The sequence below is a fragment of the Pyrus communis genome, chromosome 12 (assembly GCF_963583255.1).
Source record: "Pyrus communis chromosome 12, drPyrComm1.1, whole genome shotgun sequence".
In the NCBI taxonomy this organism is placed as follows: Eukaryota; Viridiplantae; Streptophyta; class Magnoliopsida; order Rosales; family Rosaceae; genus Pyrus; species Pyrus communis.
In genome coordinates, this window is record NC_084814.1 from 7,944,773 (window position 1) to 8,016,861 (window position 72,089).

A 72,089-nucleotide genomic window follows, 5' to 3' on the forward strand; every position below is an offset into this window, starting at 1 on the left:
AAGATAGAGCTTCACGTCTTGAACCCACTTCAGGTAGTTTCTTCTAGATATTCCTATAACGGTGAAATCAAGCTTGTTCAAGTTCGACATGTCTCTAAAACGGAGGGTACAACAAAACGTGTTAGTCATGTGGTAACCCATAGACATATATCGTAGAACATTCGAGTTCTATAGCCATGTATTGGTTTAATTTAAACATGAAAGCTACAAGTTTCATGTGGTAAGTTTTGAATGAAAACTTCGGGTTTCAAAGGTACTAAATATGAACCTACAGGTTCAATTTAGCTTTATGAACAATTAGTTCATAAATGAGAGGTTCCTGCAAGAACACAGAATGCAATATGCTGATTTAAGTGTAGTGGAATTAAGTTGCTTCGGGAACTCAAGTGTGTGAGCTTCAGGACTATGAAAGGATGTCAACGGTTCAAAGTAGAAAAATAAATTATTGAATCGTTAATGTCCAAAAGTGATATTCAAGTTAATAATCTTAGATTAATTATCAGAGGACTGTTGGTCACTTTTAATGACAGACGAGTCATATTAGCTTTGGTTGACGATAAGCCAAGTGATAATTAAATTAAAATTTATTAGCGTAAACCAAAGTACACCAAAAATATTTGGGTATGATTTATAATGTGGGGATACCATAAATTGGCATTGGCTCCAAAAAGTATCACGGCCAGCAAAAAATAGGCTGGATGTGGTGAGGGTCTAAGCTCTATAGCAAGGCTGCAGGCTGTTGGACTCAGGGAGGGGTAATGCAAGCCCATCAACTCTAAGGCCTAGCAAGTAACGCAGGCTTGTTGTAGGTAAGCTTGGGGCACAGGTTAGACCCATCAAGCAACTAGCTGCTGCCATAGTCCAGACATCGCAATGACGTCGTTCTGGTGGAGTGCTCAACGCAGCTGTGCTGCAGGCTAGCGCAATGCTCGATGATGGTGTTAGAAGTGGTACAGCGGTGAGCAACAGCCATGCAGCATTAATTCCCAATTTTTTTTTTTTGACTTTTCTAAGGTTTAATGTAACATCCCACATCGCCCAAGGGAGGGATCCTATAAGCCTTATATGTATATTCCCATCTATAGCTAGCACGAGGCCTTTTAGGAGCTTACTAGCTTCAGGTTTCATCGGAACTCCGAAGTTAAGCGAGTTCACGTGAGAGCAATCCTAGGATGGGTGACCCACTAGGAAGTTCTCGTGTGAGTTCCCAAAAACAAAACCTTAAGGGCGTGGTTAGGGCCCAAAGCGGACAATATCATGCTACGCTGGAGTCGAACCCAAGATATGGTGGGGGCCTAAGCTGGGATGTGACAATGAGAGCCGATCCCTAGTCGAAAGTGTGCTGATAAGAACAAGGCCTTTTGGGGAGTGGATCATGCAAGCCTTATATGTATATTCCCATCTCTACCTAGCACAAGGCCTTTTGGGATCTCACTGGCTTCGGGTTCCATGGAAACTCCAAAGTTAACCGAGTTCACGCGAGAGCAATACCATGATGGGTGACCAACTAGGAAATTCTCATGTAAGTTCGCAAAAACCATTCCACATCACCTAGGGGAGTGGATCATGTAAGCCTTATATGTATATTCCCATCTCTACCTAGCACGAGGCCTTTTAGGATCTCACTGGCTTTGGGTTCCATCGAAACTCCGAAGTTAACCAAGTTCGCGCGAGAGCAATCCCATGATGGGTGACCCACTAGGAAGTTCTCATGTGAGTTCCCAGAAACAAAACTGTAAGGGTGTGGTCGAGGCCCAAAGCGGACAATATCATGCTACGGTGGAGTCGAGCCAGGAATTGCTCTAGGTAGAAATGGGAATATACGTATAAGGCTTACAAGATCCACTCCCCTGGGCGATGTGGGATGTTACAATATATCATGCTACAGTGGAGTCGAGCCAGGGATGTGGTGGGGGCTCGGGGCGGGATGTGACATTTAAAGAACCCTAAATTGCTTCTAATTTATTTATATGCTTTGACACACAAATTCCACATAGCAAAATAATAATTGTGTAATGCATGAAACATACATATATGTTGACAAATATATGAAACATATACAATAGATACATATACAGTATATATACATATACAATTATTATAACTGCATCTGGGACTCCTTCTATATGCTCATCAAAGATGGGTGTTCCATCTTCGTCTCTTTGATGTGAAATATTCTAACACTCAAATTAAAACCCTATGATTGTAGTATATGAAAGTAGGGATCGTTTTAGGCCGGGGATTAGAAGGGATGCTAATCTACTCAATTTAAACTCTAAATCACTAAACTAGACTCTTATGACTCAAAACAAACTAGAATGACTTAAAACAGCACAAAACAATGAAACTGACTTGAACTAGACACTAGGGATTACTTTGAATGAATTCTAACTTTAACTTGACTCAAAATATTAAAAGACACAAAATTGGACAGATTCTAACTAAAAGACACAACCAAGTAAAGAGGGATTGGATTTTGGACGAAATTAAGGTAAAAACAAGCAGATTGTAAACTTAAACTAAGTTGCACGAAATTAGGGTGAATGGATAGGTGATAAGCTAGCTAGAGGGCCCTTCTCCACACATGACACATGCATATAAATCGATTTCTAGTTATTCTTTCTTTAAACCATGAATGACAATGCCCCAAATTAATCGTGAACTGCACAAATTAACTCTCAGATTTTCCTAATTTCATTGAATTGGATGGACAACGCATCGGCAACCAAATTATTCTTCAATAGTTCCCTACATAAACAACATAATAGAGATACAATCAAAGATCATTAAGCTTTGTGAAAATCATAAGCATTGACATAACATTCGTAACTATGAACTGCATGATACTCTTGCCATGGATTTACTTAACACGATTGTGACTAGCAACCTCCACTACTTGTAAATATAAGTTCATAACGATTAGGTTAAACTCCCTTATATTTTAGCATCAAATTCATGCATGCAAACTAAGTAGGCCTCCTTAATCAACATACAAGAATAAGTTATCAATCAAACAGATAAGTAAATTGCATTCATGTTTTACGAAACAATAGCTGGATGTAATCAATTCATATCACATATATATTCATGGTTTTGAATTCACCTCTAACTAAAACAAATTTTGGTTCCTCATGTTCGCAAAACAAAGATAATTGAATTTAAACATTGAAAGCAAAGATAGAATACACCTTGAAATGCTCCAACAATCCAACATCTTGAATGGCAAGCACGGCTCCAGGTGGCTCCTCCTTTCTTCCTTGATGCAGCACAATGGGGATTTTTTGAATTTAGGCTCTTGAGGAGTGGTGGATGATGTGGTGATCTGATGGTAGGGGGTGGTTGTTTTTTGTGGTAAAAAATATACATATATATAGGCTTATGTGCAGCACAAAAGTAGCTTAGGAAAAGGATTTTAGCACCTCAAATCCATAAGGAAAAGGTCAGCTATATGGCAGAAACCAAAGAGGAAAAGGAGAGAGAGGTGCGGCAGGTTTCTGGACATTCTAGAAAGGGTATTGTGGCAAATTTCTAGAAAGAAAGGGATGAAAGGTGCGGCACCAATGTAGGAGAAGGATAGGGCTTCTAGAAACCTGATATTTAGGTGAATTAATCTAAAATTAAGTCCTCTTTGCAGTTGGAATTAAGGTGGGAAAATATTAGGATAGGATAAGATAAGATAAGATAAGGTTGGATAAGGTTTGAATAAGATAAGATAGTTTGGATAATGTTCCTTCTTTGTAGCTGATTCCTTATCTTCAATGCTTCCAAATTTGTTTCTCCAGATATTAAGCGCATTCCTAGCCTCTCTTGATCTTATCCATTTCAAGCCCAAAACTGCTCTAAAATGCACCAAAATGCACTTTCTTGTCAACTTTGTCATTTGAACCTGAAAACACACAAAAATAGCTTAAATCACTATAATAGATAGAAACTAACTATGTAAATGCAAGAAAACAAGCTAACTAAGTGACATAAATATGCTCATAACACTCTTTTGACTGCATTTTTAATTTCATTTCTTAATTGTTCAGTGAAATGTTTTTCCCACCAGGAATGGAGCATTCCTGTAAATCTTGTGACCAAAAGATCGACAACTTGTGTTTGACTAAGGTTATGATTGGTAATATAACTATTAGCAACCATGGAGATGTGTTGTAATTTATTCAAAAGTTCTTGTTCTGATAATCCATCTATGTTTCATTCATAGAGTTTATCAACTGAGACTAAGAATTAGGTAACCAATTTTAGAGGCATCAGTTTCAACAATTTTGAAGGAATTAGGAGTTGGAATGCCAAGACAGGGCAAAGTCTTAACATGTGATTTGATTTGTTTGACTATGGAAGTTTGAGTATTGGGCCATGATGAGGGATTTTCTGTTAGACGATCAAACAAGGGTTTGCATTGTTGTCTAAGATGTGGATAAAATTCTGCAACAAAATTTAAAGATCCTAGAAATCTCTGTAATTGGGTTTTGTCAGTGATTTCATCTGGAAACCTATCTGCAAATTGAATTACTCTATGTATTGGTTGAATGGTTGACTGGTGGATATTATATACTAAAAACCTAATTTTGGTTTGGCATAACTTAATTTTGGTTGCTGACTGATGCGAACTAATTAAGCACACAAATTAAAACCCTCTTTTGACAATTGTAGTAAAGATGCAAGTAGGGATCGTTCTAGACCGGGGATTAGGAGGGATTACTAAATCACTTGGAGACTGACTCAAAAACGTAAAACAAACGTTAAAAACAATAAACTAGACTCAAAGAATGCAAAACTAAACAATAAAACACAAACTAAGACACGTTCTAACTAAATTGAACACTAAAGTAAAGGGGGATTGAGGTTTTGACGAAATTAAACTAAATGCAACGATTGTAATTTAAAGACAGAATGTAAATATGAATGTGATGAAAATATGGATGAATGCTAGCTAGAAGGTTCTTCTCCACACATGTTACACTTGCATACAATTTGATTTTCAGTTGGTCCTTCGATAAATTATGAAACTCAACACCCCGGGTTAATTAGGTCCGCTTAAATTAACCGTCAAGTTTTCCTTAAGTTAATGAATTGGTTGGGTTAGCGCAACGCAATTCAAAACATTCTCCAAAAGTCCTTTACGTGAAAAGCACAATAAAGATACAATCAAAGATCATTAAGCATCATGAAAACTATAAGTGTCGACGAGGCATTCGTTACTATGATGAGCATGAAACTAGTGCCAAGAATTCATTTAACGCGATTGTTTATAAGCAACCTCCACTACTTGTGAATATAAGTTCATAACTATTAGGTGAAATTCACTTATATTCTAGCGTCATATTCATGCATGAAAATTAAGCGTGCACTCTCAATCAACATACATAAATAAGTTATCGATCAAGCAGTTAAACAAATTGAATTCACCATTCATGAAATTCCAACCAAAAGTAATCAATTCATATTGCAAGCATAAACATGGTTTCGAATCACCCCCTAGCTAATTAGGAATTTAGCCTCTCATGTTCACAACAAGAAAAATAAAATTGAATTTAAACATAAAGCACAAAGGATTGATTACACCTAGAACGCCCAACGAATCCACTTGAATTTCTGCGCGTCTAAGTCCCTCTTTCTTCTTCTCCTTGCTGCGGCAGTGAGGTTTAGGGAATTTCTGGATGTTATTTTGGTTTGGGGATGGGTTTAGGGAAGTGTGGTGGTGTGGCAAGGTGGTGAAGTGATGGAGGAAGGTTTGTATGGTGGCTGGAAGGGTGGAGAAGGGTGCGGACAGGTTGGAAAGTTGCTGGAATGGCAGGGAGAAGTGCGGCTGGAATGGCAGGGAGAAATGCGGCTGTTGGGAGAATTTTTAATGGGAAAAGGCACGGCTAGAAGAATAATAAAATAGGAAAAATGGTGGCTGCCAGGATGTGGATGATTTAATTAGGGTTGGATTGGTTGCGGCTGTGACGGAGAAAAGGTGAATGGGTGATGCGGCTGCATGAATTATGGAGAATGGCTGCACATGCCGCGGCAAGGATGAATTTATGGGATAATGGAATGGTGGCTGCACGGTTTGGAATCCTTTTTTAGTTTATTAGGGTCAATGGTAAATGGGGGGGGGGGGGGGCACGGATTAAAGGGAGAAAGTGGGTGAAGTTTGCTTATGGTGGCTGCGGCACAAGGGAAAACGTGCGGCTAAATGGATTTGATCAATTAAATGGATGGGAATGTGACGGCTCGAGAAGGAATTAGGGTGGTGGCTGAAAATATGAATTAAAGTCAATCAATTAGGTCGGCTAGGGTGAAATAAAAGGGTGAAAATCTGAGATGGTTGTGGGGTGACGGCTAGGGTTAGGTTAGGGTGAAGGAAATAGGGTTTAAGTGAATGATTTTGGACACAAATGCCCCCCCCTTGCACGGCAAGGGAAGGGGAGAAAATAAAAGGGCACGCCAAAGGGTTACAAAGTGACTAGGGCCTTCGTTTTGTGTCCTAAAGCGCCTACAAGGACTTCAAAGTGGCTAGAAAATACGGACGTTTAAGATTAGGAAAGGTTACCAAAACGGGAAACTTAGGATTAACTTTCCTAAAATAGGAAACCTTGTTTGAGTAGGATTCCTCGTTTTGGTAAGAATTCATCGTTGGAGTAGGAATTCGTCGTTTCTTCAAGTCTTCAACTCATTCATTCCTCTTTCGCTCCAAAATACTCCAATTTGCATCTTCTTGCACACTTTGGCCTTATAATCTGAAAATACACAAAAGTGGCCTTAAACACTAAAATAGCTAAGTAAACACAACATAAATGCACGAGAACAAGCTAATTAAGTCGCATGAATATGCTCCTATCAAATTCCCCCACACTTATCTTTTGCTAGTCCTCGAGCAAAACAAAACTAACTAAACAAAACGAAACAAAACAAACAAAACATAACCTAAACCTTCCAACGTTTGCCTCAGGGATTTCCAATAAAACATGACATGTCAAAGATCATTACTCACATAGCTTTTAGTCTTCCCTCCCCTCAAGCATATACTTAATCATAGTCACCATTCACTAGTTCGCATTTAATCAATTAAAACACATTTTGAATGTAGTAACATGCCTTAGAGAACTCCCTCAATTCCTCACTAGTTATGCACTCAATTTTCACTCAGATTTTCTGACTACACACCCTACACTAGTTATATGTGAGAAGATTGATGTAAACATGAAAAACTAGTACTCACATATGTTATAACAAAGAACGCAATTTCTGGAGTAATTAAACGTGTTTAGATATGATCTCATGAATGGAATGCTACTACTTAGATGCGAGAACCAGTGACACCATATGCTCATACCAAATTCAAACTCCACCATTGAAATGCACAACACTCAAGATAGAAGTCAAGGGTTGTAACGGGGCTTGGGGTGTTGGCTAACAAGGAAAGATAGGGATAAACAAAAGTTCTTTAAGCAATAGCAAGCAAAGTAATGAAATTAAGACCTAGAGTTCCCTTAGAATGCAGAAATCAACTTTTAGACAGACAAGGGAGATTCAAACAACTCTTAGGGCCTAATTCATTGTTTTGGGCCCTTACTTCAACAACCAATACTTTTCAACTCTTTTTCACTTCTTTTTCTTTCTTTTTCTCTTTTTTTTTTTTTTTTTTTTTTTTTCTTTTTCTAGCCGTGCCTATGGCACATCAACTCACATAAATACTCTTTCCCCCACACTTATTTTCTGCAACACCATAATCAAAAGGAATTCATTCATGCTTACTATGCTTCAAAAACAAGGGTACGGATGGTCCTAATCTAGGCTAGGTGAGGATGATATGGGTTAACAAAGAACATAGGCTAACACGGCTCAATGGGGTTAAACTTAAACACAAAATGAGTTAAGGACACATGGCTATTTGGCTTTTGGTGGTGGTCACTACACAACTTCATCTTGAATACATGTTATGCAAATCAATGACATGCTTTGAATGAAATGGGCATGAGTTCTAGCATTTGGAACTAAGTGATGAAAACGCCTTCTAAGTAGTAACCAAGCAATGAATAATGAGATCATGCAACGACTTTAGAAAACAATAATGCACAGATTTTAACTCTCCAAATAACATTTAGGCTCAAGTCTCACCGGGATATAGCATTAGTTTGAGTTCCTTCCTTCAAGCATGTTACAAAAACTGATTTTTATCATTTGTGATTACATGTGAATTCGTAAACTATAACTACAAACAAGCATAAACCAAGAGTATATCAAACGTCCATCCATGTTTGTAACTTTCTTTAACCATCATGCAATTAAAAACCAAATCCTCATCATTGCGTTGGAAGGTGACCTACGACACAAACAAACACACAAAAACAACTTTTTTTGGGTTTTTCAAAACAATTTTTCAAATTTTTATGGTATTTTCGGATTTTTAAGTCAACACACACTAAAACACTCTAAAATAGCTTAAAAACACTTAAAAACAGTGGGAAACAAGTTTAGACATGTTAGGTGGTAAAACCCTACGAATTTCATGCAAAAATATCTCAAAACAGAATGTTACCCCCCCCACACTTAAACTAAACATTGTCCTCAATGTTTTAGACACAATTAAACACATTACACATAACATAAAGTAAACAACAAAGGAAAGGGTTTAGGGACGCAAATCTGAGTGTGGAGCGATTCCCAAGTTCTTCCTTTGTTGATTGCATGGGTTGCCTCCCACGAAGCGCTTGCTTTAACGTCTTCCAGCCAGACAACGTTATGCTCATTCCCCATTGGAGCCCACAGCTTGCAATGGGATCTCCTCCACAACATGCTCAACAAAGTTCTCGTAGTAGGGTTTCAACCTATGTCCATTCACCTTGAATTCTTGTCCAGTTTTCAAACTTTGTATTTGGACTGCACCATGCACAAAAACATTAGTGATAACAAATGGACCAACCCACTTAGAACGTAACTTACCGGGGAATAATCGAAGACGGGAATTGAATAGCAACACTTTCTGCCCGATTGAGAAGGTTTTGCCTCTAATCATCTTGTCATGGACGGCCTTGGTCTTCTCCTTGTAAATCCGGGCATTCTCATACGCCTCATGCCTAATCTCTTCAAGCTCGCTCAATTGTAGCTTCCTATGATTTCCAGCCGTGTCCACATCCATATTGAAGGTCTTGACCGCCCAATGTGCCTTATGCTCAAGCTCTACGGGTAGATGGCACGGCTTGCCATAGACTAGCCGAAACGGGGACATACCAATGGGCGTTTTGTAAGCCGTTCGATAGGCCCACAGTGCATCCTCCAAACGCAAGCTCCAATCCTTTCTATTCGGCCCAACAGTCTTTTCCAGGATTTGCTTGATTTCTCGATTTGAAACTTCGGCTTGGCCACTGGTTTGGGGGTGATAAGGTGTGGAAACCTTATGCAACACGTTGTACTTCTTGAGCAACGCCGCAATGGTGCGGTTACAAAAATGAGACCCTCCATCGCTTATGAGTACTCGAGGCATCCCAAATCTAGAGAAAATGTTAGATTTTACAAAATCTGCAACAACTCTAGAATCGTTAGTTCGGGTGGCTTTAGCTTCCACCCACTTTGACACATAATCAACGGCAAGTAAAATGTACGTAAAACCAAAAGACATAGGGAACGGACCCATAAAATCAATACCCCAAACATCAAAGATTTCAACAACAAGGATTGGGGTTTGTGGCATTTGGTCTCTTTGGCCTAAACTTCCGGTCTTTTGACATCTATCACATGTTAAGCAAAAAGCCCTAGCATCTCTAAACAATGTAGGCCAATAGAAACCACTTTCAAGAACCTTAAATGCTGTGCGTTGTGTGCCAAAGTGTCCACCACATGCATATGTATGGCAAAAACTCAAAATGGAGTTAAATTCAGATTCATGAACACAACGACGCACAATCTGATCCGGGCCTATTTTCCACAAATAAGGGTCGTCCCAAACATAAAAACGTGCATCCTTTTTTAATTTATCACGTTGAGCCTTGCTTAAAGTGTTAGGAACTTGCTTAGACGCCAAAAAATTAACCAAATCGGCATACCAAGGGGTACTTACCTCAACTGACAGAAGTTGTTCATCCGGAAATGTTTCCGAAATTGGCAATGCTTCCTCATGCACCATTCGACTTAGGTGGTTAGCCACCACGTTCTCCACGCCCTTCTTATCCCGAATCTCAATGTCAAACTCTTGTAGAAGCAACATCCATCGAATGAGTCTAGGCTTGGCCTCCTTTTTCGTGAGCAAATACTTGAGAGCTGCATGATCAGTAAAGATAATAACTTTAGTACCAAGTAAGTATGATCGAAACTTATCTAATGCAAATACTACAGCAAGTAATTCTTTTTCAGTAGTGGAATAATTTAATTGAGCATCATTTAATGTCCTAGATGCATAATAAATAACATGGGGTTGTTTGTTCTTTCGCTGCCCCAAAACAGCACCAATCGCATAGTCCGAAGCATCGCACATCAACTCGAATGGAAGGCTCCAATCTGGAGGTGTGATAATAGGAGCCGACGTGAGAGCCTCCTTAAGGTGCTTGAATGCCGTGGAGCATTCATCATCAAACTCAAACGCCACCTCTTTTTGCAGCAATCGGCATAGTGGCTGTGCAATCTTTGAGAAGTCCTTTATAAACCGCCTATAAAAACCTGCGTGACCAAGAAACGAACGAACCTCTCTAACCGAAGTTGGAGAGGGTAAGTGACGAACAAGGTCTACCTTAGATTTATCTACTTCAATGCCTTTTTCAGAAATAATATGGCCTAGGACAATACCTTGTTTAACCATGAAGTGACATTTTTCCCAATTAAGCACAAGATTTGTTTCAACACAACGGTTCAAAATCAAACTAAGATTACTCAAACAACCATCAAATGAATTACCAAACACACTGAAATCATCCATAAAAACCTCAATAATTTTCTCAACATAATCTGAAAATATGCTCATCATGCATCTTTGAAATGTAGCAGGTGCATTACATAAACCAAATGGCATGCGACGATAAGCAAATGTACCAAAGGGGCATGTAAAAGTAGTCTTTTCTTGATCATCTGGTGCAATAACAATTTGATTATAACCAGAGTATCCATCAAGAAAACAATAAAATGAATGACCCGCTAACCTTTCCAACATTTGATCTAGGAACGGCAATGGGAAGTGGTCCTTCCTCGTGGTGGCGTTTATCTTCCTATAATCAGTGCATACGCGCCAACCGGTTTGGACTCGAGTGGGCACTAGCTCATTCTCTGCGTTCTCCACAACCGTCACTCCAGATTTCTTCGGCACGCATTGGATAGGCGAAACCCACTTACTATCCGAGATAGGATAGATAACTCCACAATCTAACAGCTTGATTATCTCCTTCTTCACAACTTCCATCATCGGAGGGTTAAGACGGCGTTGAGCCTCTCTAGTTGGTTTGGCCCCCTCCTCAAGAAATATATGATGCATGCATGTGGCGGGACTAATACCTTTGATATCGGCCAACGTCCAACCTAGGGCAGATTTGAACTCCTTCAAAACACGCACTAGTTTCTCCTCTTCTTGTGCCGTGAGTGATGAAGAAATGATGGCCGGTAAAGTCTCCTCTTCTCCCAAGAAAATGTACTTCAAATGGCCCGGTAGTGGTTTGAGATCAAGGGTGGGCGCCTGAACTATGGATGGTAACAACTTGTTAGTCGAAATGGGAATCGACTCAAATTTAGAAAACTTACCCTCGTGCCTAGGAAGTGACTCTAGGGCAGCAACCAACTCCATACATTCCTCACTAGGGTGCACGGCATGGAGTAGAGAGTGTGTGCCATGGGTTTTCAACAATCCCCCTCCATTGGTTTTGAGTTCCATGCTTCTTGTAATGACGTTTTCAAGCGCATCGGCATTCAAATCTTCCATATATCCCTGCGCCAAAGAGTCAATTACATCAATGGAGAAACATGAGTGATCCTCACTAGGATACTTAATAGAATCCGAAAGACTAAAATTAACAACTTCCCCATCAAATTCCATGGACAACGTTCCATTAAACACGTCAATCTTCGAATGTTTAGGTGTTTCTTTGATTTCAATGTTTAAATTCAATTCTCTTTGTTTTGTACGTATGAGGAATGGAAGAGAAGAGTGCCTAAACGTTCATACAATTCAAGTTTGAGTTGTTGGAATGTTTAGGTGTTTCTTTGATTTCAAAGTTATGAGGAATTAAAACCCCCCTTGGCCAGGGGGGTGATTCGAAATATATGTTTATGCTTACATTTTGATTTGATTACTTCTAATTGCGTTTCATAAGTTGTGGATTCAATTTGTTTAACCGTTTGATTGATAACTTATTTATGTATGTTTATTGAGAGTGCACGCTTAATTTTCATGCATGAATATGACGCTAGAATATAAGTGAGTTTCACCTAATAGTTACGAACTTATATTCACAAGTAGTGGAGGTTGCTTATAAACAATCGCGTTAAACAAATTCTTGGCATAAGTTTCATGCAATCATAGTAACGAATGCCTCGTCAACACTTATAATTTTCATAGAGCGTAATGATTCTTGCTTGTACCTCTTCTATGCATTCATGTTGAGGACTTGTGGGGAATGTTTTGAATTGTCGCATGCATCATCCAATTCAATAACGTTAGGAAGATTTGAAGGTTAATTAGTGCATCACGGTTAACTTGAGGTGTTGAGTATCATAGTTTATTGAAATGCAATTGGAAATCATTTTATTATGCAAGTATAACATGTATGGAGATGAACCCCTTAGCTAGGTTCCCATCCATTCAATTCCATCAAATTCATCTTTACATTCTGTCTAGTTTATTAACTTGTTTCGTTATTTCAATTCTCGTCAATTTAAAACCCCCCTTTACTTTCTTGTTCTTTAGTGTTTAGACTTTGTTTAGTTTATGTTTTAAAGTGTTTTGATTCAATTTATTTCCCAAAATTCGTCCAAATTCACCAAAGTGCTCAAAACTGCCCAGAAAGTGATTTTAAGGCTGTTTTGAGTGTTTTGGGTGATGTTTGAGTCTTTTGGTTTGTTTTAGTGTTTTAAAGTTTAGTTTTGCATTCTTTGAGTCTAGTATAGTGTTTTATATTGTGTTTTTACGTTTGAATCAAACCATAATCTTAAATTCGTCCAACATTGGGTTTAAGGTCAGAAACTGCCTAGTTAGTGTTTTTAGGCAGTTTTGAGTCTTTTGAACTTGTTTTGAGTCCTTTGAGTCTTTGTGAATGTTTTTATCTTTATTTTACGTTTTTGAGTCAGTTTCCAAGTGATTTGCAATCCCTCCTAATCCCCAGTCCAGAACGATCCCTACTTATACATATACTACAATTGACAAAAAGAGGGTTTAATTTGTGTGCGTATAAATCTCGCATCACCAATTCAACTACAAAATTACACATCTGCCAATATTCATGGCCAAGTACAAAGTCCCATGGATCATGAAGTGGAATTATGAAGTCGAAACAGGTGAAGTCTACACAGCCAAATTAGTCAAGTGGTGGGATAAATTCAACTATCAGAAGACCATCAGTCAGGTCTTCACCGAATTTCCCATTACTCCACCTCTAGTCATTCTGGCACAACCAACACGGCCATCAATGCCAGTCATCCCGAAACAATCATTATCGAACATTAGTCCATCTTCATCCCTTAAAGGAACAATCAAGTCTTCCAAATTGTCAAGCTCAAAGAAAAAGAAAGCAACTCAGCTCGAAGATTTAGCACAACAATTACTTGCAGAAGAAGTGATGCTCCATACTGAAGAAGAAGAAGCCGCAGACTTCGAATCTTCAGACGCATCCTCACATCAACCATCCAACTCAGCAAGCCAAAAAACATAGTCAGCCAAGTAGGCCGATTACCAGGATTCCCAAGACCCATTTGCATAAGAATCATGTGAAAATTTTAGTCATCTTTCCAAAATCAACCATGTGAAGTGTTCAGGTGTTCAAGCATTATTCGCACCAATAATTCCATGGAATTATTCAGTCAGGCAGCACTTTCTCACCAATGATTATGACAAATTTTGGAGTCATTCAATCATCCATCTCGTGCTTCCACAATAAAAGCAGCAATTATTCCAACAACTTTGACTGTTTATTAATAGTGAAAAGCAAGTCATCATTGATCAAATAGTAAAAGCAAGTCTTTAAAGCCCTTTTCCAGGTCTATAAGAAGTGGACTACGGAGGAGAAAATAGGAAGTTTGGAATTTCCACAATTTCTCAATCAAAAGTTTCTTTGAGTTCACACTATACCCAAAGAAATAAAAAATTGTAAACACTCTTAATTTTAGAATGTCAAGGATGCCTGCGTGCACCAATATCCTTTTCATCAGTCATTTTCTCATTTGCTGACTTAATCGTCAGTAAATTAATTGTAAGTTTTAGTGTAAATTTTGCAATAAAACTTATTTTCAAATTATATTTGCATCATTATTTTGAATTCATTATTTTCATTATAAATAATATTTTCATAACAACTGATTTTGAATGGCATAAAATCTTTACTCACAGTAAATTCATCAAGTACCTCAAGTTCAAGGTAAACACCGATTAATCATTTGTTCAATTCTTTCTATTTGTTTATAACAGTTGGTTTTATGGCATCTTCAATCCTGGTTATCCTCCACATCAAGTTCCACATAACTCAATTAACAATTCATTTAACAGTTCATCCAATCCTAATCATCATTGCCCTTGGTATAATTGTCCTCATCGTTATTATTATTACTAGTTTCGCCCCATATGCTAACTTTATTATTATCACTAGTTCTGCCTCATTTGGTATACAATAGATATTGGATATGTATATATTGTATATGTTTCATATATTTGTCAACATATATATCGGAAGGAAAATATAAATATAGGGAGTTCATGTATCATGAAAAATGTTTTCATGTTTCGTAGACGTTTCAAATATCTTTCTTTATTTTAAACATACTTGATTGACAGAAAACAAATAAAAGTCTTTGAATTTTGTAGAAGAAAGTCTCATCCAACAATCCTTAAGTTCTTTAGCTTCTGACAAAAGTGTGATGATAATGTGTTTATAGGCCTAATTTACTGAACTATTCTAGGGGGATAGAGAGGAGAGGCCAGCAGCAATAAGAGAGGGAAAAGAGATTTAATTGTGAGATATGTTGTATCACCCCATTATTAAGATAGGTTAAATTCTTAGCATAATAAGAATGCAATTCTAATAGAATAATATCTAACTTAGGGAATATTCAAACAAATACACATTCATATTCTAAATATAATTACAACAAAAATATATACAGCCCAAACAAAAATATATATAGACCGAAGGTTCCAGAACCCCAAACAAAACCCACTTTCACTAGAAGCCTCTGGTTCCTTAAACAAACTACTGATCTATCTGATATAAAGCTCGCCCTTTCGTCTTCTCCTCAATCCCCTCAACCCGCAATCCCTCTACTTTCTGTAGAATAGGTTTCTTCAATCGCCAAACAGCCATGGCCGACGAAGCCAAAGCCAAAGGCAACGCCGCTTTCTCCTCCGGTGACTTTACCGCCGCCGTCAACCACTTCTCTGAAGCCATCGACCTCGCTCCCACCAACCACGTCCTCTACTCCAACCGATCCGCCGCCTACGCCTCCCTCAACAAATACTCCGAAGCCCTAGCCGACGCCAATAAGACTGTCGAGATTAAGCCCGATTGGTCCAAGGGCTACAGCCGGCTCGGCGCCGCTCACTGCGGATTGGGCCAGTACAACGACGCCGTTTCAGCTTATAAGAAGGGTCTCGAGATCGACCCCAATAACGAGGCTCTGAAGTCTGGTTTGGCCGACGCTCAAGCCGGTGCGGCCCGCTCCCGGGCTGAACCTCCCCCCATGAACCCGTTTGGGGATGCGTTCTCAGGTCCTGAGATGTGGGCCAAGCTCACTGCGGACCCGTCGACCCGAGCTTTCTTGCAGCAACCTGATTTTGTGAAGATGATGCAGGAGATTCAGAAAAACCCTAGCAATCTCAATTTGTATCTGAAGGACCAGAGGGTTATGCAAGCCCTTGGGGTTTTGCTCAACGTGAAGTTACACGGTGGAGCGGGGGCGGAAGATGAGGAGATGCCAGAGTCTCCGCCGGAGCGGAAGCAACCTGAGCCCCGGAAGGAGGAGAAGAAGCTGGAGCCTCAGCCAGAGCCAGAGCCAGAGCCGATGGAGGTGAACGAGGAGGAGAGGGAGGCGAAGAAGAGGAGGGCCGAGGCAATAAAGGAGAAGGAGGCTGGCAATGCGGCTTATAAGAAGAAGGACTTTGACACAGCAATTCAGCGCTACACCAAGGCCATTGAGTTGGATGATGAGGACATTTCGTTTATCTTGAATCGCGCTGCGACGTATTTGGAAATGGGTCAGGTATGGATTGCATATCTAGTGTTTGCCATTTATTTTTAAGCTGCTTAATAATGTTTACACTTTGATTGGTAGTATGGTGGACTATAAGCTGCTACTGTTTGTATAATTTAGTGTTCTTTGTGGATACGCTGTGATGTTTATTGATTTAGATGAAGCTGCTCGATGCTGTAACTTTAATGATGATTTTACACAAAACGAGCTAGCTCAATTTAGATTGATGTATAGACCTAGCCCCATAAGTTTAGTTGGTCTAATAATTATTTGTGGTTTATAAATTGCCCACGAAAATGAAAAAACAATTGAAGTTTTTCCCAAGGACTAATAATTTAGCTGCGACGCTGCACAGATTTTATTCAGTTGCTCTGACCAGACCATTTGTCCTTTGTTAATTATGCTATTGTTTGTCCTTATGGTCTGACAAATTTGGACTTGGGATGTCCTCTTCAATAATGCTTGCTCACCTGAGGCTGAGCTGGTTGGACCCAAATTTCAGTAATCCTCCTTTTCGTATCATTTGTAGAAGTTCATGTGACAATTTGGATGTGGTAGAATATCTACACAAAAAAGTGAAACCTCTTTAGGCTTCATACTTACATATTCGGTGTTCTTTTTTATGGGTCATATTGTTGTTTGCTTTCGCTCCTTGCTTGGTCATGCAATACCTGTTATAGAATTTGGTTTTCTGATGTGAAGGATGAAGGTAGTCTTGACCCCTAGTCTTGTTGACAACTTTATGCTTCGTCGTAATATTGGTATTGTTAGCTTGTTATGGATTATGGATTATTGATTATTGATTTGAGTGCATTGTTAAATTATATCAGTTTGAGGACTGCATTAAGGACTGTGAGAAGGCTGTGGAAAGAGGAAGAGAGCTAAGGTCTGACTTTAAAATGATAGCAAAAGCTTTGACTAGGAAGGGAACTGCCTATGTGAAGATGGCGAAATGCTCCAAGGACTTTGAACCTGCGATTGAGTCATTCCAGAAAGCTCTCACAGAGCATCGCAACCCAGATACCTTAAAGAAATTGAATGATGCTGAGAAAGCAAAGAAGGATCTAGAGCAACAAGAGTACTATGATCCAAAGTTAGCTGATGAGGAGCGTGAGAAAGGTTTGTCATTAACTTTCATGTGATTATAACTTCCACCTCCTTGAAACTTTATTATTGCCTGTTTTTATCTGTCTGCATCAAGTGGTTCTGTGACATGTATTTTTACTTATGCCTTCCATGTCTCTCTAGCTTGACTGCTTGTCGATGATGGGCAGGTAATGAATATTTCAAGCAGCAAAAGTACCCAGAGGCTATTAAGCAGTACACCGAAGCTCTGAGAAGGAACCCCAAGGATCCAAAGGTGGGAGAACCTCCAGTGTTCTTATATAGTTGATCATCCAAATGTGTTTTAAATATTGTCTGACATTTCATGGTTTGATTTAGGCATATAGCAACAGAGCTGCATGTTATACAAAACTTGGGGCAATGCCTGAGGGGCTAAAAGATGCAGAGAAGTGCATTGAGCTTGATCCAACCTTTGCAAAGGGTTACACCAGAAAAGGTGCTGTCCAGTTTTTCATGAAAGAATATGAGAAAGCTTTGGAAACATACCAGGAGGGGTTGAAACACGATCCTAGCAACCAGGAATTGCTTGATGGTGTGCGAAGGTTTGTTTACGTGAATTGTTCTACTCTCTGTTGCTTAATTTTTACTTCATGTTTTGTGTAATGCTGGAGAGCACCACTTGAAATTGATTGCAGATGTGTAGAGCAAATTAACAAAGCAAGCCGGGGGGATCTGAGTCCCGAGGAGTTAAAGGAAAGACAGGTGTGTGACTTGCCAAACTTCTTCGTCGGTGATTTAGTTTCTCGAGATTGTCATACGTTATTGAGCTTGTTGTTTCTTGCAGGCTAAGGGAATGCAGGACCCAGAAATTCAAAATATTCTCCAAGATCCTGTTATGAGACAGGTCAGCATAATTTATAGTGTCGCTGTTGTTTCATGGTTTCCTTGTTAATTCAGTTTTATTTTGTATACGCGGTGTATGAATGTCTAAAGTTCCGTTGGTCGGGATGTGTTCAGGTGTTAACCGACTTCCAGGAAAACCCCAAGGCTGCTCAGGAACACACAAAGAACCCTATGGTGATGAGCAAGATCCAGAAGCTCGTCAGTGCAGGAATTGTCCAGCTTCGGTAAGCAATGGGAAAGTCTTGACCATGTAATCAGAAAAGAATCCTTTGCCATCCAATTGTACTTTACAATTATTTCATGTCCATTTGAGTAATTAGCTTGGAATTTCACTTCGGAAAATTTTGTGATGTATCTACTGTTTTGGTTTTAATGTTTTTTCATATGTTGGAATCACTCTCTCGAAATCGGCATGTCTTATTAATTGGTGGCGAAAATGTTTGCTCACCACCCTATGGATTGCGTCGTATGAGTTTTTAAGTTTAGTTTTCAGATATCTGTAGTAAAGTTGAGATTTCTATAGGAAATAGATTAAATTAACGTTAGTGAGGTCGAAAGCAAGTTTAGATGATCGTATGCGAAACCTAAAACAAACTCAAAAGAACATGAGATTTACATGGTTAGGCGTAAAGCTTACGTTCAGGGGTGAAACGCGGCGAAGAATTCCACTTTATAAGTGGAGATTACTCTTTTCTTCACCATCCAAATTATAAGTGGAGATTACTCTTTTCTTCACCATCCAAATTTCATAAATTACAAACTCTAAACCTAACAATTAGAGGATTAATAGAGAAGATTCTTTCAAATTGCTCTCTAACTCACGAACTCATAAATGGATTCTCATCAAATTGTCAAACAGATGAGCCAAGAATTGCCACACTCATTGCTCATGCATTTAGCAATTATGTGAGAATCAAGATGTCAGAGAATGTGGGAGATTCTTCTCCGTTTGTTCAAGTTCTTTACTCGTTTGGTTTAGGATTTATAATTCGCGAGATTTGGCTTGTGAGAATTACATTGTTTTGTATTCTTTATTTGCTTAGTAAAATTTTTCATCGTGCTTCGCCTCTGAACATAAGCCTTCATGCTGAACCACGTTAAATCTCATGTTCTTATTTTGAGATTATTTATTTCTTTTCTTTCATCTACAACGTTAGCTTTGGTATTTTATTAAAATTCGTTTTTATTTGCGCATAAAATTACAACACAAATTTATGAGCGGTATCCTTTTTAGAGGAAAAATCACTATAAACTCTCAATGTCTTTTGGTAAAGAGAGAGGACGGGGAAAAGGAGAGGAGATAAAGACCCTCATTTTTCTTAAATAATGAGTTGGGACATAATTTTTATGGTCCCTCTGATCATACAGTGTAACAAAATCAAGCAGCAACTTCTTCCTCCTTGGCAGCAAGCTGGTTCTGAATGTGCTGAGGAACAACATCAAACTTAGCTAACTGCATGGTATACGATGCACGACCTTTTGTCATGCCCCGTAGCGTACTAACGTACTGAAACATCTCCGCAAGAGGAACCAGTGCATCCACGACCTGCATTAATACCGGCACGAACGATTAGTAAGTGCAACATGATTACCAGTCCATAATACTTCGTCAAGATTCGAAGGTAACAGTCGTGTTATAAATCCTTAACATACCTTGAGACCGCCAGGGTTGTCATTAAAGCTGTTGATCTGTCCTCTCCTTGAGTTGAGATCACCAATAACGTCTCCAAGATGTTCTTCAGGCGTAACAACTTCAACTTTCATTATTGGTTCAAGCACTTTCGGGGCAGCTTTCTTTATTCCATCACGGAAGGCCCCTCTTGCTGCCAATTGAAATGCCAACACGCTTGAGTCGACATCATGGTAAGAACCATCGAGTAGTACAGCGCGTACGTCGACAACAGGAAAGCCTGCAAGTACACCGTTACTCATACACTCCTCTAATCCTTTCATCACCCCAGGAGTGTATTCTCTTGGCACTGCACCTCCCTTGATTTCACTCTTAAACTCGTATCCACCACCAGGCTCCATGGGGTTAAAATTGTACAGTGATATCTGCAAACTGACCTTGTCCACCTGATTGTTTCTTGTGCACGTACCTCACTTCTGAGGTCCTGGAAATGCTTTCCCGGTAGTTAACCTGGGGTGCTCCAACGTTCGCTTCAACCTGCACAGATCAAGCAATCCCAGTTATGAACATCCAAATCAACAGCGTATCCAAAGCACTCAATTGTTTGAAAATTCGAAAGGAATAACAATTAACACATTTCAAGGAACTATTTAAGACAACGGCCTATCTCAGATAGTCGAGAAAGAATACGTCCCTATGCAAACTGGTTTCAGAAACTCCAAGAGATCACAAAACTGTCCGTATACACACCTTTTATATGCTCATACGTGTATATTCATGCATAAGATACAAGCATAAACATGGTTGAGATATAATAGTCCAGACGACACTATGCCAAAACAAGAAAAGGAACAAACAAAGAAAAAAACATCTCGCAATATCTTAAGGACCATAAATAAAATGGACAACAAGAAACATGGAGTAGTAGACACAGACCTTAAATTCTCTCTTGAGCCGATCAACAATAATTTCAAGACGCAATTCTCCCATTCCTTCAATCACTGTCTGGTTTATCTCTTCATCCCGTGGGAAGTGGAAAGAGGGGTCTTCTTGAGGAAGCTTAACCACACCAGCTCCCATCTTGTCAACATCAGCTTTAGTCTTGGGTTCAATGGCCACCTTAATCACAGGATCAGGGAAGTCCATTCGTTCAAGTACAATAGGATGTTCGGGGTCACTCAATGTTTCACCAGTAATGGTATCTTTCAGGCCTGCAAGTGCAACAATATAACCAGCTAAAGCTACCCTTACATCTTCCCTACTGTTTGCATGCATTTCTAGAAGCCTACCAATCCTCTCCTTTTTCCCCTTGCTTGCATTCAGCACATAGGATCCAGCTGTTAGCTTTCCTGCATAGATTCTCACAAACGTAAGGGACCCAACAAATGGATCACTAATGATCTTGAATGTGTTGAATTATAAGTCTCTAGCTGATTGAGTATTAGAAATAAGATGAGTTTAAATGTGTGTATTCACTTGAGCATATCTGCCAAGTGTAAAGTTAAAAGATGTAAGGCCATGAGAGCCATGTGGTGTTTGATCCATGTAATTAGGTAGATGAATGACTAAGATTAAAAGTAGTGTTTTGTGTGGTCCTAAAGCTAAGGCCATCAGTTAAATGTAAAGCAGGGTGAGTGCGCATTTTCTGTGCTGTACAAAAATTATTCCTCTGCAATACTTTTGCATGAGAGAACAAGAAAGAAAACTTTTCGGTTCAGCTTCTTCTGTCTTTTGTTTTTGCTTCTGTTAAGCCTTCTGGAAATTAAACCCAGCTAAATCAAGTAACACTAACATGGCCTCATAGCCTTGTTTCGATTAGATCTGGGCGTATTTCTGTGAGCTCAAACATCACCGTTTCTGGACTTGGTGAAGTTTGCCGGAGTTTGTTTGTGAGCTAAGAACTACGTGTTTCTGGATTCACACAAGCTCACGATGGCTGGATCTGGGAGTGCTGAAGTGAGGACCCCGATCTTCTCCGGTGAGAACTACGAGTTTTGGAGAATCAAAATGGTTACCATTTTCAAGTCACATGGACTATGGAATCTGGTGGAAAAAGGGATTTCGGGTTCTGATTCGAAGAAGAAGAAAGCTAAGACTGATGAAGATACAGATGTAGATGCTGAAGATGATGAGAAAATGGCTGCAATCTTCATGAAAGATGCAAAAGCTCTCGGAATCATTCAAAGTGCAGTCTCCGATCAGATTTTCCCTCGAATCGCAAACGCAGACTCAGCAAAAATGGCATGGGATCTGTTATATGTCGAATATCACGGTGAGGATCAGGTAAGATCTGTGAAACTTCAAAATCTTAGACGAGAATTTGAATACACTAGAATGCGTGATGATGAATCCTTGACTAGGTATCTTACTCGTTTAAATGAACTGATTAATCAAATGAAGACGTTTGGTGAAACTCTGTCAAATGAGAGATTAGTTCAGAAGGTATTAATCAGTCTCACTAAGATATATGATCCTATATGCTTAGTGATAGAAAACACCAAATGTTTAGAATCTGTTGAACTGCAAGAGGTACTAGCTATATTGAAGAGTCAAGAGCAGAGGTTTGATTTGCATTCCTCAGATACAACTGAGAGAGCATTTTCTTCTCTTACTGTTAGTTCAAAAGGGCAGAATCGAAGTTATGCTCAGTCTAGTACTTTTAAACCACAGAGAAATTGGAATCAAAAGGGTAAAAAATGGGATTCAAAACCAAAGTTTCAGCAAAAATCATTCACAAATGTTGCACAGAATAGTACTTCCTCACAGGTTATGGGTCAAGAGAGTGTAAAACCTCAATGTAAAATGTGTTCAAAGTTTCATTATGGTGAATGTAGATATAAGGGGAAATCCAAGTGCCATAACTGTGATAGATTTGGTAATTGGGCCAGAGAGTGTACTGTTGGAAAGTCTGTTCAAAAGGCAAACTGTGCAAGTCAAATGAAAGTGACAGGAAACTTATTTTATGCAAACTGTGCAGTTGCTGAGACTAAGGTTAATGGAGATTGGTACATAGATAGTGGCTGCAGTAACCATATGACAGGAAATGTTGATCTTCTTGTTGATATGAATACAAATGTTGCAGGGAAAGTTCAAATGCCAACAGGAGTGTTAGTTAATGTGGCAGGAATGGGGTCACTGGAAATTGAGACTAACAGAAGAAGAAAATACATTCGAGAAGTTATGTACTTACCTGGTTTGAAAGAGAATCTATTAAGTGTAGGACAAATGGATGAGCATGGATACTATCTTGTGTTTGGTGGACATATGTGTACTGTTTTTGATGGTCCTTCTCTGAAATGTCAAATTATCCGTGTAAAAATGAAAGAAAACAGGTGCTATCCTCTATCTCTACGGCCTGAGAAACAACTTGTGTTGAAGACCAGTTTTGCTCATTGTTCTCTGACTTGGCACAGAAGATTAGGTCACCTAAACTTTGGTGGAATCAAGAAATTGAAGGATAAAGACATGGTTCATGGTTTACCATATCTAGATGAGTATGACAAAGTGTGTGAGGGCTGTCAATATGGTAAGCAACACAAAGAAAGGTTTCCTAGTGGTCAAGCACAAAGAGCAGGTGCTCCACTTGAATTGGTACATGTTGATTTGTGTGGACCGATGAGAAATGAGTCTACTGGAGGAAACAAGTATTTCATGTTACTTGTAGATGATGCAACCAGGATGATATGGGTGTATTTTCTTAGATTCAAATCTGAAGCTCTCTTTTTTTTTTCAGAAATTCAAGGCCATGACTGAGTTGCAAAGTGGAATGAAGGTAAAATGTGTAAGGAGTGATGGAGGAGGGGAGTTCTTATCAAATGATTTCAATCAATACTGCGACACAGAGGGAATCCAAAGGCAACTATCTCTCTCTTACACTCCACAGCAAAATGGAGTGGTTGAAAGAAAAAACAGAACTGTGATTGAAATGGCCAAGTCTATACTTCATGACAAAGGAATGCCTTACTATATGTGGGCAAAAGCTGTGCATACTGCTGTCTATCTATTAAACAGATGTCCTACCAAATCACTGGATAGCATAACACCTTCTGAAGCTTACAGCAAAAGGAAACCAAGTATTGCTCATTTGAAGGTTTTTGGCTCAGTTTGTTATGTTCATACTCCATCCGAGCTAAGACACAAGCTAAAACCCAAGAGTATAAAAGGAGTCTTTGTTGGATATGCAAAATGTGAGAAAGGGTATAGAGTATTTGATCCAATCTCTAAGAGACTGATTCTGTCAAGAGATGTTGTGTTCGATGAAAACTCAGCTTGGGATTGGGAAAGAAGCACAGAAAGATATATGTCACTGCCTACTTGTGAGTTTGATTCTGTTGATACACCAAGAAGTGAGAATACAGAAAATGACCCTCAAGTCTCAAGTGGTCTATCATCTGGCATATTGGAAGAAGCTGCAAGTGATATTGATGATACACAGATCAACTCTCAGTCAAGTGCAGGTGTGAGTGACACTCTGTCATTTGATCATACTCCATTAAAATGGAGAAAGCTGGATGATGCGAAATAATTAAGCACACAAATTAAAACCCTCTTGTGACAATTGTAGTAAAGATGCAAGTAGGGATCGTTCTAGACCGGGGATTAGGAGGGATTACTAAATCACTTGGAAACTGACTCAAAAATGTAAAACAAACGTTAAAACACTAAACTAGACTCAAAGAATACAAAACACTTGTAAACACAAATTAAGACACTTTCTAACTAAATTGGACACTAAAGTAAAGGGGGATTGAGGTTTTGACGAAATTAAACTAAATGCAATGATTGTAATTTAAAGGCAGAATGTAAATATGAATGTTGGATAAAAAGGATGGATAAAAGGCTAGCTAGAAGGTTCTTCTCCACACATGTCACACTTGCATACAATTTGATTTTCAGTTGGTCTTTCGATGAATTATGAAACTCAACACCCCGGGTTAATTAGGTCCGCTTAAATTAACCGTCAAGTTTTCCTTAAGTTAATGAATTGGATGATTGCATGCGACAACCCAAAGCATTCCCCACAAGTTCCCTACATGAATTGCATAATAGAGATACAAGCAAGAATCATTAAGCATCATGAAAACTATAAGTGTTGACGAGGCATTCGTTACTATGATTGCATGAAACTTATGCCAAGAATTTATTTAACGCGATTGTTTATAAGCAACCTCCACTACTTGTGAATATAAGTTCATAACTATTAGGTGAAATTCACTTATATTCTAGCGTCATATTCATGCATGAAAATTAAGCGTGCACTCTCAATAAACATACACAAATAAGTTATCAATCAAGCAGTTAAACAAATTGAATCCACAATACATGAAATTCCAACCAAAAGTAATCAAATCATATTGCAAGCATAAACATGGTTTCGAATCACCCCCTAGCTAAATAGGGGTTTAGCCTCTCATGTTCACAACAAGAAAAATAAAATTGAATTTAAACATAAAGAACAAAGGATTGATTACACCTAGAACGCACAATGAATCCACTTGAATTTCTGCGCGTCGAAGCTCCTCTTTCCTCTTCTCCTTGCTGCGGCAGTGAGGTTAAATGGTGTTTTTGGATGTTATTTTGGGTTGGGGATGGAGTTAGGGAGAATTAGTGGTGCGGCAAGGTGGTGGAGTGATGGAGGAAGGTTGGTATGGTGGCTGGAAGGTGGAGGAAGGCTGCTGGAATGGAATGGTGGGCTGCACGGCTGGAAAGTGCAGGGAGAAAGTGCGGCTAGAAAGAATATGGGATGGAATGGGTTATATTGGCAGCGGCAAGGATGAATGAATCCAATAATGGGATGGTGGCTGCACAGTTTTTAGGAGAGAATTAGGGTAAATCATAAAATGGGGGGGGCCACGGCTTATGGGATTTTTGGGTGAATATTAGGTTGAGTGATGAATGTGGCAGCTTGAGAAGTGAATGAAGAATCCCCCCAAAGTTAGGAAAAAGGTGCGGCTTTATGGTTTTGTGAATGAAATATATGTTTAAACCTAGGGTGCGGCTGCAAGATGGATTTGGTGGCTGAAAAATATGAAAAGTAATAATGAGAAATCCCTAAGGTGCGGCTAGGTGGTGGAAAACCTAGGGTTTAAGAAAAACAAACCCTAATTTATTTTGGTGAATTAGAATTAAGTTAAAAGCTTCTAGAATTAGGAAATAAAATCAGAAATTAAAAGGGATGGCTGCAAGGTGCGGCTAGGATTAGGTTAGGAGAGGAAAATAGGGTTTAAGTGAGTGACAATGGACTTAAATACCCCCCCTTGCACGGCAAGGGAAGGAAAGAAAGGGCTTGGGCACGGCAAGGGTGTTAGAGTGGACTAGGGCCTTTGTTTTGTGTCCTAAAGTGCCTACAAGGCCTTCAAAGTAGCTAGAAAATACGGACGTTCAAGATTAGGAAAGGTTACCAAAACGGGAAACCTAGGGTTAACTTTCCTACTTCAAGTAGGAAACCTTGTTTGAGTAGGATTCCTCGTTTTGGTAAGAATTCATCGTTGGAGTAGGAATTCGTCGTTTCTTCAAATCTTCAACTCATTCATTCCTCTTTCGCTCCAAAAGACTCCAATTTGCATCTTCTTGCACACTTTGGCCTTATAATCTGAAAATGCACAAAAGTAGCCTTAAACACTAAAATAGCTACGTAAACACAAAATAAATGCACGAGAACAAGCTAATTAAGTCGCATGAATATGCTCCTACCACTGGATGATGTACTTGCTCAATGTAATCTGTGCATTATAGAACCAGAGAAATATGAAGATGCAGCTAAGGATGAATCTTGGATGAATGCTATGAAGGATGAGCTCTCCATGATTGAAAAGAATGAAACCTGGGAGTTAGTAGACAGGCCAAGTAACAAGCCTATAATTGGAGTAAAATAGGTGTTTAAAACCAAGCTCAACCTGGATGGAACTGTGCAAAAGAACAAGGCAAGGCTTGTTGCAAAGGGATATGCCCAGAAACCAGGAATAGACTACAATGAGACCTTTGCTCCTGTTGCCCGGTTAGATACAATCAGAACCCTTATAGCATTGGCTGCACAAAAGAGTTGGAAACTCTATCAACTTGATGTCAAATCGGCTTTTTTAAATGGTGTTCTAGAGGAGGAGGTTTATGTAGAGCAGCCTGATGGTTTTGTAGCTAAAGGGGAGGAAGACAGGGTATATAAACTTCACAAAGCCTTGTATGGTCTAAAACAGGCACCACGGGCTTGGTATGGAGAGATCGATACATATTTCTTACAATGTGGTTTCACAAGAAGCTTAAGTGAACCAACACTATACATCAAGGCAGAAGAGAAAGACATTTTGATTGTGTCAATCTATGTGGATGACATAATTTATACTGGGAGCAACAAACAAATGCTTGAAGAATTCAAGGAAGACATGAAACGAAAGTATGAGATGACTGATTTGGGTCTTCTCCATCATTTCCTTGGAATGGGAATAATTCAATCAACTTCAAGCATTTTCATCCACCAAAAGAAATATGCAAGCTCTTTGTTAGACAAATTTGGTCTAAAAGAGTGCAAACCTGTGCTTACTCCTTTGGTTGCAACTGAGAAGTTAACCACGGATGATGGAAGTGGTGCAGCAAGTGAAGAGTTATACAGAAGTATGGTGGGAAGTCTCTTATATCTCACTGCAACCAGGCCTGATATTATGTATACATCCAGTCTGTTAGCCATATTTATGCACTGCCCTACCAGTAAGCATGTTGGAACTGCTAAAAGAGTGCTAAGATACATTAAGGGCACACTAGATTATGGTCTGGAATATGTGAAGGGTAAGAATTCAATGTTAATTGGGTTCTGTGACAGTGACTGGAGTGGATCAATTGAGGACAGTAAAAGTACTTCTGGTTATGCTTTCTCCTTTGGCAGTGGAGTATTCTCAAGGGCATCTGTGAAGCAAAACTATGTAGCTCTTTCCACTGCAGAAGCAGAGTACATCAGTGCTTCAGAAGCAACTACTCAAGCCATTTGGTTGAGATTTGTTCTTGAAGACTTTGGTGAATTTCAAACCGAAGCCACTCCAGTGCACTGTGACAACACCTCAGCAATTGCAATCACCAAGAACTCTGTGTTCCATCAAAAGACCAAACACATTAACAGAAGATACCATTTCATCAAGGATGCACTGAAGGATGGTATCATTGATCTGGTGTACTGTCCAACTAATGAGCAACTAGCTGATATTTTCACAAAATCTCTGCCTAAAGATCGGTTTAATTATCTCAGGAGCATGCTTGGAGTGAAATCAGCTCAAGACTTAAAGGGGAGTGTTGAATTATAAGTCTCTAGCTGATTGAGTATTAGAAATAAGATGAGTTTAAATGTGTGTATTCACTTGAGCATATCTGCCAAGTGTAAAGTTAAAAGATGTAAGGCCATGAGAGCCATGTGGTGTTTGATCCATGTAATTAGGTAGATGAATGACTAAGATTAAAAGTAGTGTTTTGTGTGGTCCTAAAGCTAAGGCCATCAGTTAAATGTAAAGCAGGGTGAGTGCGCATTTTCTGTGCTGTACAAAAATTATTCCTCTGCAATACTTTTGCATGAGAGAACAAGAAAGAACACTTTTCGGTTCAGCTTCTTCTGTCTTTTGTTTTTGCTTCTGTTAAGCCTTCTGGAAATTAAACCCAGCTAAATCAAGTAACACTAACAGAATGCTAGACCGGCAAATGGTTTGTCATCACTTGAGGCCCTTTCAATTGTGATTTCTGGGTTGTCTGCATCAGTGCCCTTCATTGGTGGCATATCAAGTGGTGAAGGCAAATAATCCACGACTGCATCAAGCAATGGTTGAACCCCCTTATTTTTAAAAGTTGAACCACACAGTACTGGCACGAAATTAATAGCAATGGTTCCCTTCCTAATTAATATCTTAATGGTTTCCTCATTAGGTTCAACTCCTTCTAGATAGCCCTCCATAGCTTCATCATCCAACTCAACTATGGTTTCTATCATCTCCACCCTGTATTCTTGAGCGAGCTCCAGCAGATCAGATGGAATCTCCTCGTAAACAAACTTAGCACCCAACTCTTTTCCAGACCAAAGTACAGCTCTCATCTTCACAAGATCAATAACTCCCTTAAAATTACCTTCTGCACCAACTGGAATTTGAAGTACAAGTGGTTTGGCACCCAAATTTGTCACTATCATGACCCTTGTTCGGAAAAAGTTTGCTCCAAGACGATCCATTTTATTGACAAAGCAAATCCTGGGCACCCCATATCTATCAGCTTGCCTCCACACAGTTTCAGATTGAGGTTCCACACCAGCAACACTGTCAAACAAGCATATAGCGCCATCCAGCACCATGAGTGCCCGCTCCACTTCAAGGGTAAAGTCAACGTGGCCAGGAGTGTCAATGATGTTAATCCTATGGTTGTCCCAAAATGTCGTAGTTGCAGCAGATGTTATGGTAATGCCTCTTTCTTGTTCTTGCTCCATCCAGTCCATAGTTTCTATTCCTCTGTGTACCCCCGCGCCCCTATTTTATAGTTTCTTCCAGTATAAAACAAAATTCGTTCACTTGTAGTAGTATTCCCTGCATCTATGTGAGCCATAATCCCTATATTGCGATTAGGTCTAGCAATTTCTGACACGACCCGATAACCCGACACGACACGACACGAAATTAACAGGTGTTTGGGTCGACAAGATTACAAATCGGGTCGTTATCGGGTAACCGGATAAGCACCTGTTAAGATAACGGGTTGGTTCGGGTATACACGTGGGTAACACGATACACGATAAGCAGAATATTATTTTTATAATTTTATAACCCTAAAAAAATACTGTAATAATTATATACATTAATTTTACAATTTTATACCCCTAAAAATTATAATATATATATATATATATTAAATTAACTATAAAATTTATAATAATTATAATAATTATATATACTATAATAATTATACCCCCAAAATATTAAGTCTATCTATAATAATTATATATATATATATATATATATATATATTAAATTTTATAAAAACTATAATAATTATTAATTAATAATTTAATATGCATGATGCATTGCATGATTTTGCATCCATTGAAATTTGATGTGATTTCTTTCCATTCAAATTTCAATAATCAATTTCTTGCCGTTGCCAACTTGCCGCCATTTTTGAAAAAAAAATTGGAGGGAAAAGGAAAATGTTAAGAAAAGTTGAAAATAAAACAAAAAAGTGAGGGAATTAGGGAAAGATGTTGGAGGGAAAAGTGAAAATGATAAGAAAAAGTTGAAAAGGAAACAAAAAAGAGAGGGAAAAATGAAAATTAATAGAAGTGGTGAGAATTTTTTTTTTTTTTTTTTTTTTTAAGTTATTAACTTTTTATCACACACATGACTGTCATGACATATCTCACTATTTTTATAATGACACACGTGACACGTGATGTATGTACTATTCCGTGAACCAGTCAATTTTAATTTATACATACAAAATAAATAGATTTAAATCTACTTAATAAATATATATATACACACACACACACGGAACTTGATTGATGGCATACGAATTCTCCAAAACTAATTTCAACGATCCCAACCGTCAAACTTGTTTGTATATGCTTTGAGATCACATCAACAAAAAATCATAAAAAATAAACATTCAGAGATCAAGTAACGGGACAAAGCTTTTCAACGGTTATAAACGAAAAATCACGATTTTAACGGTTATTTTAACTCCGATTTTGATGATTTTTTATAACTACACTCCTTGACCCTATATGAATACAATGAATGAATTCGATCTTCAATTAAAAATATTTACACAAGTGGATACCACAAAATCTTATGTTATACTTAATGAAAGTATAAATAAACTCCAAGTGTTAGTCAATCTATCGTTTTACGAATTCTCCAAAACTAATTTCAACGATCCAAACCGTTAAAATTGTTTGTATATGCTTGAAGATCACATCAGAAAAAAATCACAAAAAAAAAAACATTCAGAGATCAAGTAACGGGACAAAGCTTTTCAACGGTTATAAACGAAAAATCACGATTTAACGGTTATTTTAACTCTGATTTTGATGATTTTTTATAACTACACTCCTTGACCCTATATGAATACAATGAATGAATTCGATCTTCAATTTAAAATATTTACACAAGTGGATACCACAAAATCTTATGTTATACTTAAGAAAAGTATAAATAAACTCTAAGTGTTAGTCAATCTATCGTTTTACGAATTCTCCAAAACTAATTTCAACGATCCAAACCGTCAAAATTGTTTGTATATGCTTGGAGATCACATCAGCAAAAAATCACAAAAAAAAAACATTCAGAGATCAAGTAACGGGACAAAGCTTTTCAACGGTTATAAACGAAAAATCACGATTTAACGGTTATTTTAACTCCGATTTTGATGATTTTTTATAACTACACTCCTTGACCCTATATGAATACAATGAATGAATTCGATCTTCAATTTAAAATATTTACACAAGTGGATACCAAAAAATCTTATGTTATACTTAATGAAAGTATAAATAAATTCTAAGTGTTAGTCAATCTATCGTTTTACGAATTCTCCAAAACTAATTTCAACGATCCAAACTGTCAAAATTGTTTGTATATGCTTGGATTTTCGAGTGTAGATATTGTACTTGAACGAGAAATGTTTTAATGTTTTGAAGTAGTATTTATGTGGCAATGTGTGGAATGTGCAAATTTAAAATTTTTTTTTTTTTTTTCTTAACGGGTCATAACGAGTCGGGTCACTTTACCCGTTGGGTAAAGTGACACGACCTGTTAAGGACCCGTTAAGATAACGGGTGTGACACGACACGACCCGTTAAGATAACAGGTGTTAGACGAAAACGACACGAACACGATAAACACGACCCGTTTGCTAGGCCTAATTGCGATAATCTTCTAATGGTACTGCATGCTTTCCATAATAACATTACCGCAAATATCAAAAGCAAACTGAAACAAGTACAAAGGCAATTGAAGAAGCCCCGAAAATATCTTTTAAAATAGAGAGCCATTCAGCTATAATATTTCATTGGAAAGACCGAAAAGTGTCATTATTGTATTTACAACCAGCATCCAAGTAGCTACATACCATGGTGAGGCTAACTCCTAGAACTGTCGAGAATGACATCACTTATCAACATTTCCAAAGATTGAATTCCTATCACTATATAAGTTCTATAAACAAACAAAATGGATCCATACAACATTCGATTTCCTTCCTTCGACAAACCAAAACAAAATTTGAGTATATTAAGAACACAGCAAGCTAAGCAGGCTACTTCCACCAAGGTTGCAGATTGACAGTGAATTTTAGTGAAGTTCAGATGCTCTAATCAATCTCAAGTACCCTTATATGCTTACAAAAATGATATTTGATTGAGAAGAAATTAGAATATTAAATGGGAGTTTTAACAAAAAGCCCACGGTATTGTTCACTTTAACGAAAAACCACATTTTTACATTAAAAAGTCAATCCTGGTACTATTAACTTTATCCTTTATTTTGTCCTTATCGTTAAAACTCAAAGTTTTCAAGCTCTTTTCATTAATTTTCCTATATTAAATTCCTAAACAAAATATGAGGCAAAATTATCACAATTAGAAAAATCAATTCTTTTGGATATAAATATTCAATTTGATTCATTTCAAATAAGAACCAAACCAGAAATGCACACAAAAGGTCACTGAATTACCAAATTTGAACAATTTGTGCAGCTGCGTATTCCTCAAAACAATTCAAAAAGCAATAATTCAGCAAGAAAGCAGTAGATAAACAAAAGCAAGACAAAGAATTACTGGAGAAAAATACCCTCAGCAGCCATGGCAAAAACAGAAAGATTTCTTCGGCTCTATTGGCGCAAATTAGAGAACTTTGAGGAGTTGGAGCAGATACGACCCATTATGACCCGTTTTCATAAATTTGCACATACCACACATTGTTACATAAATATTACTTCAAAACATTAAAACATATTTGTCGTTTAAGTACTACATCTACACTAAAAAATAAGAGCCTAATAAACAAACATCCATACACTCCTAGTCTATTACAAATATTAAATGTGCAAGGATATGCAAAATGAAAGAGTTTTTGTTTTCAAGGTTGTGAAGCCTTTCTCAAAAATTTAAACCTTGCCAATAGAACTCAAAGCTTGCATGTTATTCCTTTTACAAAATCTTCAATTTTCATCGATCGTTATGACATAAGATTTTGTGGTATCCAATGGTGTAAATATTTTAAATTGAAGATCAAATTCATTCATTGTACTCATATAGGGTCAAGGAGTGTAGTTGTAAAAAATCATCAAAAGCGGAGTTAAAATAACCGTTAAATCGTGATTTTTCATTGATAACTGTCAAAATTTTTTGTCCCGTTACTTGATCTCTGAATGTTTATTTTTTGTGATTTTTGGTGTATGTGATCTTGAAGCATATACAAACAATTTTGATTGTTGGATCGTTGAAATTAGTTTCGTAGAATGCATATCCCATCAAAACGATAGATTCATTAGCACTTAGAGTTTATTTATACTTTCATTAAGTATAACATATTCATATAGGATCAAGGAGTGTAGCTATAAAAAAATCATCAAAATCGGAGTTAAATTAACCATTAAATCGTGATTTTTCGTTGCTAACCATTGAAAAGTTTTGTCCCCTTACTTGATCTCTGAATGTTTGTTTTTTTACAATTTTTGGCATATGCGATCTTTAAGTATATCCAAACATATTTGACGGTTTGATCGTTGAAACTAGTTTCGTAGAATGCGTATCCCATCAAAACAATAGATTCACTAACAATTAAGAGTTTATTCATACTTTCAATAAATATAACATAAGATTTTGTGGTACCCACTAGTGTAAATATTTTAAATTGAAGATCGAGTTCATTCATTGCATTCATATAGGGTCAAGGAGTGTAGTTGAAAAAAATCATTAAAATCGGAGTTAAAATAACCGTTAAATCATGATTTTTCGTTGATAACCGTGATAGGAGCATATTTATGCTACTTAGCTATGTTGTTTCCTTGCATTTAGATAGTTAATTACTACTTATTAAAGTCTTTTAAGCTATTTTCGTATGTTTTTAGGTCCTAATGGCAAAAGGAGCAAGAAAGTGCATGGATTGGATAGCTTAACCATGGAGCAAAGTGGATGGACAAATTTGAAGATCAAGAGATGCTAGGAATGTGATTAAGATCTAGAAGAATTAAATTGAAGACTTTGAAGATAAGGAATCAACTACAAAGAAGGAATATTATCCAAATTTACGTATCTTATCCAACCTTATCCAAACTTATCTTATCTTATCCTATCCTAATCTTTCCCTACCTTAATTCCAACTTCAAAGAGGACTCCTTCTCACATTAAATCACCTAAATATCAAGTTCTAGAAGCCCTATTTTCGTGCATTAAGTTTATGCCACATGTAACCCTTCTAGAAGTTCTAGAATCTGCCACAAGGACCATTCCTTGTCCTCCTTCGAAGCTGATTAAAAGTGTCCTTGTTCTTTGGTGATTTGGAGTCCTAATTCCTCTCCTTTTCAGCCCAATTTCGTGCCTCCCCTTCACCCTATAAATACATGATACCACAACACTCAAAAACCACCACCCTCTACCCCAAATTCACACCACACCTCAAAAGCCTAAATTCACACAAATCCCCATTGTTGGCAGCAAGGAAGGAAGGACGAGCCACCTGGAGTGTTTCTAGGTGTATTCTATCTTTGTTTTTAATGTTTAAGTTTAATTATCTTTGTTTTGCGAACATGTGGAACTAATTTCTTTTTAGTTGGAGGTGAATTCGAAGCCATGATTATATGTTTTATATGAATTGATTATGTCCAGTTATTGTTTTTTAAGGCATGAATGTGATTTGATTATCTAAGTTATTAAAACTTGTTTATGTATGTGGGTTGGGGGTCGACACTTAATTTGCATGCATGAATTTGATGCTAGAGTATAAGGGGGTCTCACGTAATAGTTATTCACTTATATTCACAAGTAGTGGAGGTTGCTAGTCACAATCATGTTAAGTAAATCCTTGGTATGAGTCTTATGCGTTTCATAGTGATGAATGCCTTGTCAATGCTTATGATTTTTATAGAACTTAATGACTTTTGACATGTATCTCTATCATGCGTTTCATATAGGGAACTTGAGAAAGATAATTTGGTTTAGATGCATATTCCATCTAATTCAATGAAGTAAGGAAAATCTGATGGTTAGTTGTGCGATGCAACTAACTTGGGGTGTTGTCATTCATAGTCTAAAGGAAAAATAACTGGAAATTGGTTCATATGCATATATCATGTGTGGAGAAGGACTCTCTAACTAGCCATTCACCCATATTTTTCCCCAATTTTGTCCAAGTTGTTTAAGAGTCTTTAATCTACTTGTCTTTACCTTAATTTCATCCAAAATCCAATCCCCCTTTACTTGGTTGTGTCTTTCAGTTAGAATATGTCCAAATTTATGTTTTTAAGTGTTTTAAGTCAAGTTAAAAGTAATTTTCGTCCAAATCATCCTTTAGTGTCTAGTTTGAGTCTATTTGATTATTTTGTGCTGTTTTGAGTCATATAAGTATAGTTTTCTATTTTTGAGTCTAGTTTAGTGTTTTAGAGTCTAATTTGAGTAGATTAGCATCCCTTCTAATCCCTGGCCTAAAACGATCCCTACTTTCATATACTACAATCATAGGGTGTTAATTTGAGTTGTCAAGTTAATTTTCACATCAAATTTTGGCGCCGTTGCCATGTATTAGTAAAATTGCTAATCCCTCAGTTTGTTTGTTTATTTTTCTTTTGATATTTTATTTAGTTTTATTTCTTTGATTTCATGTACTAGAGAAGCAAGACATGGCAATTGCTAATCTTCAAGCTCAAATAGCGAATCTTAATTCTTTGTCACAGTATGCCGAAGGGTCCACAATGCAAAGTGTCCCTACATTTGGTGCTTCTTATAGGCAAGAATATCAAGCAAATCAATGTCCACAAAGAGGTTGGAAGAATGTCAACACTTGGGGTTATTAAGATCATAATCAATCAAGGAACAATTTGTTTTCCAACATGTACGATTCAGATTGGAGTGATCATTCAAACTCTATGTGGTGGGAATCTCAACAAGTTCAACACGAAGGATATTGGCAGCCATATGAGGAGTTCTATTCAAGACCTGCACAGCCACCACAACCTCATATACAACCTGCCTAAACAAATTCAGGTACGTCATTGTATAATGATACGCTTATTAAGTTACTCACCAATTTGTCTCAGGGGCAAGAAAATCAAAACAAAGCAATGCAAAATCAAGACAAAAGGTTGGACCACTTGGAAAAGCAAATTGGGCAGATAGCGGAGTTCGTAGGACAGTTTCGAGACTAAGGCAAACTCCCTAGTTCAACCATTGCAAATCCGAAGGGATGATTTAAAATTGCCAAGGAAATCATCTTGAGAAGTGGCAAGGAGGTTGGAACAGACCCTAAACCATCAAAATCAAATTACAAGGAAGATGAAAGATTGCAATTTGAGGAAGAGGAACACACCCAACCCACGGCAAGGGTGGAAACACCTTTGCCGCAGGCACCTATTGCTCCTACGCCATCCAATTCAGGTAAGGTTGTTCCAAATTTAATTATTTCTAACCCCATTCCACCCAATGTCCCTATTCCTTGCAGGTTCATGAATTCCAAGGAAGAAGAAAGTGAAAAAGACATCTCGGAAGCCCTTCCAAAGGTGTAAAGTAGGGAATATCATGAATTCATCAAAGAAGATGTTCTTGAGACAAACAACCCCAAAGAAGTTGGATTCTATAACACAGGACAAGGAACAATCCTCACACCAAATCTGTCTAAGTGCAAAGTTCCTGAAACGTTCAAAGAAGTGGTGTTTATCCTTGAGTTCTTGTTGGAGCACATAGGTAAACCACCTCCTCCAATTTCAATTTCGTTTTCTACTAACAGGTTGTTGATGATTTAGGCACCCAATCTTGAATTTAAACCATTACCGGATCATTTCAAGTATCACCTTCCATTCAAAGATCAATTCCATGTCGTGGGCTCCAATGAAGTTTAAAGAGAGGTATCGTCCGGCTGGAAGACATTAATGCAAGCGTTTCTTGGGAGGCAACCCATGCATTCAAATAAAGAAGACCTAGGAATCTTCGGCTCCCACAACCAGATTTGGGTTCCTAAACCCTACTCTTTATTGCTTTTACTTTGCCATTATTGTCATGTTGTTAATTGTGTTATTTGTTTGTTTGTTTGTGAGTCTATGCTTAAAACATTGAGGACAATGTTTGGTTTAAGTGTCGGGGGGAGGGGGTAAACAAGTTGTTTTTGCATGATTTTCGTGAGATTTTATCACCTATCACTTCTAAAGTTGTTATTTACTGTGTTTAAGTGTTTTTAGTGTGTTTTGAAGTATTTTTATGTGTCTTAAACAGAAAATCCGAAAATTTGAAAAAAAAATTGAAAAAGAGTGTTTTAAAAACCCAAAAAGAGTTGTTTTTAGAGTCGTTTTTGTTTTTATGTGTCTTAGGATACCTTCCAACACAATGATGAGGATTTGGTTTTTAATTGCATGACTATTAAAGAAAGTTACAAACATGGATGGAAGTTTGATACGCTATTTGGTTTATGCTTAGTTGTAGTTGACATTTACGAATTCACATGTAATCACAAAGGAAAAAAAATCAGTTTTTGTAACATGCTTGAAGGAAGAAACTCAAACTAACTCTACAACCCTGAGAGACTTGAGCCTAAACTTTATTTGGAGAGTTATTAATCTTGATGTTCTTGTTTTCTAAAGTCGTTGCATGATCTCATCATTCTTTGCTTGGTTGCTACTTAGAATGCGTTTCATCACTATAGTTCCAAATACTAGAACTCATGCCCATTTCATTCAAAGCATAAAATTGAGTGCATAACATAAAACAAAATGAAGTTGTTTAGTTAAAACCAGAGCCAAAAAGCCTTACCCTTTGCATATGTATTGTATGTTAACCCCTTTGAGCCTTTGTTAGCCCACATTATCCTTACCTAGCCTACAATAGGACTATCCATACCCTTGTTCTTAAAGTATAGTAAAGCATGACGTAGAGGGAATTCCTTTTGTTCTACAACTTGCAGAAAAACAAGTGCGGGGGAAGGTGTTTTTCATGGAAATCTAGGAGGATGCATGTTTTATGTACCAAAGAAAAAGAAAAGGGCACGGGAAAAAAAAAAAAAAACGTGAAAAAGAAGAAAAAGTTGAAGAAAGGGTCCAAAAATTTGAATTTGACCCTAAGTTTTGTGTGAATCGTCCCTTGGTGTTCAAAGTTGATTTCTGCATTCAAAAGTGAATTCTAAGTGTTTATTTCATTACTTTGCTTACTATTGCTTTAAGAACTTTCGTTTATCCTTACCTTTCTTTGTCAGCCAATACCTTAGCCCCGTTACAACCCTTTGACTTTGATCTTGATTGTTATGTGTTTCAATATGTGGAGCTTAAAATTGGTTTGAGCATATGGTATCCCTGGTTCTCGCGTCTAAGTAGTGGCATTCCATTCTTGAGATCATACATATAATGTTAATAATTCCAGAAAGTTCCTTCTTTCATTATACATATGTGAGTATTAGTCTACATGTTTACATCAATCTTCTCACATATACCTAGTGTAGGGAGTGTAGTTAGAAAATCTATGTGAAAATAGAGAGTATATCCGGTGAGGAATTGAGGAATTCTCTAAGGCATGTTACTAAATTCAAAATGTTGTTTTAATTGATTAAATGCGAGCTAGTGAGTGGTGAATATGATTAAGTATATGCTAAAGGGTAGGGATAGCTAAAATCTATGGGAGTAGTAATCCTTAATATGTCATGTTGCATTGGAAATCCCTGAGGCAATTGTTGGAAGGTTTAGATTGTGTCTTGGTTGTTTTGTTTATTTTGTTTTGCTCGAGGACTAGCAAATGCTAAGTGTGGGGGAATTTGATAGGAGCATATTTATGCTACTTAGCTATGTTGTTTCCTTCCATTTAGATAGTTAATTACTACTTATTAAAGTCTTTTAAGCTATTTTCGTATGTTTTTAGGTCCTAATGGCAAAAGGAGCAAGAAAGTGAATTTTGGAGCTATTTGGAGCAGTTTTGGGCATGGATTGGATAGCTTAACCATGGAACAAAGTGGATGGATGAATTTGAAGATTAAGAGAGGCTAGGAATGTGATTAAGATCTAGAAGAATTAAATTGAAGACTTTGAAGATAAGGAATCAGCTACAAAGAAGGAATATTATCCAAATTTCCTTATCTTATCCAACCTTATCTTATCTTATCCTATCCTAATCTTTTCCTACCTTAATTCCAACTTCAAAGAGGACTCCTTCTCACATTAAATCACCTAAATATCAAGTTCTAGAAGCCCTATTTTCGTGCATTAAGTTTATGCCACATGTAACCCTTCTAGAAGTTCTAGAATCTGCCATAAGGACCATTCCTTGTCCTCGTTGGAAGCTGATTGAAAGTGCCCTTGTTCTTTGGTGTCCTAATTCCTCTCTTTTTCAGCCCAATTTCGTGCCTCCCCTTCACCCTATAAATACATGGTACCATAACACTCAAAAACCACCACCCTCTACCCCAAATTCACACCACACCTCAAAAGCCTAAATTCACACAAATCCCCATTGTTGGCAGCAAGGAAGGAAGGACGAGCCACCTGGAGTGTTTCTAGGTGTATTCTATCTTTGTTTTTAATGTTTAAGTTTAATTATCTTTGTTTTGCGAACATGTGGAACTAATTTCTTTTTAGTTGGAGGTGAATTCGAAGCCATGATTATATGTTTTATATGAATTGATTACGTCCAGTTATTGTTTTTTAAGGCATGAATGTGATTTGATTATCTAAGTTATTAAAACTTGTTTATGTATGTGGGTTGGGGGTCGACACTTAATTTGCATGCATGAATTTGATGCTAGAGTATAAGTGGGTCTCACGTAATAGTTATTCACTTATATTCACAAGTAGTGGAGGTTGCTAGTCACAATCGTGTTAAGTAAATCCTTGGTATGAGTCTCATGCGTTTCATAGTGATGAATGCCTTGTCAATGCTTATGATTTTCATAGAACTTAATGACTTTTGACATGTATCTTTATCATGCGTTTCATATAGGGAACTTAAGAAAGATAATCTGGTTTAGATGCGTATTCCATCTAATTCAATGAAATAAGGAAAATCTAATGGTTAGTTGTGCGATGCAACTAACTTGGGGTGTTGTCACTCATAGTCTAAAGGAAAAATAACTGGAAATTGGTTCATATGCATATATCATGTGTGGAGAAGGACCCTCTAACTAGCTGTTCACCCATATTTTTCCCCAATTTTGTCCAAGTTGTTTAAGAGTCTTTAATCCACTTGTCTTTACCTTAATTTTGTCCAAATTCCAATCCCTCTTTACTTGGTTGTGTCTTTTAGTTAGAATCTGTCCAAATTTATGTTTTTAAGTGTTTTGAGTCAAGTTAAAAGTAATTTTCGTCCAAATCATCCTTTAGTGTCTAGTTTGAGTCTATTTGATTATTTTGTGCTGTTTTGAGTCTTTTTAGTTTGTTTTGAGTCATATAAGTATAGTTTTCTATTTTTGAGTCTAGTTTAGTGTTTTAGAGTCTAATTTGAGTAGATTAGCATCCCTTCTAATCCCCGGCCTAAAACGATCACTACTTTCATATACTACAATCATAGGGTTTTAATTTGAGCGTGTCAAGTTAATTTTCACATCAAGCCGTCGAAAAGTTTTGTCCCGTTACTTGATCTCTTAATGTTTTTACTTTTTTGCAATTTTCAGCATATGCGATCTCGAAGCATATACAAACAAGTTTGGTGGTTGGATCATTGAAATTAGTTTCGTAGAATGCGTATCTTATCAAAACGATAGATTCACTAACACTTAAGAGTTTATTCATACTTTCATTAAGTGTATCCACTAGTGTAAATATTTTAAATTGAAGAACGAATTCATTCATCGTATTCATATAGGGTCAAGGAGTGTGTAACTGTAAAAAAATCATCAAAATCAGAGTTAAAATAACCATTAAATCGTGATTTTTCGTTGATAACCGTTGAAAAGTTTTGTCCTGTTACTTGATCTCTAAATGTTTGTCTTTTGCAATTTTTGGCAATGCGATCTCGAAGTATATACAAATATGTTTGACGGTTGGATCGTTGAAACGAGTTTCGTAGAATATGTATCCCATCAAAAAATAGATTCACTAACACATAAGAGTTTATTCATACCTTCATGAAGTATAACATAAGAGGTTGTGGTATCCACTAGTATAAATATTTTAAAATGAAGATCAAGTTCATTCATTGTATTCATATAGTGTCAAGGAGTGTAACTGTTAAAAATCATCAAAATTGGAGTTAAAATAACCATTAAATTGTGATTTTTCGTTGTTAACCGTCGAAAAGTTGTCCTGTTACTTGATCTCTGAATGTTTGTTTTTTGCGATTTTTGGCGTATGCGATCTTGAAAAATATACAAACAAGTTTGATGGTTGGATTGTTGAAATTAGGTTCGTAGAATGCGTGTCCCATCAAAACGATAGATTCACTAATAGATCGTTGAAACGAGTTTCGTTGAAATTAGGTTCATTGAAATTAGTTTGACGGTTGGATCGTTGAAACGAGTTTCGTAGAATGCGTATCCCATCAAAAATAGATTCACTAACACTTAAGAGTTTATTCATACTTTCATTAAGTATAACATAAGATTTTGTGGTATCCACTAGTGTAAATATTTTAAATTGAAGATCGAATTCATTAATTGTATTCATATAGGGTCAAGGAGTGTAGCTGTAAAAAATCATCAAAATCGGAGTTACAATAACAGTTAAATCGTGATTTTTCGTTGATAACCGTCGAAAAGTTTTGTCCCGTTACTTGATCTCTGAATGTTTGTCTTTCGCAATTTTTGGCGTATGCGATCTCGAAGTATATACAAATATGTTTGACGGTTGGATTGTTCAAACGAGTTTCGTAGAATGCATATCTCATCAAAACAATAGATTCACTAACACTTCAGAGTTTATTCATACTTTCATTAAGTATAACATAAGATTTTGTGGTATCCACTAGTGTAAATATTTTAAATTGAAGATCGAGTTCATTCGTTGTATTTGTAAAGGGTCAAGGAGTGTAGCTGTAAAAACTCATCAAAATTGGAGTTAAAATAACAGTTAAATCGTGATTTTTCGTTGATAATCGTCGAAAAATTTTGTCCTGTTACTTGATCTCTGAATATTTATTTTTTACGATTTTTGGCGTATGCTATCTTGAAGTATATACAAACAAGTTTGATGGTTGGATCGTTGAAATTAGGTTCGTAGAATGCGTATCCCATTAAAATGATAGATTCACTAACACTTAAGTGTTTATTCATACTTTCATTAAGTATAACATAAGATTTTGTGGTATCCACTAGTGTAAATATTTTAAATTGATATCAAATTCATTCATTGTATTCATATAGGGTCAAGGAGTGTAGTTGTTAAAAATCATCAAAATTGGAGATAAAATAATCGTTAAATCGTGATTTTTAGTTGATAATCGTCGAAAATTTTTATCCCATTACTTGATCTCTGAATGTTTATTTTTTGCCATTTTTGGCATATACGATCTCGAAGTGTATACGAACATGTTTGAGGGTTGGATCGTTGAAACTACTTTCATAGAATGCGTATCCCATCAAAGTAATAGATTTATTAACACTTAAGAGTTTATTCATACTTTCATTAAGTATAACATAAGATTTTGTGCTATCCACTAGTGTAAATATTTTAAATTGAAGATCAAGTTCATTCATTGTATTCATATAAGGTCAAGGAGTGTAGCTGTAAAAAATCATCAAAATTGGAGTTAAAATAACTGTTAAATAATGATTTTTCGTTGTTAACCGTCGAAAAGTTTTTTCCTGTTACTTGATCTTTGAATGTTTGTTTTTTGCGATTTTTTGCTGCTGCGATCTCGAAGCATGTAGAAACAAGATTGACAGTTGGATTGTTGAATTAGTTTTGTAGAATTCGTATCCCATCAAGTTCAATGGTGTGTGTATTGAAGGAAAATTTATGTCCTAGCTAAGAACATGTAAAGAACATTTGAATACATAGGCAAACTATTAACAAATTAAAGTAGGCATGCATCCAAAAACAATTCATAAAACCCATGACTTTCAAAGCCTAGTATATGGTGAACCATAAGACTCTTTAACAATATTAAAGAGAATAAGAATTTAGAGATTCTTTACCCTTGAAGCTCATCCTTGATTGCACAAGGGATTCACCCAAGTGGAGGGCCTTCAAGTCACCTCCTTGCTCCTTGGATCTTCCTTGTGATTTCCTCCCTTTTAGTGCTCCTTTTCTTCTTTGAGGATTTGAGGATTTGTTCTCCAAAACACCAAAGGTTTGGTGTCTCTAAGTCTCCACACCAAAGATATAGTGTGAAGATGAAATGGATGACTTAGGGAAGAATAGATTGCTAGATGTTCCTCCCCTAAGTGGCCGGCCTCTATGTAGAAAATGAGAGAATATGTTTCACCCAAATTCAATTAGAAAACCCTAATGTGAAACAAAGCTATAATGTTGATTTTATACTTCATTTCATGTGAGTGGCAAACTTGTAATTAATACAAGTTTGCTACCCCTCACCCTTATGGCTGGCCATATGTTGTTATTGGGCTTAATTGCCCATTTTGTTTTAGTTGTCATACAACTTAAACATAATGGGCCTTGTGGACCAAAACGTTTTTGTGCCCCGAAGCCCAAAACTAACTTAAACGCCCAATACGAACGTTTCGTATAATTAATTAACTATTTAATTAATCTTGACCATTCTTCAATTAAACCATTTAATTGCTTATCCATTTCATATAATTTCTTCACTTATATCCTTACTCGGTGTACGATCCATTAGGTTCCAATTAGCGAGGTAGTGGGCGATGTTACTCTTAACAATCGATTGTGAATTGAAACCACATTTCAATTCTCCCTTAAAATTAGTGTTTGCTAAACTTTAGGGCTTCCACAAACCATGGGTGACGCCTAGCAGCATGTCATGGTTACCCAAGCTAAGTAGAAGTGGTTGGAGAACCTATCCAGTTACAACTACAATGCAATACGGTCCTTCTCTAATACAATACTCTTAATCACATTGTTTAAGTGATAGTTTGTTTCATGTCTACTATCCAATGTGATACTTCTCTATATGATTCAATTGAATAAGATTTGGAACAAGCTTCCTTAGTCATATTCATATGCTTTGGCCAAAGACTCTCGAATCATATCTTAGAGTATTCTCCTTCCACCATGGAAGGTTAGAGATCCCTTGTTGTGCATTCATATGCCTACATGACTAGATAGCTTGACCCCAACAATGCCGTGGACACTCCAATGGAATGCCGTTGACATAATCAAAGATCAAGGACCTAACCATTAGACATCAATGATGCCTCAGGTCAAAGGACTACTTTGCATATTGCAACTATCGAGTTCTCACATGACATGTATGTTCGAACTCTCGTTTGATCGTTGTTCAGTGTACTCGATTACTCTTTCGAGCACCTATGTGTTTGCCTTAGTGTCCAACACTAAATGACTTGAGACTAGTTCATACTCACGCTTGAGTCGACATAACACATACTAACCTTAGCGGATTGTCAATGCCCAATTGGCAATCCTATGGCTAAGAACGTTTTAGGAATGAACATAAGAGAAAGGTCTCGTTAATTTAACTAACTTAAATCACTTGTCTCTTAGATCAAATACATTCCTTGGATTCCCTTATTGCTTAAACACAAGATACTATAAATAGTGATTAACAATAAGCTTTGCCCTCTATTAAACATATAAAAGTTTAACACAATAAGTATTCCAAAAAGCTATTACATCAAATGAGTGGCTTTGTGGGCATACTTCCAACATGTATATATATTTATATAGTTATTTATTTATTAAGTAGATTTAAATTTTTTTATTTTGTACGTATAACACTTAAGAAATTGAATGATATGTATATGTAAGCCGATCGAATGGTCACCAATTTTGAATATTTAATTTAATATATATATATAATTATAGTTTTTAGGGGTATAAAATTGTTAAATTAATATATATATAATTATTATAGTATTTTTTAGGGTTATAAAATTATAAAATTAATATTTTGCTTATCGTGTATCGTGTTACCCACGTGTATACCCGAACCAACCCGTTATCTTAACAGGTTCTTATCGGATTACCCGATAATGACCAGATTCGTTATCGTGTCGACCCGAATACCTGTTAATTTCATGTCGTGTCATGTCTGGTTATCAAGTCATGTCAGGAATTGCCAGGCCTAGTTGTGTGTGTGTGTGTGTTTTGGCGCCCTATCTTGTTGTGGATGTTAGAATCTAGAGAGAGATTCAGTAAGAGAAATGTAGAGAGAGTGAAATAAAATTGTGAATTGTATTCATTGAATAATATTACACTTAGGTATATATACCATCATTTACATATAGAGTAACTACCTATCTTATTGACTAAGTAAGGTATAACAAACTCCCATAACATACTCTAACAATACTACTCAACATCATTTTACATTACTACCCTTAGTATCCCCCCTCAAACTAAGTTGAGGTAGCAGAAGAGAAAGTTTGTCTTAGAGAAGAAGGAAGCTCTCTGAGACAAACTTTCTCTTCGGCTACCTTAACTTAGTTTGATCCTACAGTTTGATCCTGTGCACAAACAAAGTGTAGTGTGACAAAATTTGCCAAGACTTTCTCCCCAATGTAATGATAGTCAATCTCCACATGCTTGGTTCAAGCATGAAAAAGTGGATTCTTAGCAAGAGATATAATAAATATGTTGTCACATCAGAGTTTGGAAGGATAGGGGAAGAACAAGCCTAATATCAACTAATAATTTGCAAATCCAAGCCAATTCAGCAGTAGTGTTAGCTAAGGATCTGTATTCTGCTTCAGTTAATGATCTAGCCACAGTAGGTTGTTTCTTAGCACTTCAACTGATGAGTGAATCACCTAGAAAAATACGTAAACCACCTGTGGATCGTCAATCTATAGAATAACTGACCTAATTTGCATTTGAAAAACTATTAATGCTGAGTGGTGTAGAACATTTTGGAACTAGAGACCAAGAGAGATAGAACCTTTCAAATATCTGAAAATTCTTTTGACAACATGAAAATGGGATTGTCTTGGACTTTGCATGAACTGACAAACAAGATTAACTGCAATAGATAAATCTGGTCTAGTCCAGGTTAAGTATTGAAGCCCTCCAACTAAGGATTTGTATTTTTCTGGATTTGAGAGTAATGCAGAAGAGTGATCCAATTTAGATGTGCTCAGTGGAGTGGCACAGGGTTTGGCACCATCCATATGTGTCTTTTTAAGAAGATCCAAGATGTATTTAGTTTGAGAAATGAATATACCCTTGGAATACCTCATGACCTTAATTCCCAGAAAATAATGAAGTGATCCCAAATCCTTGATAGGAAATAAAGCATAGAGTTGAGAAATCATAGTTTTGCATGCTGCAGAATTTGGTCCTGTAATTAGGATATCATCAACATACACCAAGATATACACCACTAAAGCATCTTGCTTTACAAATAGAGAGTGAGCATCTTGCTTTACACCACTTTGCATACCAGGCTCTAGGAGCCTGTTTCAGCCTATACAGAGACTAACGCAATTTACAAACATGATGTAGTTTAATAGGATCTTCAAAACTGGGAGGTTGAACTAATAGGAGCATATTTATGCGACTTTGTTATCTTATTTCTTTCCATTTACTTAGTTAATTTCCATTTATGATCGTAATTTAAGTTGTTTTCGTATTATTGTAGGTCCAATTGGTAAAGATGACAATAAATGGCTAAATGGAGCAATTTTGAGTAGTTTTGGACTTGGATTGGATAGCATGCGTGTGGAGCAGTAGGGCTGGACATTTTTGGTGTTTAACATGTGCTAAATATGTGCTACAATCCGGAGGAATCAAATTTGGAAGCTTGGAAATCAAGGAAATACATAATCTTATCCAACCTTATCCAGACTTATCTTATCCAAACTTATCTTATCTTATCCAAATATTATCCACTTTATCCAACATTATCTAATATTATCTCCAGCTGCAAAAGGAGTCCTTATCCTATTCTAAATACTTCCCATTTGATTCTAGGAGTCATAATCCATTCAAACACCCTAATTTTTTTTCTCCTTGGTTTTTGCCGAACCCTACCCTATATATATGTATTTCTGCCACATAATTGGGGGAGAAAACTTGGTGCCACATGTTCTATTCCAAATTGGTGCCGCAACCTGCAAGAGCCAAAGGAGAAGGATTGTGCTGCATCTTGTCATTCAACCATTGGAGTTTTCAGAGTTCTTTTTGTCCTTACTTAGTTTTCATGTTTATTTTAGTTTGCTTTCCAATTATGATGGACATGTGTAACTAATTTTTTTTTTTTTTTAGCTAGAGGTGAATTCGAAGCCATGATCATATGTTTTATATAAATTGATTACATCCAGCTATTGTTTCGTAAAACATGAATGCGATTTACTTATTTGCTTTATAGATAACTTATTCTTGTATGTTTATTAAGGATGCATACTTAGTTTGCATGCAGGGATTGGATGCTAGAATATAAAACAATTTCACCTAATCGTTATGAACTTATATTTATAAGTAGTAAAAGTCACTAGTCATGATTAAGTTAAGTAAATTCTTCGTCAATTCTTATGATTTTCATAGAACTTAATGACCTTTGATATGTGTCTCTATCATGCTTTTCATAGTTAGGGAACTTGAGAAGGATAATTTGGTTGTGTCGCTGAGTCCCATTCAATGAACTTAGGAAAGTCTGAGAATTAATTAGTGCATTCACAATTAATTTGGGGCATTGTCATTCATGGTTTGTAGAAAGAATAACTAGAAATCGATTTATGTGCATATGTTTCATGTGTGGAGAAGAATCCTCTAGCTAGCTTTTCACCCATATTCCCTTTACAACTCAATTTAATTGTTGCTATTTACTTTTGTTTTTTAAAATTCGTCAAAAATCCCCCTCAGTTCTTATTTTGTGTTAGTCTAGCTTAGTTTTCAGTTTTTAAGTTTAATTTGTGTTGATTAGCATCCCTCCTAATCCCCGGCCTAGAACGATCCTTACTTGCTCGTACTACAATTGTCTAAATTCTAGGGTTTAATTTGTGTGCTAGTTTATAACACATCAAATTTTGGCACCGTTGCTGGGGATTTGCAAAATTGCTAATCTTCCCTTTTGTTTCTATTTGTGTTTTTCTTGTGTTTCTAATTTAGTTTAGTATTGTTTTCTTTGTTTTAGGTACTAGTTTATGACTCGTAGTTTTCAACCTGTTCATGAGCATATATTGGAGTTTGACGACGATTTTGAACGAACTTTGAGAAGGAAGAGGAAGCAGCCAGAATCCAATCCACCTAGTTCTAGCTCTGATTCTAAATCTGAGGAAGAGGAAGAAAAACAAGACATGGCTGTTGACAATCGAACAATCAAGGAGCTCTCACCCTCAGGATTGGGCAATGCCGTTCCTCTTTGCATCCAATACCCTAGGGCAGTTTAAGGTAAAACCGATGAGTTTGAATTGAAGTCTAGTTTGCTGCATCACAATCCTAAGTACCATGGGCTGTCCATGGAAGATCTGGACAAGCATCTTAAGGAATTTGAAGTAGTATGTTCGAGCATGACACTAATGAATGTCGATGGGAATATTTTGAAGATGAAAGCCTTTCCCTTCTCTCTTTTGGAAAAGGCTAAAGATTGGCTTTTTGAATTAGCACTTAGAACTGTAACTTCTTGGGAAAGCATGAAGAAAGCATTCTTAGAGAAATTCTTCCCCACTTCAAGAGTCATTCTTTTGAGGAAGAGAATTAGTGGAATTCAACAAGGCCCAGGAGAATCCTTTCCAGCATATTATGCGCATTTCAAGACTTTAGTTGCATCTTGTCCACAACATCAAATGAAGGAAGAGCTTTTAATTCAATATTTCTATGAAGGACTACTTCCACTTGAGAGACAAATGCTTGATGCTTCAGTAAGGGGTGCTTTGGTTGACAAAACACCAGTTGCTGCGAAGATATTAATTACGAATCGAGCCTTGAATGCACAACAATACGAAGGAGTTGAAGGAAGAGATCATACACGACAAAGTCAAGTTAATGAGGTAAGTGCAATTTCAGAACTTCAATCTCAAATGGCTAATCTCTCTACTCTCATTTCATAGGTTGTTGAAGGATCTAAGTGAAGGAAGATTTGTGAAAAACAAGTTCATTTGAGCAACATCAACAACATGCAATTAACAATTAAAAGGCGGAATCATGTTTATATGCACTCAAAAACAAAACTTAACCCATGAACTTCAAAGCCTAGTAGATAGGTGAACCAAGACTCAACTCAAAACAAAGTGAGTTGAGAAATCAATACCTTTGTAGATTCCTCTTTGCATAAGCAAAGGCTAATCACCCAAAGAGAGGGCCTTCATTCCTTGCATCTTAGATCCATGGATTTGGATGGATGAAAAGGTTTCTCCAAGTTCCCAAAATTGAGAACCTCTAAGTCTCCACACCAAGGCATATTGTAGAAGAAATGAGTGACCTAGAGGAAGTAAGATTGCTAGATGTTTTCCTCTAGGGTGGCCGGCCTCTTTGAGAGCAAAGGGAGGTTTTTTTCTCATCTTTACTCCTAAAAAACCCTAAGGATGAAATGGCTATAAAGATGTCTTTATACCACCTCACAATGGAGTGGCAAACTTGCAATTAAGCCAAGTTCACTACCCTCCTCTAAATGGCCGGCCATATGGGATTTATTGGGCTATTTGGGCCTTTGTGAATCATTATTCATTAAGTTGTCATACAACATAAGTCAATGGACTTGACGTTCGAAGCCCATTGGGCCTTAAGGTCCAAAACTATCCCGTGGTCTTTTAACGAACTTATTGTTTTGATTAATAATCATATTATTTAATCCTTGCCATAAATAATTAAACCATTTAATTATTCTTACTCATCTCCGTTGAATCTTCAATCTCTACCTTACACGGTGTACGATCCATTAGGTTCCTTTTAGCTAGGCAGTGGGCGATTCAAACTCTTTCAAATCGATTGTGAATTGAAACTTACTTTCAATTATCCGGTTAGTGATAATACACTTTTAGGGCTTCCACAAACCATGGTTGACGCCTAGCAGCATGTCATGGTTACCCAAGCTAATCAGAAGAGGTGGAGAACCTATTCAGTTTTAGGATTACAAATGCAATACGGTCTTTCTCTAATACAATACTCTTGATCACATTGTTTGGTTTGATAGTTTATTCATGTCTACTATCCAATGTGAGTCTTGTGCTTATATGATTACCTTGAATGTGATTTGGAACACATTCCTAAATCTCATTCATACTCTGGCCAGAGATTCTAAATCATATCATAGAGTATTCTCCCTCAAACAGTTTGAAGGTTAGAGATCCCTTGTTGCGCATTCACTTGCCTCCATGGCTAAGTGGCTTAACCCCAACGATGATGTGGACACCCTCCTGATGGAGTGACTTTGACATAATCAAAGATTAAGGACCTAACCACAAGACAACTGTGATGCCTCAGGTCAAAAGACTAATTTGCATTATCCCAACCATGAGTTCTCATGTGACATGAATATGAGAACTCTTCGTTGATCGTGTTCAGTGAACTCATTCTCTATTAAGCACCTACGTACTTGTCTTGATGTCACACACACCAATGACTCGAGACTAGTCACTCTCCCTGAGAGAAGACATAGCACGTACTGATCTTAACTGACTGTCAATGCCCAATTGACAATCCTATGATCAGGAACGTTTAGGATGTGTCAACGAAAGAATGGTCTCATGAATCTAACTTCTTTAGATCGCATTCTTCCAATCACATATTCCTTGGACTTATCGTTTAAGCATATAACATTTATATGAGACGCCTCAAACAATAATCTTTGCCCTTTACATTAAACTAGATTAGTTTAACATGTGAAATGTCCATAAAGTATCATCATATGATTGGTTTTAGGGCACATTTCCAACAATCTCCCACTTGCACTAGAGCCAATCAGCTTAGTCATCAGTGATGATACCTCTTCTGTAGTCATTTCATAAATGGCTGAGTAGTAGGCCTAGACAATGGATATCTATATGTTATCCATAGAAGCAACCTTGAGAATAACGACGTCACCATTATACATGATTCTCAATCATGTGGTTCAGTCTCTCATTTGAGTTCGGACCTTGATGAGACCTTGATTCCCTGGCTTGAGCTATCGCCCCATTAGTGCCATACACTTTCTGGTTGGAACCGAATGGAGAGTTCATAAATGAACTTTCCCATCCAAACAACAATGTTGTAAGCTTCTATATGGCAATATATTTTGCATACATGATGGAACACATTAAAGTCATTACTTTTAACGTTTCCACCCAAATATCTCTTTTAGTCATAATAAAGAGATATCTCATTATCACTTCATTCATAATGAAGAGATATTCTATGATGGATTAGATTCATAATCTAATACATTTACGCTTCCATTACGTTACTCTAATTCTTCCTCATTCTTGAGGAATCCATCCTGAGTATTTCTTAAATACCTAATGATTCACTTGACAGTTGCCATGGTTCTGATCCTGGGCTTGCACTGATATCATCTTGTACCGTTCTAGGTACAACTTATATCAATGTTTTCATACAATATGAAATACATAAATCACCTTTCTGCGTATGCATAAAGGATTCTATTTACGCATTATTTCTTTGGGAGTCAAAGGGTACATTCCCTTTGAGAAGAACAACTTCCTAGTCTCACTAGAATTGTCATTCTAATTGAAGTTTATCATCATATGAGAAACTTCCTAGCATCTCTTGTCTATTTTAGGGATTGATATAATCCAATTATATCTTGAAATATATCATTATAGATTTCCATCCCATAGACTATATCTCCCATATACATTCTATCATTATAGAATGTTTAAAGTCATAACTTTAACGATGAAGAATTCCTTTCATTTTCAAAATTAATATATATCATGTATATATATTCAAATTTAGGAATATGATTAACTCCCACTAATCTTTTGTAAACCTAGTAAACAAAAGATTCATTTACATCTTTATGAGAAATCAAACGATTTGATCCTTTTTCTCATAAGATGCTTATAGCTCCCACTAAGTGTAGTCATAAGGATTTTCATTCTTATTTCTTTCGAATTAAGAGGTGTAACTCTATGACATAGTCATAAAGTTCAAACCATTCAACTGAGACGATTTATAAATCCTTCTCGACTACCTTGGAGCTTGTGGTGTAGGAACTAGGTTGTTATATTTGTTGATCATATCAAACAAATATTGCTTATTAGCACACAACCCCAAATCTTAACATGTTTAAGATTTGTCTTTCTTTCCAACTACATCCTATGGAGTTATGAAAATTTTGGAAGATCTTCTAATTGACAATCATATTGTTTTAGAAGTATATATATCCTATATATGGGTAATAGATAACATCCAACGAACTAAATTTTATTCAAGTTCGTTCTTCTCCTAATGAAGAAATTCATTATCTTATGATGCTATTTTCCTTGATATCTTTCAAGGAAACTCATCTAAAGTGTTATCTTTCCTTGGATCAAATCTAAGGAGGTAAATACTTTAGACGTCTTACTTATCTACTTACATTTCTTGAATTCTTTGAAACCTTTTGCAAAGTATTCGGACTTGTGTTTATTCAAAATAAACTATAGTCCAACCGAGAGTGATCTTCGGTGAATGTCATACGGCATGAGTAGTATTATGTTGTGGATAAGTGCCACTAATATCTAAGTGAATTAACCTTAACAACTTTGTGATTCTTTCTTCTTTCCAAAAGAATAAAGATTCGAACATTTCGCCTCTATACAATTTTAACAAGAAGGTATTGGATCCGGATCTAACGATCCAAAGCATCCATCTATGACCAACTCGTAACTTATGTTTTAGAGGTATCACAACTCAGTTGGGATTAGTCACTACCTTGCAACCTTTTGGGTTTTAAGCATCATCGTATTCTAAACAGTTAAACTACCACATCATCTCTACTATAGAGACAACCAATTAAATTACAATAATCTAATTATTGATTAATATAGAACAATGTTTTGTCAAACAAAACATTTATCCATCTCTACTATAGTGACGGATTTTAGTTCCTTAAAATTGGAATGTAAAGACAATCTTTAGTATTTTCCAATTTCTTTGGTAGTTCATATGAGGAAGTAAGTACAATCCGCTTTCGTAGAGATCTATATTTTATTCACTTTCCGAATGTGAAGTACTTTCTCTTCTCTCATTAATCTTCTACTTTTTATTAGCACACTTTTACAACAATTGTAAAACATAGTTGCTAATATAGAATCATGTATTCAAGTAGAAGAACCAACTATTTTGAATTATTCAAGAACATTTTACAATACCTTCGAAAGGTGTGTTCTTGACACTTGCAAGACATTTCTTGCAAATACCCCTTCCAATGTCCATCCTTTCATAAAGAAAGTTTGTTCCCTTGGAGTTATTTTGCCTTCTTCATTTGACTTCCCTTTTGACTACAATAGTCATGGTCCCTAAACTCCCACTATCTCTCTTGAAACTTATTTCAAATGTGTTATACACATCAAACGATTTGGAGAGCGTGCGGTTATTGTTCACTATATAGTTTACAATAAACTTAGTGAACCATTAGGATAGGGACACAAAGGTGAAGTCCTTGCCTAGTTTCCATCTCGTTAAGTGTTTTGACACTTCAACATTCAATGATTCAAAATCATCATAAGTCCATGTTGATGGACTATTTTTGTCAACCAACCATTATGTTCTCAACATAATTACAAACTTTCAAGAGTTGTTCAAGGCAATTCTCATTTCTTCATACAACAATTTGTAAGTGAAGAATCATGGCACATAAAGTGTCCATGCCCTTGTGCTTACTTCTCAAGTTCCTTGTTCGTGTAACAAAGAGACAAGCACTAGAGTTTGCATTGTCCTCTTCATGGTAGACTTATCTAACATGTTCTTCCATTGATACATTATCAATAGGAAGATTGTGAGGATGAGACTACTTAGGCACTTTTACAATCCATTCAAGACAATCTATGGGATTGTGGTACCAAGTTCGGAAACTAAAGCGTTCGGTTTTTCTTTGTCAAGTTTTGGATAGCGTTTTGCAAATATATTGGTAAAAAAATACATAACGAATATAAATTGATTGATTTTAAGCTATTTGATCCGGGTCTTTAAATCAAAATAGCACCACCCACTATTTTTAGCAAATTCCATATCCTTCATCGGAATTCGAGAGTTTTGTTGAACTCTTAGCGGGGTATGGGAGACTCACCATTACCAAGCCCACCTCACGATGATACGATATCGGTTAGCAAAAATAATGATGAGAGAATAACACTTTACTCATTTACAACTCTTGTAATTACCCATCTAGTTTGGCCTCTAGAGAATGTGGCCTCACGATGATACGATATCGGCACCATTGCACTTAGTTAAGTTATTCCCACCATGCTTAGTTCATGAAGGGGTTCAAGAATAGCCTCACAATGATATGATATCGGCCATCCTCGTTGCCTACACTTACCTCATCATATGTTTATGGACTCCTCCTGAGTGTAAGCATGCACTTTGTACTCCCCCATGATAGGGTGAAGCCGGTGTACAAGTCACAAACGATTGGAGCCCACCACGGTGGAAGGCCACGAAGAGATATTCAAAGCATCTCTCGCTTATCAACTTAATAATGGTTTGTTGAGGGTTTTAGGTCTCATCACATATAAACATACATTTTAATCCAATTAAAACATTTTGGTCCTATTACAACTATTGGTCCATATGATTGATTTAATAGTATATAATACTCCCACTATGCTTTTAAAACGGTTTTTAAAGCAAGACTATATGGTACTACTAACATAAGATTTGCATTCATTGATGGACTATATAGTTGCCTTAGGGCCTTAGGATGACTATGAACCTTTGATTCGATTCAACACGAGCCTAGTGTTGAATCTCGGTCTAGGGATGGTGATTGATTTTAGTTACGCGTTTAATCACATTAAGGCGTGTTGTCTTATTGGGCGTTGGACCCAACTACTCCAATTTCATGCATATCGAATAAAACAAGAAAGGAGTACTTCAACGTAAATAAGAGCTTATGCTCTTTTACAACAATTGATCAAATCAAATTACTTTAAAGTAAAGAAGAGCTTATGCTCTTTTACAACAATTGATCATTTCAAATTACAACCAAAATTTAATCTACACATTCCCATGGTTCAAACAAATTTGAAACGACCTTTCACATAGCTCAATTATAGTAGGCTTAGGTTCATAATCACCCTTTCTTTAATTAATTAACACTTTAACTAATTAAACTTGAATGCAACATTTTCATTTGGTTTTTGTATCCATAGAATTGATTTAAATGGAGCTAAATGAAATGAAAATCCAATTCTCATTTAAAGAGACAAAACAATTTTTGTTCTCATTTTGTTTTGGGCCAAAAACAATGACCACAACAATTTGGGTCACTATGTTAAAACAAAAACTTTTGGGGTCACTTTGTAAAAACACAAAAGTCCACTACTTCATGTAATTACAACTAGAACCCAAAAATTTCCACAAAAGCTAAAACTTCATTAAAGGAGCAAAACAATTTGTCCTTTTAGTGATTTTGGACCTTTACGTAAAAACGTAAACTTTTGGGTCAAACTACAAATACACAAAAGTATCAAAACTTTATGTAATTGCATAAAAGCCCCACAAGGACCCTAATTGAGTAGGGTGGCCGGCCATTGAAGCAAAGTATTAAAAAAAATTTCAAAGTTTTTGTAAGTGGGGTGGGTGAAATGGAATAAATCATTACACACCTACCCACTAAAATTTCTTTAATTTTTCAAAACAAATATCTAAGATATTTAAACATAAGAAATATTTCAAAACAAAAACTTTATGAAATAAATCAAAACTTTGAATCAAAACACCAAACCTTTTGTTCTTGGCAAGAACATATCAAGAACAATGAAGAACATCCATGAAAACCCATAAGAGCTCCATGAACATTCTTCACCCAAAAACATACCAAACCACTCAAACTTAAGGGAAATAACATACAACCATACTAGGGTACATAGGGGTTCCAAAAGTCACTTTAAAACACTTTTAACAAGTCAAACAAGAACCCAAAAATCCACCCTTTGGATTTGGCCGAATTTCCCCAAAAACATGGCACCAAAATTTAGCTCCAAAATTCATGCTCATATGAACTACATCTACAACATTTGAGATGGCAAAATTTACATTCAAAGAAGCAAGAATAAAGCTTGTAACAATTACAACATTCAAATCACAAACTATGAACTACAAAACCCAAAAGGATTCACAAACTACTAGACTTAGGCTCTTGATACCACTTGAAGGAAGATTTGTGAAAAACAAGTTCATTTGAGCAACATCAACAACATGCAATTAACAATTAAAAGGCGGAATCATGTTTATATGCACTCAAAAACAAAACTTAACCCATGAACTTCAAAGCCTAGTAGATAGGTGAACCAAGACTCAACTCAAAACAAAGTGAGTTGAGAAATCAATACCTTTGTAGATTCCTCTTTGCATAAGCAAAGGCTAATCACCCAAAGAGAGGGCCTTCATTCCTTGCATCTTAGATCCATGGATTTGGATGGATGAAAAGGTTTCTCCAAGTTCCCAAAATTGAGAACCTCTAAGTCTCCACACCAAGGCATATTGTAGAAGAAATGAGTGACCTAGAGGAAGTAAGATTGCTAGATGTTTTCCTCTAGGGTGGCCGGCCTCTTTGAGAGCAAAGGGAGGTTTTTTTCTCATCTTTACTCCTAGAAAACCCTAAGGATGAAATGGCTATAAAGATGTCTTTATACCACCTCACAATGGAGTGGCAAACTTGCAATTAAGCCAAGTTCACTACCCTCCTCTAAATGGCCGGCCATATGGGATTTATTGGGCTATTTGGGCCTTTGTGAATCATTATTCATTAAGTTGTCATACAACTTAAGTCAATGGACTTGACGTTCGAAGCCCATTGGGCCTTAAGGTCCAAAACTATCCCGTGGTCTTTTAACGAACTTATTCGTTTGATTAATAATCATATTATTTAATCCTTGCCATAAATAATTAAACCATTTAATTATTCTTACTCATCTCCGTTGAATCTTCAATCTCTACCTTACACGGTGTACGATCCATTAGGTTCCTTTTAGCGAGGCAGTGGGCGATTCAAACTCTTTCAAATCGATTGTGAATTGAAACTTACTTTCAATTATCCGGTTAGTGATAATACACTTTTAGGGCTTCCACAAACCATGGTTGACGCCTAGCAGCATGTCATGGTTACCCAAGCTAATCAGAAGAGGTGGAGAACCTATTCAGTTTTAGGATTACAAATGCAATACGGTCTTTCTCTAATACAATACTCTTGACCACATTGTTTGGTTTGATAGTTTATTCATGTCTACTATCCAATGTGAGTCTTGTGCTTATATGATTACCTTGAATGTGATTTGGAACACATTCCTAAATCTCATTCATACTCTGGCCAGAGATTCTAAATCATATCATAGAGTGTTCTCCCTCAAACAGTTTGAAGGTTAGAGATCCCTTGTTGCGCATTCACTTGCCTCCATGGCTAAGTGGCTTAACCCCAACGATGCCGTGGACACCCTCCTGATGGAGTGACTTTGACATAATCAAAGATTAAGGACCTAACCACAAGACAACTGTGATGCCTCAGGTCAAAAGACTAATTTGCATTATCCCAACCATGAGTTCTCATGTGACATGAATATGAGAACTCTTCGTTGATCGTGTTCAGTGAACTCATTCTCTATTGAGCACCTACGTACTTGTCTTGATGTCACACACACCAATGACTCGAGACTAGTCACTCTCCCTGAGAGAAGACATAGCACGTACTGATCTTAACGGACTGTCAATGCCCAATTGACAATCCTATGATCAGGAACGTTTAGGATGTGTCAACGAAAGAATGGTCTCATGAATCCAACTTCTTTAGATCGCATTCTTCCAATCACATATTCCTTGGACTTATCGTTTAAGCATATAACATTTATATGAGACGGCTCAAACAATAATCTTTGCCCTTTACATTAAACTAGATTAGTTTAACATGTGAAATGTCCATAAAGTATCATCATATGATTGGTTTTAAGGCACATTTCCAACACTAAGGTGAAAGGTGTAGCTACTTATGGCGTGTGCTCTATGCAAGGACATCTCACTGATCAATGTCCTCAATTGATAGAGAATGAAGGTTGGGAAAGTGCCAATGTCGTAGGTTATCAAGGCCAAAATCAACCAAGGTATGACCTGTTTTCCAACACCTACAATCAAGGCTGGAGAGATCATCCAAATATGAAGTGGAGGGAACCTCAACAAATTCAACAATAAGGCGGATATAGACAGCCACCTCTCGGGCTCTATCAAAGGCCATAAGCACCACCACAGCCTTCACCACAATCTTCCCAAGCAAACTTAGGTTCGTCAATGGATAATGATAAAACTCTTCAAGTACTAACTTCTTTGACTCAGGGTTTACAAAATCAAGCCAAAGAGATGGGCGGAATGAAAAAGCAATTTGGGTAGATGGCAGAATTCATGGGACAATTTAGAGACTAAGGCAAACTACCTAGTTCAACCATTGTCAATCCAAAGGGAGGTTTTGAAATTGCCAAGGCCATTACTTTGAGAAGGGGTAAAGAGATTGGAACCAATCCACAAACGTCCAAACAAAGCCAAAAAAAGGACGAACAACTGCTCCTGAAGAAGAAGAGTTGGACAAGGCCACGGCAAGGGAAGAACAATCCTTGCTGCAACCTTTTAAGGCTCATACACCACCCCAATTAGGTAAGGTTGGTTCAAATTCAAATCCTTCTAACACTATTCCACCAATTATGCCTTTTCCTTGCAGATTTATGCAATCTAAGAAAGAAGAGAATGAAAAAGACATCTTAGAAACCTTCAGGAAGGTACAAGTCAATATCGCACTTCTTGATGTAATAAAGCAAGTTCCAAAGTATGCTAAATTTTTGAAAGAGCTTTGTACAACAAGGAGATAGATTTCGAACAAGGAAGTGGTATAGGTAAGTGAGAATGTCTCTGCAGTTTTGCAAAGAAAACTGCCACCTAAATGCAAAGATCTAGGTAGTTTCACAATCCGTTGTGTTATTGGTAATACCAAGTTTGAACATGCTATGTTAGATTTATGTGCTTCCATTAATGTCATGCCATACTCTATCTATGTATCTATGAATCTAGGAGAGCTTAAAAATGATGGTGTTATTATTCAATTAGCTGATCGTTCTAATGCATATCCGAAAGGAGTTTTGGAAGATGTTTTGGTGCAGGTTAACCACTTGATATTTCCAGCAGATTTTTATGTGCTTGGCATGGAAGATTCGGCCCATTCTAAACCATTGCCAATCTTACTTGGAAGACCTTTCATGAAAATAGCCTAAACCAAGATAGATGTGTTTAAGGGGACATTAACAATGGAATTTGATGGCGATATCATTGATTTTAACATTTCTGAAGCTATAAGGTATCCTATTGATGATCATTCTTGTTTCTCTATTGACGTATTTGATTCTTTGGAGCAGGAATATCTTGACTCCTTAGAGAGGGATGCCCTTGAAACAACCATTGCCGAAGGAATTGGACTCAAAACCAATGTGACTGAGCCTTATCATGCAGAAATTGTTGAGATGGTGGCTTCCCTTGAGTCTTTGCCACAACATTGGTAAGCCTACAATCCCAATTCCAATTCCTGTTTCTACTAATAAGTTACCTTTAGTGATTCAGGCACCCATTCTTGAGCTTACACCATTGCCAAATCATTTGAAGTATGTCTATTTGGGAGATAAAGAGACATTTTCCTTCATAGTCTCTTCATCACTCACGGCAGTAGAGGAGGAGAAACTGGTTCGGGTGTTGAAAGAGCACAAACCAGCCATTGGATGGACTTTGGCCGACATTAGGGGAATTAGCCCTACAACATGCATGCATCACATACTTCTAGAGGAGGGGGCTAAACCAACTCGAGAGGCTCAACACCGACTTAACCCTCCGATGATGGAAGTTGTGAAAAAGGAGATTATCAAGCTTCTTGAATGTGGAGTGATTTATCTAATTTCGGATAGTCGTTGGGTTTCACCGGTTCAAGTAGTACCAAAGAAATCTAGAGTCACTGTGGTAAAAAATGAAGAGAATGAACTTGTGCCTACTCGAATCCAAATAGGTTGGAGAGTTTGCATTGACTATAGGAAGCTTAATGCCACCATAAGGAACGACCACTTTCCTCTACCGTTCATTGATCAAATGCTTGAAATGTTAGCTAGTCACTCTTTTTATTGCTTTCTTGATGGTTATTCGGGATATAATCAGATTGTTATAGCTCCAAATGATCAAGAAAAGACTACTTTTACTTGTCCATTTGGTACTTTTGCTTATTGTCGAATGCCATTTGGTTTATGTAATGCACTGGCCACTTTTCAGAGATGCATGGTAAGTATCTTTTTAGATTTTGTCGAGAAGATTATTGAAGTTTTCATGGATGATTTTAGTGTCTTCGGTGACTCTTTTGATGATTGTTTAACTAATCTCACTTTGATATTGAAACGCTGCATCGAAATTAACCTTGTTTTAAATTGGGAAAAATGCCACTTCATGGTAAAACAAGGCATAGTGTTAGGTCATATAGTTTTGGAAAAGGGAATTGAGGTTGATAAATCTAAAATAGATCTTGTACGCTACCTAACCTCTCCCACTTCGGTGAGAGAGGTTTGTTTTTTCCTTGGATATGCAGGATTCTATAGGAGGTTTATCAAAGATTTCTCAAAGATTTCAACACCCTTGTGCCGACTTCTACAAAAGGATGTGCCGTTTGTGTTTGATGACGAATGTGAGAAGGCATTTAATCACCTCAAGGAGATGTTAACTTCGGCACCTATCATTGTTCCACCAGATTGGAGCCTTCCGTTTAAGCACATGTCATCTACTACGCTTCCCAGACCTTGAATGATGCACAATTGAATTACTCCACCATTGAAAAAGAACTCCTTGCTGTTGTGTTTGCTTTAGATAAGTTTCGTTTTTATTTACTTGGAACTAGAGTCATAATTTACTTTGACCATACAGCTTTGAAGTACTTACTCACAAAGAAAGAAGCCAAGCCAACGCTTATTCGCTAGATGCTTCTTCTTCAAGAGTTTGACGTAGAAATTTGATGTGGTAAATAATAGCACTCAAATTAAACCCTCTTATTGACAATTGTAGTAAAGATGTAAGTAGGGATCGTTCTAGGCCGGGGATTAGGAGGGATTGCTAATCTAATAAAAACTGACTCAAAGACACAAAAATATGCTTAAAAACACGTAAACAAACTCAAAGACTCTTAACTAAACTTATATGACTCAAAACAAACTCAAAAGAAACAAAACAACACAAAACAATCAAATAGACTCAAACTAGAGTCTAGGACTTAATTTGGACGAAAATAGAATTGGTTTTGACTCAAAACACATAAAAACACACAATAGGATAGATTTGACACAACAAAGTAAAAGGGATTGGGTTTTTGATGAATTTAAGGTAAAAACAAGTAACTAAAAGACTTAAACAAAGTTTGGACGAATTTGGGGAAAAACTATGGATGATTAGCTAGCTAGAGGATTCTTTTCCACACATGATACATTTGAACACAAATTGATTTCCAGTTGCTTTCTCAATAAACCGTGAACCTCAACACCCCAGATTAACCGTGACATCACTAATTAACCCTCAGATTTTCCTTTAGTTATTGGATTGGATGACGTCATTCGACAACCCAAAGCATTCTTCAAAAGTTCCCTACATGACATCATAATAGAGATACAATCAAAGATCATTACGTTCTATGAAAATCATAAGCATTGACAAAGCATTCGTAACTATGACATCATGATACTCATGCTAGGAATTTAACTTAACATGATTGTGATAAACAACCTTAACTACTTGTGAATATAAGTTTGTAACGATTATGTGAAGTTCCCTTATATTCTAGCATCAAATTCAAGCATGCAAAACTAAGTAGGCCTTCTTAATCAACATACACGAATAAGTTCTCAATCAAACAGTTAAGTAAATTGCATTCACAATTTATGAAATCACAACTGGAATTAATCAATTCATATCACAAATATAATCATGGTTTCAAAATCTCCCCTAGCTAAAACAGGTTTAGCATCTCATGTTCACAGCAAAACAAAGAAAACTTAAATTAAAAATTGAAAACAAAAGATAGATTACACCTAAAAACGTTCCAACAATCCAACTTGAATACAAAAACGTCCAAGGCTTCTTCTTCTCTTCTTTTTCCTTGCTATGTTGCTGCACAAAGGTTTTAGGGATGATTTTGGATGTGTTTCTGGGTTAGGAATGGATTTGGGTTGGTAAGGGAGTGCGGCAAAGTAGAGGAATGGTGTATGGATGTGTGGTTGAAGGTATGATGAAGGGAAGAGCACGGAATGGTGTAAGGAAGGGGATGAAAGCTACGGATTAAGGTGTGGAAGGGTGAATGATGGCTGGTTGTGTATATGAGTGAATTAGGGTTGTACATGGGTACGGCATAGGGTTATATATTTGAGGGAAAGGATCTCAACTTTTATTAAATGGATTAGGAAAGAATTAGACCCCAAATCCACAAGGACAATGAGACTTAAAGTCAGAATCCCAAGGGAAAAGGGAAGGAAACCCACGGCAAGGAAGAATAGGAAAGGGAATGTGTTTTAAGGCTAAAATTAAGCAAGGATTTAGAATAGAATAGGAATGTAAGGTGTGACATTGACTATGATTAAAAAGGAATGTGATCTTGGGACACAAAATAAGGAAGAAACAATCCCCTTGCACAACAAGGAGAGGAAAGGGTAAGGTGGGTACGGCAAGGGCTAGAATGGTGCAAGGAAGGTTTAGTTTGTGTCCCAAAATGCATAAGAGACTTTCAATGATGCTGGAACTTAGGGACATTTAGGATTAGGAAAGGTCAAACCAAAATAGGAAAGCTTGGCTTAACTTTCCTACTTCAAGTAGGAAACCTTCTTTGATTAGGAATCCTAAAATCTTTGAGTCTTCAATTTCGTCCATTCCTTTTGCTCCAATCATATGCTATGCATTCCAAGCCCAATTTTGCTCCAAAAGGCTCCAAAATGCACCTTCTTGCTACTTTAACCATATGGACCTACAAATACACGAAAATAGCTCAAAATACTAATATAACTATGGTCTACCAACATAAATGTAAGATTTCAAAATCGTTTCAATAACAAAAGTTCTAACCCCTCACCGTAAAACCTGTATAGTTTCCCAGAAAATAGAATATAAACATATATAGAAAACATGCTCATAAATATGCCATGTCGAATGCCTCTATATAAAATGTAAGTACTCAGGTAATATCAATCAATGTCATGTAATCTGTCAGTCGGAGTCACCTAAGGTGACCTGTACAACTAAATTTAGAGCTCAAATCCCCAACTCACTAACTATACCTGTACACGAGTCGGAACCACCTAAAGTGGTCTGTACGACAGGACTGGGTGTAAATAAATATGCTCAAGTGCTACGATCACTTGAAGACTGGGAGAATAATAGTGGGTCATTTACGAGTCGGAACCACCTAAGGTGGTCTGTACGATAGGACTGTGCACCTAACTTGGATCTAAGATGAGCGTGTGGTGTGGGAGGTAAACAACACGTGAAGGACTGTGCCCTACTCTGGGTGGGTGCACTAACACCGGGGGTGCAAGTTATGAGCTCTCTATGCATCTCAAATCACTACTAAACACAAACATAAACCATAACTTACCTGACACTAACCTGTTCGTTGGGAATATTCCGTTATATCTGACAGATTCTGTTAAAGTTAACTTAACGCCGTTAGGAATATTCCGTCCAAACTGATGGAATATTTCGTCATCTTCTCCGGCCAACCTCCGCCACCGTCGTCGTCGCTGGAAAACCGGGAAATTTTCTAAACTTAATTTCTCATTCATTTTTCTCCCAAATTTCATGAAATTGGTACAAAAATGAAGCTTACAACTAGAAGAACAAAACCTTATCACTTTCAAGCACTAAAACCAACGGAATCTCGCCGGAAAAACTTCACCAAATCCGGCCAAACCTGCAACTCACGATCCTGACGTCCAAAACCTTCAAACGAACCACCCCGAGCTTCATAAGGACCTTACCAAGCTTCCTACAACCCTAAAATTCCCAAAAACACATGATTTTACATGTGCATGAACAGGACCCCGAATTGAACATCTCAGGTTCGACGTGAAAACAAAGGTGTCCTTACCTGAAATGGGTATGGTTGAACTCATATGAAGCTCACAAACACAAAGGTATAAGTCTCTACCACGATCTACCATGTTTTCGAAAGATTTGATCTTGTTCGTACAAAGAAGAAAGGAAAAGGAGAGAGAGACAGGGAAAGGATGAGAATGAGTGTGGATGTGTGTGTGTGGTCCAAAAGTAACCAACCAAAACCCCAAAATAACATCACAACAAAACAAAACCACTAGGGGCCAAACCGTCATTTTACCTTTACGGTACGAAAAATCCAGGATGGGCTGTCATAATTAGACCCCAAATCCACAAGGAAAATGAGACTTAAAATCAGAAATCAAAAGGGAAAAGGGAAGGAAACTTGCGGCCAATAAAGAGTAAGAAAGGGAATGTGTTTTAAGGCTGAAATAAGGCAAGGATTTAGTATAGAATAAGTATGTAAGGTGCAGCCTTGAATGGGGTGAAAGAGGAATGTGATCTTGTGATACAAAATAGGGAATAACCATTCCCCTTGCACGGCAAGGAAAGGCTAATCTTAGGGAAGGCACGACAAGGGAAATAAGGATGCAAGGAAAGTTTAATTTGTGTCCTAAAATGCATAAGAGTCCTTCAATGTTGCTGGAACATAGGGCTTTTAGGATTAGGAAAGGTCAAACCAAAATAGGAAACCTTGGCTTAACTTTCATACTTCAAGTAGGAAACCTTCTTTGATTAGGAATCCTAACATCTTTAGGTCTTCAATGTCGTCCATTCCTTTGGCTCCAAGCATATGCTATCCATTCCAAGTCTAATTTTGCTCCAAAAGGCTCCAAAATGCACCTTTTTGCTACCTTAGCCAAATGAACCTATAAACACACGAAAATAGCTTAAAATACTAAAATAACTATGAACTAACAACACAAATGTAAGAAAACAAGCTAACTAAGTCGCCTAAATATGCTCCTATCAGGCATGGCGTTATTTCCGCTATGAGAGAAAAAAGGTTATTATCGAAAGGTTGCCAAGGATATTTAGCTCATGTGGTGTTGAATGATGTTGCTCCTAGTAGTGTGGAGAATGTGAAAGTAGTCAGGCATTTTCCAGAAGTATTCCCTGATGATTTACCTAGTTTGCCGCCAGACACGAGATGTGGAGTTCACTATTAATTTGCTTCCAGGTACGGATCATATATCTTTGACTCTTTACAGAATGGCCCCTGCTGAATTGAGGGAATTGAAAATTTAGTTGCAGGAATTAGTTGATAAAGGTTTTATTCGGCCTAGTACTTCACCCTAGGGAGCTCCAGTGTTTTTGTGAGGAAGAAAGACGGGACCTTGAGGCTATGCATTGATTATAGGCAATTAAATTGAGTAACAATTAAAAACCGTTATCCATTGCTGCATATAGATGATTTGTTTGATCAGCTTCGAGGTGCCTGTGTGTTTTCTAAGATTGATTTGAGGTCCGGTTATTACCAGTTCAGGACTCGTTATGGTCATTATGAGTTTTTGGTGATGCCATTCGGATTAACGAATACACCAGTAGCGATGAATCGAGTATTCCAGCCATATTTAGACAGTTTTGTCATTGCCTTTATTGACGATATTCTGGTATACTCTAAGTGTAAATTGGAGCGTGTTTGACATCTCACTTTAGTGTTGAAGAGATTGAGGGAACACCAATTGTATGCTAAGTTTTGCAAATGCCAATTTTGGTTGGATCAAGTGGCATTTTTGGGACACGTCATATCTGCTCAAGGTATTCAGATGGATACTAAAAAGGTAGCAGCAGTGGAGAATTGGGACCAACCTTGAATCGTCACTGAGGTACGAAGTTTTCTTGGCTTAGTAGGATATTACAGATGGTTTGTTAAAGATTTTTCGATCGATGCTTTGCCAATGATGAGGTTGACTAAAAAAGAGGTTAAATTTGAGTGAGATGATAATTGTGAGCAAAGTTTCCAGCAGTTAAAGTATTATCTCACTCATGCACCTGTTTTAGCACTCCCAGATGATAGTGGTAATTTTGAGGTTTACAGTGATGCTTCCTTGAATGGTCTGGGATGTGTGCTGATGCAACATGGTATTGTGATTGCTTATGCTTCACAACAATTAAAGCCTCATGAGAAGAATTACTTTACACATGATTTGGAGTTAGCAGCCATCATTTTTGCCCTGAAGATTTGGAGACATTATCTTTGTAGAGAAAAATGTAAGATTTTTACGGCTTATAAGAGTCTTCAATAACTTTTCACTCAGAGGGATCTTAATCTTCGACAGCGGAGATGGTTGGAACTGCTTAGTGATTATGATTGCACGATTGACTATCACCCTGGTCGTGCAAATGTGGTAGCTGATGCACTTAGCAGAAAATCTCAAGGCCATATTGATGCTTTGTATGCTTGTCATGTTTCTTTTCTGGCAGACTTAAGATCAACTGGAGTGAAGTTAAAGGTAGAAGATCGGGAGGAAGCCTTACATGTTAATTTTCAAGTTAGGCCAATTTTAATTGATCGTGTACTAGAAGCCCAGATGGATGATGAAGAAATCCAAGACTTAATTGAAGCCAGAAGTCAGGGGAAAAAGAAAGATCTTAGAGTTTGGGAGACTGATGGCATGCTTATGCAGGAGAACAAAATGTATGTGCCAAATAATGCAGAACTAAAGAAAGAAATTTTGGATGAAGCGCATTGTTCGACTTATGCAATGCATCCTGGAGGTACTAAAATGTATCATACCATTCGACCATTTTATTATTGGACGGGTATGAAAAGAGAAATTGTTGAGTATGTGAGTAGGTGTGTGCCATTTGTCAGCAGGTTAAAGCTGAAAGGAAGAAGCCTTTTGGGTTGATGCAGCCGCTTCCCGTTCCACAGTGGAAATGGTAAAACATTACTATGAATTTTGTGTACAAGCTTCCTCGTACACATAATGGTTATGACGACATTTGGGTAATAGTTGATTGGCTTACTAAGTCAGCACATTTTATTCCAGTGAGGGAGAAGTATTCTTTAAGTCGATTAGATAAATTATTAATATCGAAGATTGTGAAGTACCATGGAGTTCCTGTTAGTATTGTCTTGGATCGTGATCCCAGGTTTACTTCTAAGTTTTGGGTGGCATTTCAGGAGGCTCTGGGATCAAGGTTACTTTATAGTACAACATATCATCCTCAGACAGATGGACAATCAGAGAGGACTATTCAGACGTTAGAGGATATGTTGAGATCTTCCGTTTTAAAGTTTGGTGACGCTTGGCACAAGCGGTTAGATTTGATGGAATTTGCCTATAACAATAGTTTTCATCCAAGTATTGGTATGGCACCATTTGAGGCACTTTAGATCTTGTCGTGCACCTTTATGTTGGTCAGAGGTTGGTGAAAGAGTTTTGGAGGGCCTGAGATAGTGGACGAGACTACTCAAAATATTCAGGTGATTAAGTCTAACCTGAAAGCGGCCCAGGATTGACAAAAGAGCTTAGCAGATAAACATGCCATTGACAGAGTGTATAAAGTGGGTGACTGGGTATTTTTAAAGCTTTCACCGTGGAGAGGTGTGGTACGGTTCGGAAAGAAAGGTAAGCTAAGTCCTAGGTACATCAGACCATATATGATCACCGAGAGAGTCAGTGAAGTTGCTTACAGGCTTGAGTTGCCTCCAGAGTTGTCTAAAGTGCATGATGTGTTCCATGTTTCCATGCTTCGTCATTATGTTTCGGATTCGTCGCATGTTATTCTTCCTTAACCTTTAGAAATTAATCTAGATTTGACTTATGATGAGGAGCCAGTGACTATCCTGGATTGGAAAGATAAAGTTCTGAGGAATAAGACAGTGCGTTTGGTGAAAGTTTTTTGGAGGAATCACTCGGTGAAAAAGGCTACTTGGGAGACAGAGGAGCATATGAAAGAGATGTATCCATGCTTGTTTTTATGATTACTAGTGGTTTGTATTTATTGTGTGAATTTCAGGGATGAAATTTTCTTAAGGGGGTAGGTTATGACAGCCTATCCCGAATTATTTGTATCAATGGCATGAAATGTCTATTTTACCCTTGGACGTTATGTAGTGTTGTGTGGTTTTACTTTGGATGTGGACTATTTATGTTAAGTCCCTAATATTTTGGAACCAATTAGGAACTTAGACTTAGGTTTTATTTTCTTTTGTTTTGGTTGGCTGCCATCTGGACCACACACATGCACACACACTTAAACCCTTTCCTGTTGACCCTTTCTCTTTCTCCTCTCTCTCAGATTTTCTGGCATTTCCATACAACCCGCACGGACAAACCTTCAACCAACCAGTTCAAGCATGGATCAAGGTTTTAAAGTTAACATTCAGACCCCTTGCAAGCCTAAGAGTTGATCTATACCTTTGTTTGGACTTAAAACCTTCGAAAACCTTAGTTTCTCTCGAGCTCTGATTTGGATATTGTTCATGCAATCGTGATCGTGAAGTGTTTAGAAGTTTTTAAGCTTCTAGGGAGCTTTAGAATGTCTTCACGAAGCTTGGAAAAGAAAAACAAAGTGTTTTGGACGTCGGGAAGTTGAGTTGGTGAGTTTCAAGTTTGGCCGGATTTTCATGGGTTTTTCTGGCAAGATTTCGTTGGATTTAAGTCCTAAAAGTGGTAAGGTTTCGTTCTACTCATTGTAAGCTTCATTTTGGTACAAATTTCACGGAATTTGGTTGATAAATGGAAAAGATATGAAGTTTTAAAGTTTTTCCATAAACTAGCGAAAATTCAAGTTGTAGATGACGACGACCGGTGAGGCTCGCCGGAGAAGGAGACGAATATACCGTCAGAGTTGATGGAAAATTCTAACGATGTCAGGTAATGCCGTTAACTTCTGTTAAGGTTTTAATGGAATATTCCTAACTGCCGTTAACTATTCCGTTAGGGTTGGCCGCGCGTAAGGGCGCGTCTAGCCGTGCCTTGGCCGGTGCGTAGCGGTCCGTGGGTGGTCGGATAATTTTTCAAAAAATATGGGGATGTTTGTGGTGTTGAGTAGATCACGTTGGTATATTCAAACACCCTATTTGAGCAATGGATGAGAAGTTATTAGCTAGTTTCGTTTATGTTCTTTAAATTAACGTTTATATAGTTGTTTCGCATATAAGTGAGACCTATCCTCAGGACGAGCGCAGTCAATCGAGGCTTGGGGGCTACGACATTTTCACATACTAGTGAGTGGGCTTTTGGTTTTCTGTACATACCTATATACTTGAGATTTTTCCCAGAAAATCGATTTGAATGAAATTATGTTGAAATGCCATGCATATTGATTTATGCTTAGACTATAAATTTGTATGATATGTGCATATTGTAATTTGACGCGGTGGACGCTTAGGTAAGTACCAAGTGAGTTGTAGACTGTTTATGTGAATTGATGATTATGTGAGATGTGTAGAGAACTTATAAACCTGCACCCCGATGTTAATGTTCCTGCCCAGAGTTAGGGCACAGTCCTTCACATGATGTTCACCTCCTGCACCATACGCTCATCTTAGATCCAAGTTAGGTGCATAGTCTTGTCCTACAGACCACTTTAGGTGGTTCCGACTCGTAGGTGACCCATGATTATTCACACAGTCTTCACATGATCGTAACACTTGAGCGTATTTATTTACACCAAGTCTTGTTGTACATACCACTTTAGGTGGTTCCGACTCGTGTGCAGGTATATTTGTTGAGATATGGATTTAAGTTGTACAGGTCACGTTAGGTGACTCCGGCTAGATGGATGAGCTCTAGATTCAGCTGTACAGGTCACGTTAGATGACTCTAGCTAACATATCATTTGCATTGATTTATATCACTTGGCTTACATGTTTTATGCTGAGATATTTGACATGGCATATATGTAGATTTTGCTAATTTGAGAATGGTTTCGATATATGTATGTATTCTATTTTCTGGGAAATTATACAGGTTTTAAAGCGAGGGGTTAGAACTTTTGAGAAATGAAATGATTTGAAAAACTTTGTTTTTGCCCACTCACACTTTCTGTTTTGCGCCCCTCCAGGTTCTAGTTAGGAGTGCTTTTTGGTGGCTTGGGAGGAATCAACAGCAGCTCTGACAGATTATCACCATTGTATGGTCACCCTTGGGTGTTGTATAATTAGTTTTCGTCTTGCTGTACTGCACTTAGGCTACTTATGCTCTGATTGTGAATTCATACTTATTTCGTCTTACCCCTTATCTTTTAGTGTTCTAGTTAGTTTGGTTTTTATTTATTCGCATTCCTTATATTATTATTGCTTCCGCACTATGCATATGGGTACGTCACCCTCACATGACGGCTAGCACGCCTTGATTTTGGTCAGGGTGTGTCACCTCACTTTGGTCCTTGAGATTTGAAATCAATAGAAGTAGTCCTTGAGTTTGTCCACTATCAATCATTTTGGTCATTCCATGAAAAATCTCCATTAAACAATGCTAAAATGACAAAAATACCCTTAATTTTTGTCAAATCATTTGGCCCATTATTTATTAAATTGAGGGTATTTTTGTCATTTTGGTCCTTATTTAATATAGTTTTTTTTTATGGAATGACCAAAATGATTGATGGTAGACAAACTCGGGGACCACTTTTATTGATTTGAAATCTCAGGGACCAAAGTGATAAGTTATGCAAATCTCAAGGACAATTTTGACTAAAAAGCCTTGTTTATATCTTCTTCACCTCCCATTACAGCCCCTACTCCATCGTTGTTTTTTTATTTTATATTCTTTTATTCTCTTTAAAAATTAAATATCTCCCCTGCTACCACCACATGTGGCTGGGCCGCTTGAAATCGAAGAAGAAGAGGCTTGCAATTGCCCATCTACACCGCCAACTTAAACCTTCGATGGAAAACGAGATGAAATTGGACATGGGACTGGGTTAGAAAAGTCATAGCCATGGAATCCGCCGTCGGAATAGCCCAGAACTGAGGCTGGTTCTGAATCGCCCTGGTATCCAGAAACAAGAAGAAGGCACAGCTGCGCTGGTTGCTCTGATTTGCCATATAGGCACTAAGCCACGACCACCTCCTCCACAGAGAGTTTTGGTCGTACATGTCAATAAACTCACTGATGGACCTTCTCATCTTCTTTCCTTTCTTAGGTGCGCCGATGGCTTGAAGAACCCAAAAAGACCCCAGATGGAAACGCACAAATCGAGCTAAGGAAATTTCAAGAATTTAAGAGGGAATTTAAAGAATTTAAAAAACAAAACCTTAAAAATTAAATCTCTCCCTTCAACCTTGGTGGGGGCCATAGTGCTCGAGTACGAGAGGAAGATGATGATGAACGACTCATCTCTTCTTTTTTTTGTTTTTGAAGTTTTTAATTATATAAAAATAAAACTTGTTTTTAATTATTTAAAGATTTTTAATTAGACTTGTGGGACTCAATTATGCGTCACATCAACACATAACAGAAATTTTAACAGAATTATGACGGAAGGACCACATTGATTTGCAACACCTATTTTCAGGGACTACATTGATTGATTTTCAATTTCAAAAACTATCTTGAAGGGGTGGATGAATTTCGAAGACTATTTATGATAAAAATCCTTATTTTTATTCACTTGCTTGCTTCATATATGTACAATATACATATATTGTCCTTGTCAAACCTACACGCACTTTTTCGTGATAAACAACCTGTCAAACTTGCAT

The 72,089-nt window shown here is 37.2% G+C and overlaps 1 protein-coding gene and 1 pseudogene across 1 annotated transcript; one reads left to right on the plus strand and one right to left on the minus strand.

Annotated features, from left to right (window-relative positions):
- The first annotated feature begins 15,328 nt into the window (after window positions 1-15,328).
- On the plus strand, window positions 15,329-18,808 carry LOC137710752 (hsp70-Hsp90 organizing protein 3-like). Its single transcript, XM_068449873.1, has 7 exons — window positions 15,329-16,371; window positions 17,193-17,481; window positions 17,637-17,722; window positions 17,806-18,029; window positions 18,123-18,189; window positions 18,272-18,331; window positions 18,445-18,808. Exons 1-7 carry the CDS (start codon window positions 15,475-15,477, stop codon window positions 18,556-18,558), a joined length of 1,737 nt encoding a protein of 578 aa, XP_068305974.1. The 5' UTR covers window positions 15,329-15,474; the 3' UTR covers window positions 18,559-18,808.
- A 900-nt stretch (window positions 18,809-19,708) lies between these two features.
- LOC137709989 (elongation factor G-2, chloroplastic-like) lies at window positions 19,709-58,806 on the minus strand (annotated as a pseudogene).
- Window positions 58,807-72,089: the final 13,283 nt, after the last annotated feature.

Bases quoted from the DNA above. Each gene is read 5' to 3' on its own strand.
- LOC137710752 (XM_068449873.1), top strand. From the start codon at position 15,475: ATGGCCGACGAAGCCAAAGCCAAAGGCAACGCCGCTTTCTCCTCCGGT. The intron at 17,482-17,636 runs GTTTGTCATTAA...GATGATGGGCAG, and splicing joins TGATGAGGAGCGTGAGAAAG to GTAATGAATATTTCAAGCAG. The intron at 18,332-18,444 runs GTCAGCATAATT...GGATGTGTTCAG, and splicing joins AAGATCCTGTTATGAGACAG to GTGTTAACCGACTTCCAGGA.